Here is a 72,089-nt window from a genome sequence, read left to right as displayed (position 1 = left end):
CAGCCATCTTGACTGGGGGCTTGTGCAGATGTATCTGTCTGTCACACTCTGGCAGTGGCTTAGAGGAGGAGAAGGAGGAAGGGATAGCTGGATGTCCGATGCTCATCTGAGCTTGCATGTTTGACTCGCCTCGTTGATAAAATAGTCGTTTAAATCACTGTGGAGCTTGGAAACACAACTGAACCTCCAAAAAAACAATATCATGTTGATGTGTGTAGATCTTCTCTCCCCCCACCCCTCTTTTTGTCTCCCTGTGCCTAAGGTGGTAGACATGACGCGACACCCCTCCCTACATTTCTGCGTGCGTGCCGACATGCCACAGAGACGGTTACCATGGCAACTACCGCTTCGATGGACGTCAACGGCTGATGTTACTGGGAGTGGAAAGTGGTTTGGTGGGAACCCAGTCAGGAGTGGAGTGGTAGAGGACATGGCTTTGGTGTTGTTTTTGTTTGCCTTATCATCTCTGCCGTGTTTATTTAAGATGACTTGGCCTCCCACAATTTATGCAGCCGAGACTCTCAACCTCTGTGACCACAGGGAAATGAAGCGTGGTTTCCTTTTAACCTTTCCCCTCATCATCTTCCTGTCAGAGTCCATTTTTTTCTTCCTCATCTAAAATTCTTTCTCTCAGGCTACATCCGCACGAATGCAGTTCAGTCAGGACCACTGTGTCAAAATAGATTCATTCATCTGCAATTTGTATTTGGCGCTATGGCATATATGTGCAGGGCTTAATTTGAGCCGGAACACGTCGGAACATGTTTTTTATTGGATCCGGCAGCTCCTGTGTCATTATGAAAAATGAATCGCCTAAATGAAATAAATATAATTACTGTTTGTGTAGTGTTCAATGTTGTTATCTGTCTTGTTAGTCTTTATTCCCCATTGAAGTTCCACAAAAATCTTGTGTTTAGGGTAAGACGGGGGGGGAGGCACTTCAAGTGACACATGTGCTGGTTGAGATTGCTGTTATAGCCTTGTTTCAGTCGGGGGGGAAATGTGAAAAAGACAACAAAGTTTGCTTAACTTCTTCAAATACGCTGGCCAGTCGGATCCCAAACAAGCAAAAATCGTTTCCTCCGATCAAGAACGTGGAGACATTAGCCTACATTTCGTACAAATGGCAGTGTAATTTTTTTTTTTCTTCCGTTACCTCCTACCCCCGTAGGAGGTAATGTACCCCCCTGCGCTCCGGGACCTCCCACTTTACAAGTAAGTGGGAGGCACTGCATACATGGAAAAGCATGAGGCCTGTTTACACTGGCACGCTCATGCCCAGTGTATGTGAATATAGTATGTGATATGCGTTGTCAGACGTGTTTATACGGACAGAGATAATTTCTGATACGTAGTGTGGACGGAAACCATTTTTGTTTCAAAACGCGGTTTAAAAATTAAAACGCAGTAGAGTGGATGTAGCCTCAGTTTTTCCTCTCCCTGTGTTTGTTTCTTGCATCAAGGCTTGGGCCATTATAGGCAAAATCACCCAGTGGTGCTTTGTTTCCATTTGTTGTCATAACATGCAAGCAGGTAAGAAGGCAGCGAGGGATAAAACAGATGGCGAGACAAGTAAACGTAGAGGGCGAGGGGTTAAGAAGTACTGAAAGCGTTGATGAGTGAAGCAGAGGGAAAGGATAGTGTGTGTGTGCATGTGTGTGTATGACAGGGGTGTATAAGGCAGCTCATCCCCACTGCCAACGGCACTGCGGTGTTACTAGGTCAGTGTGCCATCATCTCATTCATCGTTATCACAGCCTGCTCTTCCTCCTCTGCTCTCCCTCTTCATCCCTCCCATGCCTTCTTGCAGTCACTCTCTTCTTCCCACAACGGGAGAGACGCCAAGCTTCGGAGACAGAAGTAAGTAAACCCAGTAAAAACACAACAGTGTTTGAAGATCCCTGTCCGCACTGACACGCCTGAGCATTAGGAAAACAGCTAAATCCTTATTCTCTTATCAGTAGGCAAACAACAAAATTGTGCATCACAGTGTATGCCGAGAGTTAGGTAAGAGCAATACCGCTCTCATATCGGTACGCTAACTATGAACCTTGTGTCGGTTTAGCTAAGCATAGAAAGAAAACAGCTTGCTTGGTTCCATTCAAGGGTAATAAAATCAAAATGTACCATCAACTTTAACACTATATAAACATATGATATATTGCTAGTTTAATCTGTACAAAAAAACAAAGTTTGTTAAAAACAACAATTTGTGAAGTGAAGAGAGCGGTTATCGCCTCCATTTATCAAATATACGTCTGTCAAAAATCACAAGACGTCAGATGCCCTTGGACAGACAGAAATCAATGATCCCTGGTGAATTCTGTCTAATGATCTGGAAGTATAGGCACAGATAGCATGACACACTTCAGACCAATAAAACATAATAGGCTATAATTCCTGACAGCTTTGCTTTGAGTGATATAAGGCCACACAGACTACTCCCCTGCCGCTCAGAAAAAGCTAAAAGCACAAGTGTCGATTGTTTGAAGAGACACAAAGACATATATACGACAACAACCACTTGCGTGCAACCGCATGCAAATACAATTAACCCCACCACCACCACCACTGCTACACACTCACACATGAGTTTGAATGAATGAATTTTTTTTTTGTGGCCAATCTGTGAGATTATCACGCTCTCTGAGTCCCCGTAGGTTTTTTCCTCTCCCCTGGCTCCTCAAACCCTTAGCCCCCCCCCCCACACACACACACACACACACACACACACACACACACACACAGTCCTCCTCCTCTACTATCTTCATTGTAATGCAGATTTAAGGATTGGGTGGGGCATGGGAGCAGGGGGGGATGGGGAGAGAAGAGGTTTGTGGAGAGGCTGTGGTTGGTGTTAAGTATGACCTGGCAGCCCTGCTGTGCCTCTGCAGGCAGTCCAGCGTGGGCTTGGGGGAGGGGAGCCTAAGACAGGGAGAGAAAGAAAGAGCTTTAAGGTTTATCCCCCAGCCTGTATACATGACTCAGACATCAGGATATCAACATCCTGGCCTCGTGAAATAAAAGAAGGCAGACAGGCCACTCGTATTTTCATTCAACATAATCTTATCCAGGAGTGGAACAGAGAAGAAAAGAATGCCCAATGGCGTTTTGTTCTGTCTAGACATAATGAGCTTAATGCCACTGAGGTCATGTTGTCGTTCCCTCTGTCATACACTAATACCATGTCAAACTAACTGGAAAATGAATAGCGATCATAATTTGCAAATGGCAATGTATTAATCTGTGTATTTATCTGTGTGCCATTACCGAAACACCACTAATTGCCAACACAGATTTTTCAGCTTTTGCTCTGGCTGAGGTGTATTGTGGTAATAAATTTGTTTTTTTTCTGCAAGTGTGGCAGGTTATGTACTAGTATAGTGTATAATCACTGTGTGTGTGACACACACACACACACACACACACACACACACACACACACACACACACACACACACACACACACACACACACACACACACACACACACACACACACACACACACACACACACACAGAATGGAGTCGATACTTGGCCACTGTGTTTTAATGAGCCATTTGTAGAATGGATTCATTGACTCAGGAACTCTTTTTGCACTAAAAAAGGCTGCCAGCTCACTTCATTCCCCAATTGAACAAGGTAGCACACAGCTGCCTGTTTCAATTAGGATTAGGGCACGAACATGTTCACACAGACATTTATTTTAACAATAACTATGTAATAATTTGTTGTTGTTATATCCTGGCTCTCCTCCACAGGGATCTAACTACAAGTTTAGTTACAGAGGCACAGAGTCAATGGCACATGGAGAAAGTGGATGCTTGCCCAAAAGATGGTCCTCCAGCTGAGGGATGGCCTTCCCATTGAACTCAACTCAGTTTTGTGTAGTTCACTCAGTTTTGGCGTGAGTTATTATACGGTCGTCATTTTGCTCCAGTTTCCCAGTTTCTCCATCTGCCATTGCAGCTGTGTTGTCATGGAGCATCATTGCAGTGGGTTGCGCTTGTTTGTGAGTGACCTATTTATAACCCACCCCTTCAATCTCTTGCCCCCAATTCCCTCTCTCATCCTCCTCCAGTTTATCAAAACAAGGTTACGTAAAGGCAGCTCCCTTTGAACCAGCACTGGGTCGTCACTGGGGCATGAACATCTTTGTAAGTTATTAAATAATTCAGGAGATGAGGTGAGGTGTTGTGTCTGGGTTATTTAAATGTCCCTCTTAAGAGATATTCTTAGCTCATTTTCATCTTCCATAATGTGACGTATGTCTGAGTGAAACGCGCACACCTACATTGTTGGATCAAGTAAAAAAGAAAAAAAACTTTCATGTTTTACAGTAAAACACACTATATTTGGGACACACCAAGGCAAATAGCTGAAGAATTAACACAGGGACACAGGGTTAGAATTAGAACAAATTCTTTGTTTCTCTGTATCTTTACAGTCTGTTTGCTGTATCTGTGGGTTTGGGTGATAGCATGAAGACCTCAGATCTCAGTCATGCAAATGAGGTTAGGAGTCTTCAGCCTGAAGGGTGTAACAGTATATAGCTCCCTCTCTTGCTAACATTGACCTCTTGCCAGGCTTCACAACTGTATCATCACACTGTCAGTAACATTGAACTTACTAGCTTGCCTTGTCTTTCATTGAGCCAGCAATGTTTTCCTTTGTTTTATCAGTGCTTTTATTGATCTAGAACTGCCCGACTGTGTTTGCAGTGCAGCACTGACCTCATCTCCACTGGTCTGCTGAGACAGCTAGCATTGATATATGCTAGCTTGACCAACCTGCCCAGTTGAGTCTGCATTAACTTCCCACTAGCCTAGGTCTGGTTAACCCATTGCACAGGCTGGGTACAGCCTGACAGTGATTGCAAGTGATTGATTAGGGATTGATTGGCTGAAACATAGGGAGGTGGAGTGAGGTGAGGTGAGGATGTGGTTACTGCGTTATTTACGTTTGTGTCTCATCAGGAAATGGGTGCAGTCAAGTTGGGCAGAGATTTACTGTTACTGCCTGTATTATTCTCTCGTACATTCCCTCCCTGTCAGAGCCTGAAATACTGCCCTGGCACAGAGATAGGCTACATTAAAGACAAAACGGGAAGAATATATCTCCTGCTGACAGGTCCAATATGAAAGACACCTGCTCCAACGAGGGAAGAAAAAGCCATTTGTCAGTTCCAAAGGGAGACACTCCCTTTGTGTGTCTTTCCCCTCGGGGCTTACTAAAAAGGTTATCATGGGTCAGTGATGAGCTGGGACTGGAGATCAATTGTAGCAGTTAGAAGATCCTCTTTATCTCGCCATCAGTAAGGGTAACAGCAGGCATAGTATTGGGGCCAAGGGCATCGGTTGGGGCCGGTCACAAGAGGTGGTGTGCCATATGATCAGTTGCTCCTGCTGGACTTTCATAACATCCTCAAATACCTAACATGTAAGCCGATCAGGCACCATTCAGGACCGTGTGGGAGATAATCTGCTTGAACCCAATGACAATGGTTTTGATATACATAGGAGGCACAATTTGACGAGATTGTCAGTTCTTTATTGATGTCATTCAGGATTTAAGCCTACGGATGTTTAACATAAGCACATTACCTGTGTCACATGGAGATGACCAGAACGATGTGTTGCACACACAACAGGAGCAATTGGATCACTGTCCATTGTGGCCTGATTTCTGTCGCCTGCTGGTGCGAAGTGCCCTCAGGAATAGTGGTGGTTCATTATGGTAAGCAAAGACTCTTGAACTATGAAGGCTATTTGGTGTCATGATTTGTCCCTGCAGCATATGATGGAGGTTGATGTGGCTGATTATGGGGCAGCTCCTTTTTCATATGCTTAAAAAATTTGCCCAAAAGGGGCTCATTCCTGTAACATTCCAGGGTGTCCGATCCCCCCAAAAAAAAAGAAAGAATTTGAAAGTATTGAGATAACTAAAACCATCATACTCTTAAACCCCTTTCCCACTGGACAAAAAAACCACTAAAACCTACTAACATCTGTTTTTTGTCTTTAGTGGGAAAGGTTACAATCAACATTCATTCCCGGGACAAAATTACTCTGCAGTAGTCATGGGTATTTATCGGCTACAGCTCCGATTGGCAGTGGTGGAAACATGGCACCCGGTTGGACGCGCTAATTTATACCCGTTTTCCTTTTACTCTTTGTCACCTCAGCCACAAATGATGTCCGTCTCTGTCCAAGCAGCACTCAAATATCGTTCCAAATAAGTAACAGATATAAAAAAGAAGTAACCACCGTAATATTTTCACTGGCCTCCATGATGCTTTCTAATGTTTACTAACCCTATTTTCCAGCACGTTTGTGACCTTGAATGTGACAAACAAGAAAACAAAAAGAAAAGACATACTCGGCCTCTGGCAATGGGAAAGGAGTCTGTCGTCTATTTTTAACAGGTTTTCCTGCATATAAAAAAAACAGCATCTTTTAGAGAAGAAGAGGATAGAATCTTTTGAAATAGAAAGAACCTTCTACATTACATGTCATTTAGCTGATGCTTTTATCCAAAGGGACTTATAAATTGCTATATATGTCAGAGGTTGCACACCTCTGGAGCAACTAGGGGTTTTGCTCAGGGACACATCAGTTGATGTGTCATAGTGGGAATTGAACCCAGGTCTCCCACACCAAAGGCATGTGTCATACCCACTGCCCCATCACCACCCCACGGTGGAGAGGATTTCATAGAGGGCAGGTAATAAACTGGGCATTAAAAGTGCTATTTGGCTTTACGCTCTCCGCAGAACATTCAGAGGGTTCTTTAAGGGAGATTTATGGGGGTGTCATGGGAAAGTTGAGTTAACACAGCAATCCACTGCACACCTGTGTGTATGTCGCTCACACATCCCTGCACTCACACAGACACACTCCGTAAGCTTGATCAATGAGCGTGTCACGTTTGTGTTCCCAAAGCGCTGTGTCACAGTATAACAAGAGGTTGTTTCAGGGCAGTAATAGTTTGGCTATAGGCATAAATAAAGCTCAATGAGCTGAATGCCTCTGTATTCACAGCTGAACATAAACACGACAAAGAAGCAGCAGCTCTCATTGCTGGGAATCGTTCTCATGTCCCAACCTATAGACCCATCTCCTTCTTCCCTTGTCCAACCACAGACTGAATCACCTTATAAGGGCTGAAAGTGTTTGGAGCCTCAAGTAGTTTGGCAGCAAGCAAGTGACTGTTGGGCTTGATGTATGGCCTTGTTATTCCAAATAGAGAAGAGGGAAACAGCTGATTATTGATATCTGCTAAGTGTCCAGGATGAGTAATGTGGCTGTCCAACCAAGCAGCTGTTCACCAAGCTTTTGTCAGGTGGAGGAAATCAATAGCAAGACACACCTTTCAGATGAGGATAACGGATGACAGAGGGTGGCCCTGTAATGGAAAGATACCCATCTTTTGCTTTGGCCCGGGCCTCTCCAGCAATTGCACAGACAGTGAAGACAGTAATGACACTTTGATGATGAAAGCCGGTCCGGGAGTTTAAACAGGCTACATGTTTGACTGTTGATGTCTGTTAATACTGTTGAGGTTTGCAAAACCGGCACAGAGGCTTTCCATGTTCCCTTAATCAATTTACTTTCAGAGGTAGTAAAGCCATTATCGTTGTCAAAATGGGATCAGCCAAAGTAACTCTTCCTCCCAATTGTTTCCCCACCTCCCATAGGCTCAGATGCATCTTCTTAAAGATTAGGACAGCTCTCATCAGCCTTGCTCCCTGCAGACGTGTAGCACATTCCCTTGCTGAACCCCTTTCACTTTTTCATCAGCTTGCATCATTACATGTCACATATCATCCACTGAATCTGAGGCAATGCAGTTCTACACACACACACACACACACACACACACACACACACACACACACACACACACACACACACACACACACACACACACAGTGAGTGACAATATCTTGTTTTCAGTCTGTGCTAATGTTGTTAACCAGGATAATATAATATAATAATAATAATATTATAAGAAGCACATTTGTGGTGAGTAAGATCACTGTCTAAGTGTGAAATATACAACAAAGTCAAATTACAGCAACGCCACGTGACTCTCTTCTCTTTCTCCTCATGTTTGTCACTCTGGTCGCTTCTCTCTCCCCTCTGCTGTCGTGCAAATGGATTAAACTTGTAGCTCCCAGTGTGAAGGGAGGCTATATAGTGGTGCGCTTGTGTCAGGGCACCGTGAAATATGCATGTGTGTTTGTATCCACGTTTTGAGAGTGAAACAAAAAAAACGAGACAGAAAGAGGAAAACAGATGGAGGAAGAAGAGTTCAGTGTATGTTTGATTGCGATAGTGTGTGAGTTAGGTTGGGGAGATGGGGGAGAGAGAGCATGAGAGATGAAACTCAACATGTTGTTATGAGATGATGAAATTTGCATCTACTCTGCATATTTATACTTCTATGTCATGACACAAATGAAAAAGGAGAAGAATGGCCGATTTGCCCTCAGCTATGTAAAGATCAAGTGTGATTGGCACATATTTTGCCCTTTCAGGCAAACGTTTCTCACATAGAGTCCCAAAATAGAGTCATATCCATTAATAAACCATGTACCTGCTGTGCATCCCAGCTCTTTTCCAGTATCCCTCCAGGAGAGAGAGAGAGGAGGGGATAGTCAGTGGGTCTGCCTGTTAACAGAACTGAATCTGTGTAAAGCCCTCAGTCACTAGTAAAACTACATTATTAAAAACGTTTTAATAGTCAAATCACATGAAATACTTACTCTTGTCTTGTCATTCACTGTAAATCCCCCCCTGTCATTTCTGACTCCACATTTTCCCCCTTCAACCTCCTGCTGCCCTTTTATTGCTTTGCTTTCACTCTCCCTGTTGACTGAGCAGCGGCATCAATGACAGTGCTCTAAGTGGTTGCCATGACAATGCCATGGCAATGCCATGAAGACACTGATGGAATTAATTTGGCATGGCAGGGATCACATGAATGGATGAGTTTGAACCTGAGGAACCTCACGTCTGGTAGGTGTCTGTAGACGGCGAGAAAGTAGACCCCATCACTCCCTCCTGCAAACACAGATACAATCCATACTATATCGCCTTTCTGAAAGCTCCAACTGCCACAAAGGTGAGCTTAAAAGTTGGTTTGATTGTGCGCAGATGATGTAACATCGAGTCTCTAGTATCAAGCAGAGATCAGGAGCAGACCACAGAGGTCTGGTAAGATCACTTCTTAGTAACCTAGTCTTCAGCCCAAACTGACACTGACTCAGGTGACTTCACTTCAGCCTTGTTTCCCCAAGCACTCTGGTTCAGTTCAGTTCAGTTCAGTTCGTTACACATTAGAACAGATTTTTTGCGATTCCATTGTCAAAAGTTGTAGATGGTACGAATAGAACCGCTCCATTCAGTCCCGTTTTTTCATTACTCCTCTGTTGAGGTACCTAGTACACTTTAAGAATACTAAAAGGTGGAGCTAGAAACACTGCAGTTCGTGATTGGTGCATCATCGTTGGTGAAGAGGAATACAGCGAGAGCTGGATAGACTAGTGAGGAATAAAAAGGTTTTTCAGCGTATTCCTGTCCACAGCTATTACCATTAAGTAACAACTGAACAACAATTCAGTAAGTACTGTCTGCAGTGGAAACACAAAACAGATCTAGTATTTGGTACATGTCTAACGGGTTACGTAGGGTAAAGCAGTGTTTCTCAAATGGGAGTACATCTACCCCTAGGGGTACTTTGGAGTACTGCAGGGGGTACGTGACATTTTTGCAAAAATGCTAATTTAAAAATATGTCATACATAATTCCTAAAATAATTATAGTATAATAATGAATGAATTAAGTGATGGATTCTAAACATTTGAAATGTAGCATTTAAATGTTTTTGTTTAAAAAAGGTTGTTGTTTAGTGAATCTATCACTGACGGCGCTGTATTCTACCTCTTTATATAGCCTTTTTTCTGGGCAGGGGGTATTTGGCTTAAAAAAAGCAATTCAAAGGGGGTACACTATTGAAAAAAGTTTGAGAAACACTGCCGTAAAGTGTATGATGGAAATGCGGCTTTACACTACAGAGGGCACACTACTTCCTGTGTTAGCGCTGAACAGAAATCCTGAGGTGGATGATTGTTGGCTATGGATGTTTTTCTCAGGGTAGTATGAACACAAATGGTGGGAGAGTTGGAGGCAGGGCCAAGGCTTAAATATTTTTAGGACAGATACTGTATGATTAACTGAAGCCAAGGGATATGAGTTTTCATATGACAGCTACGGTGTGTCTTTTTCTGGGGAAAAGAAGCAGGTTTTGCAGTAGACAATCTGCATACCACATAGCACTCACCACTCATTCTGCCACACTCACCACTCTCCTGGAGCCGATGAGGAATCATGGGAGGTCAGTGTGGGCGGGGGTTGCGATATGACATCACATCCATCATGGCGGCCACAGGCCCCAGCTGCCACCAGCTGTTGTACATTAAGCAAAATGCAGCAGGCGGATTTGGCTGAGCCAGTTATGGGATAACTCCATATTATTACTCTGTTAGGAGCTCTTTATTTTATAATGCATCATGGTTTTACCACCCGGCATACCATTTAACCCTCAGGAGCTGTCGTGAACTTCTAAGCTGATTATGGCACCCTGTGCTAAGTTTATCCGTTATTACTATTGGCCTCTGCTCATCAGTCGAGTCTTAGCACACCTTGTTGTCTCTATCTATGAAAACAGTGTTGGCATTAGGTTCTTGTACAGATGGAAGTGCTGAATTTCATCAAGCAAGGCCATCAAACGTGTGATGTTTCCCTGGCCTCTAGTGTACACTCTCAACATGACTGGGTCTTGTGCCACCACAGAGTACCACACAGCATGCTTGCATTAATCTGACCCACCACAAGTGCCACACAATAGTTCCTCGGGGAATCCTGGGAGCTCACAAAAACTCTCCCAGACTACCAAGGAAGAAAGTTGTGAAAGTCTGCAGTTGAAAAGAAAAGAATATCTAGTGATTTCTAAGAAACGCCAACATTTTTCAATCCCCTACTGGTTCGCTCTTAGTCTGGGTGTGTGTTTGATGTGTGTCTGACTGAGAGAAAGAGAGCGAGAGAGAGAGTGCGAGAGAGAGCGCGAGAGAGAGAGAGAGGGAATGTGTGCAATATGTAGCAGACAGTAATTGTTTTGGATGGAGGTGGCAGCTGTGGGACAACTCAGGGGCAGAAAGGTGATAGTTTGACCCTCCCCACCCTCTGGGCTCCACTCAAGCACTAATGGAGATACATTTGAAACAGCATCTTTTTCTCTCAGTTTTGGCCTTTATCCATACTAAATCAGTACTAAACACCCTCTGGAGAGAGCACATTAAATATGCTCTGTAGACGAGGAAGATTTAGCTTTTTTGAAAACAGTTGTGAAACCTTCACAGACCTGGTTGAGAATGTCTGCATAGTAATAAAGTTGGGTATACTAATATGGAGGGGCATCTTTTGGGGGCCCCTTTTGAACTGAAATAACATGTATAAAAGTATATGCTTGGTGTGTGCTTTGTGTAGTTATTTGGTCAAAACTGAGTTAAAAAGTTAAAGCCCGAGCAAGAACAATCTTTGTTGAGGTTTGTTGGTGGCCATGATGTTGTGGCCCTCCTCCCCACAGGGTTCAGGGAAAAGTTTGATTTTCCAGCTCAGGAGTTGGCTAAGGCTAACGCTAGCGATGCTAATGCTAAATATAAGCCTTGTCGGTCTCCCCTCTTGTTGCACATGCGCATGACATACATAGTTAACACTTGTCAATGGAGAGTGGCCAGACTCTCTGTACAAATGAAATACGAGAGTACGAGAGTCTGGTAGGACCAGGCTAGCTAAACTCTGCAGCCGCTGCAAAATAGTAATGCGAGAGAAAACTCAGATTGGACAGATAGTCTAGCTAGCTGTCTCAATTTATCTTGCAGAGATCTGAGAAGCAGTCAACAATAGTCCTCATAAATACACCGAATTTAAAATTCCAACACAAAGAAAGCGGAAGGAAACAGAAAATACATGCATCTGGCAGAATTTCCTGTAGCACTGGAGCAATCCCGCTATAGACTATGTTTTATGTATCTTTTCCCAGTGACAGGGCGCTTACGATACTGTAGTCTCCAGCTGTGCAAGCGTATGGTAAAGACTGACAATGTCAGCATTGGTATTTTGATTGGTGCGATATCTGTGTGAGTTTCTAATATCTCTCCAACTGGACCCATGAAAGAGAGACAGCTAACGCTAGTTAGACCTCCTGCTTTGTATAATGTGGGATTAACACAGCACTGACTGCACAGTAGTTTGACTATGGCACTCAATGTAACTAAGATGAATGAAAAACAATGTTGAGTGAGATTCAGTGCTAATGTCAGCAAGCTAGGCCAACTGGCTTTGACATTCTGAAAAATAATGCTAAGTGAGATTTAGTGCTAACGTTAGCACATTTTAGCTACTTTCTGAATGGAATACAACCACAACAGCATGATGGGTGTTGAATGTTGTAAAGGGACAGACATCTGCATGGGTCATAGTCTTTTAGTCCATATTTGATCTAAACCATGAATTACATCAGTAATAGGGCAAACTTGTCCTTCAACAAAGACTTGATCCAAGCAAAGTAGCTTAACAGTACAAATTATAAGTAGCAACGTACCATAATACCAATGAAATGTATGATAAAAATTTGAAAGTAGGTAGTCATTTTATAGGGCTCTGGGTTGTTGCCCTCTTTAGTCCAAAGTCTCAAAATTGCGATATACTCAAAATAACAGCTCCCTGTGTTAACTATCACCTCCTCCCTCTAGACTTTATCAGACTTTTAACTGCACCTTGATGCTCGCATCTGTTACATGATGTCTGGCTTTGGTTCAGATGACAAAGGCTTCTTCAGCTATCTAAAAATGTCACCCTTGGATTTTCCATCTTCGCTTTTGATTGCCTACCGTCTGGTTCAGCCCCATGGCTTCATATCTCTGCCTCTGTATTGGTTGTACGCTTGTTAGTCTGCCACCTTGTCTGTCCTTTAGCCGGCTCAATAGGAGGGTAAAAATATTTTTACAAGCTTCCCTCCAGTATCTTTCTTTGCCTCATCCTGTCCTCCACATCCTTCCCTCGGCTTGATTCTTCTTTCGTCTGCCTTCCTTCCTTCCTAGTTTTTTTGGTATTGAGAAAAGCAAGTAGGAGGTCAGACAAAACAAAATAAACATTCTCTATATATTACACATTATATTTTTGTGTGTACATGAAAAAAAAACACATACAGAACAAAGCAAAAACAGACTGCACTGGTTGACTGGTTGTGGATCCTGCAAGCACAGCATTCTCCAGCAGCATGTGTGAATGTCATCAGTGGTTATGGTTACTTGTGGACAGTGGAGTGGTGTTCAGTGACAGCTTCACAATTACGAACCCAGTGGGCACGAGTGGAGAGAGAGTAGTGTGCGGCTCACATGCAGGCCTGGTTGGCCGCGCTCTGTCCGTGGGGATGGTGGGGAGGTTGGACCAGAATCTGCTTTGGCCGTTACAGCAATCTGGGTCAGTCAGAGGCTGGGAGAGAGTGACCTCATTGCTCCTACATTATCATTATTTCCTCTGTCAGTTACTATGCTGGGACTCAGGGAGACCCTGCACCAGGAAATACGTCCAATTCCCCCCTGTGACAGCACGTGTGTACACACACATGCACATACACACACTTAGGGGAGAGGAAACGTAGTTACGATAGTCCCGAACTGAGAGACCAAAGGTTACCATTACAAATGGCTCACTCTCACGTTCAGCCATTCAACAGACGTGCTAATCACACTCTCTCTCACACAAACAGAGTAATACTGAACCCGTTTCTCCTGCAGTGCTACATGATTACACATCTCACGGGTTGAGATTTCATTTACTGCCATGAAGTGGGCCCCATTTTCTCACCATCTCAGTGTTTCCTCTCTAATCTCTCAGGCTCTAAGCATTAGCGAAGCAGTTTGATGAAACACCAATGCCATCAGTGAAAGAAAATGAAAAAAAAAATGGATGTGCCACCTCGGTAACAGCACATCTGTTTAGACCACCAACCTTTTTTCTTTTTCATTGCCTCGCTGGCACTCCCTCCCTTTCTTTTTGCTTAATTTCTCCGAGCCTGTCTCTCCCTCCTGAGCACTGAACTCCTGCCAGTGACTGTTAGAGGAATCTGATTTGCGTAGATTACATTAACATTCTCCAGATGTTCATAGTCAGAGATCTGACACCTCTGTCCCACAACGGTCTCGTCTTGAAAAGCAAAGAGATGCAAGGCTACATCTTCTCAGAGCTGCGAGGGAGTGCTGTATCTTAACAGAACACAAGCCGACGGATGAGATGGACTTGGATTGGGTTCAAAGGAAATGAGGTGTGAGTTTTAAAGAAAAATATAGCTGAGGTGTACAGGAGGAGAAGAAGGAAAAGACAGAGGGATTTGGATGCAAGTGACTGATTCAGAAAATAAATGAGCCTTGTGAAACGTGAAAACGAAAAAGTGGTTGAACAGATCTATATGCAAGAATAAAAATACAGAGAAAGTAACCTTAATAGAAGGAGTTGAGTCTGTAGAAGAGGAGAAGAGCTTCAGTTAATACTCAAGTCCCTTGACTCTGCTCAGTCCATCTGTTTGGTCTTGTCTTTACAGGGTTTGGTGCTTACTGCATGGCCACAGGAAGTAACCAGCCCCCCTGGGTCTTCAGAATGTAACGTGATCCTTTTAATAAGCCCTGACAAAGTCCTCAACCACTGCTCCGCTGTAAGCCTCACTTTGGCCTTGGAGAAGGCTGGATTCTCAACACCACACAGGGATCAACGCTGAGGCCAAGCCCTGCCTCGTAAACAAAGCCGACATTTAGGAAAACGGAAATTACTGTACCCGCTGCAAAACATGTTCGATGATTGGTTACTACGGTGGAACTTCCACCACAATCTACAAAACTTGTGACCACCGTGGATTCTGTATGCTACAAGAAGCTCATGGCTTTTACCCACGGTCTTACATACTACTAATTTGTTTTTTTGCCAAATATGCGTTGAGTAGAAATGTAATTGCTGCCTGGAACATGTTCCTTGGTAATGCAGGACTTCCACACTTTTTCAAAATGAAATCAAGACCATACTTTTTACCTACAACCTTTCTTTTTTTTTTTTTTTTTTGGAATGATTGACCCTGTCTCCTAGAAATTGTTTGCTTACAGAAGCAAATATGTTTTGTTACATTTATGTAATGCTACCTGGATCACATTTTGTTATCAACATAAGGAAACATATCTACTCAGCCTCAAAATGTCAATACTTACAGAATAACAACAGAACGTTCACTGACAACGTGTGCAGTTTATTTTTAGCCATGTTAGCTGCTTGACTCGGGATGTCAATGTCGTTTCGATCTGTCTGTCTGTCTAGACTGAAATATCTCAACAGCTATGTGATGGATTTCCCTGACATTCATGGTCCTCAGAGGATGAATACAACTAACTTTGGTGATCTTGGCCTCTAGCACCACCAGCAGGTTAGCAGTCTTGGCTTTCACTGAAATATCTTGGCAACTGTTGGATTGATAACCATGAAATTTGCTACACACATTTATATCCCCCTCAGGATGAAACGTAATAACTTTGGTGATCCCGTCTTTTCATCTAGTGCTTCGATCAGGTCACAATTCCAATGTACTTTTGTTTGTGACCAAATACTATCAAAACTGATGACATTGCCATCAGTTGCTCTTTGTGTTTATTGCTAATTAGCAAATGTTAGCATGCTAAACTAAGATGGTGAACATGGTATAAACATTATACCCCCTTAATATCAGCATGTTAGCATTATCATTGTGAGCATGTTAGAATGCATACCTGAGCAGTTAGTTCAAAGCACAGCCTCACAGTGCTGCTAGCATGGCTGTAGACCCCAAGTCTTGTTGTGACAATATCTGGTTGTAGCAACTAAAGCATGATACAACTTTGTAATGGTTATTTAGGCAATCTCACAGCACCTGGTTAAGGTTAGGAAACCTAAACACTTTTAGTTCAAAAAAGGTAACTATTAAATCAAACTTAGCATTAGTTCATGCAGGACTAGGACTTCATACGCCCGCTGATTGAATTATCATTCCTATCAGACACACACCAATCACAGCCACACCTCACATCAAGGCAGTTCTTTAAAATGTGATTCCCTCCTCACTGATCCCTGCTAAACTGATGCACCCCCAGCCTCCACCTACCTATTTCAGAGTCCTAACATGACTCAAAGTTTAAAATGGTTTTCAATGTCTTTCTTTTGGCTCACTCTTTCATACCCAGGGAGGTTTGCATAGCGCTCCCTGTTTCAGCTTAGCATGCTGCTTGGCTGGTCCAGGGAACATTATCAAGCGCGGAGCCATCAGCGCCAAGAATAACTGTATTTCCATTTGTTGGAATAAATAGTTAAATCTATGATGAGAGTGTTCCTGACTGAACTAATAGATTGAACTGGTAACAAAACTCACATTGTAACTGTGGGTGAAAACATACTGTCTGGCACGTACTATAAGGCATGGAATGCATGGTGTGATATGGGTGTTGTATTATAGGAAACAGGAACTACTCCTTGGCAGAAGTTGTATCATTGTTGAATGGTCTAAGATTGGAAACAGTTTGGACAATTTTACTGACACCCTAGATATGATCAAATGTGTGTGCGTGTGTGATCATGTTTCCAACACATTTTACTCTCAGCACATTCCAGATCGTCCTGATGTGTCACATCTGGAATGTATGTGTGCAATGTGAAGCCATGTATCATATCACTACAATCCCATAGTGGAGATCACTTTCCTAAAGATTCAGTAATCGCGCACATACATATGACTTTCATAAGACATAAGACTTTCTGTGGAATTATTTTTGTTGGTGCTTTATCTGAGTCCCGTGAGCTCCAGCTCATATACTTTCTATCCTCACTTGTGGTGGTTTAAAAGAAGAGGAAGACGCTGAGGATCAGAGAATGTACATGAGAGAGAGATGAAGAGCAAAAAAACAACTCCTCTATGGAATCTAATCTTAACCAGACCAAAAACACAGGCGGAAAAATGTTAGTCGTTTGGCATCCATGAAAACAACAAATCACTGGCGTCAACATCTGGTTAAATCTCTTCACTATCTAAACACTAACATTCTTTTAGCTTCATCTCAAGATGGAGGAATACAACAAACCTCTATCTGCTGTTTGAAACATGGACAACCAGAGGAATCTGAGCTATGAAAGCTATGGGTTAGGAACTGTTTTCACATGCATGCAAACACACACACACACTGATAACAATGTTGTGCAAACAATCCGCCACTTTCGGGGTGCCAATTTTCACAGTGGGCATGTGCATGCGTGACCGCATTCTTTTTCATGTCTGTGTCAGAATAGGTGTCATTTTTGTGGCACTTCCTTCACTGAGAATGAAAATCTGTCATCTTGACTTGCTTGGTGGAGATTTTATTTCACAATGAAGATGGGAGGATACTTGTTGACTACTAGACTGTAGGAATTATACTGCTGTGCTGTGAGTGCCTTCTTTTTTTTATTTGGATTTCCAGTCGACAGGGCCTGAGAGAAACAGCACTCGTTTTTTTGTACTGACCTCGAACGGCTGGATAAAGGTGTGAAGTTAGTTAGTTAGTTAAATCTCATAGCTAGACAATGTGATATCATTACATTATCAGGTTAACTACACTTCAAATCATCATTATGAGTTATTGTATTAGAAAATATTGTATTATTACATTTTCAAATGAAATGTAGTTTGATATTTTATCATGCTGGTAAGTCCTTTTATTACACTACAATGGCATTCACTAGTTAGCTAGTTAAATATCACAACACAAACATAACATTACCAATAAAGACATTAGTTTCAAAGAATAATTTGGGGTATGAAGAACTTTTTTGAAGGCCTTTTTTTCTCTTATTTGAGTCCAACTATAGACCTTCCGGACTTACATCCTAAGCCTTCATTGATTTTTGATATACATAAAGTGATATGTTAACAATCATCAAATCAAATCAGGGAAATGCGCTGTGAGATGGGATTTGAGACCTCAAGTGTTTCCTTGGAGATTAATTAAAATTCCTGACACTGTAAATCATGGTAAAGTATTTTTATGATTGGTTCTTAACACTATTGTTTGGCAGCTCAGTCTGCTGAATGGCATACTGTAGCAGCTATAACAGAAATTTTCCCTTTACATGAGCTGCCAAATACAAAATTATAATCACATTAAAACCCTCAACTAAAGGGTCCTCACACCAGAGAACAACGTGACCCTTGTCACACAACTATTGGGGATGTAAGCATGGTGGATCCTAAAACAAGTTTTTATTACATTTTCAACTCCATCAGAGAGACATTATACTTCACACTAGTTATATGACATTATTCGATAGTTAGTAGAAGCTGTGTATTTTCCTCAGCTGGAACCATTTTGATTGAGTTTTTAAATAGCTTCATGGTAGCTACAAAGTGGGACAAAAAGCTGCTGAATGAAAATTAACTGACTAATGACTTGCATGTATGTGAATTAGGAGCCACTGCAAGCTCATTAATTTCAGTCTCAGCATCTCTGGGGCTCTCTAAATGATCCCTTCATCATGCCATAATGATGATCTATATTTAGGCTCACACAACACCTGGAATGCTGTTCACACTTTGAATCACATTTCTGATTTTTTACCTCTGGCTACTTTTGGTTCCACCTCCAACCCCTCTGCCCCCAGGTCATACAGGAAATGACAGTACCCTGCTGGGCAACAGAGCATATGCAGGATGCAGATCACCCCCAAAGGAAGAGGAAGAGCCTTTACATGTTTTCCCCAGAGATATGAAGGGATGACACATATGTAAAGGATTGTCCGAGAGAGACAGAGGGAGATTTTGAAGAGTATGAGTGTCAGACTGATAAACGTTCAAAGAATTTATAACATCTGCAGGAGCCAGGATTGGAGGATGTTGGGTAATAGTGGCTGCGCTGAAGTTGAGTCACAGACTCTGTAGACCAAATAGTGATAGCAGGCCATTCATTCTCAGAGACAAAAGGAATAAACCACCCAGATAAGTGGAGTTAATGAAGTAGCAGATATGAAAGATGAGGATATGCTGTTAAGGTTGGACAGAATGCTTCCGGCTTTGGCTCCTGGGAGGAAAGAGGACATCCTTTAATAACCAATGAGCCTCCTCTTGAGACTAACAACACTGTATAATACCTGGACAACAGATTAATCAGCTCTCTTCATCATTCTTTGACTTTGCTGATTCAGGAGCTACATAAACTTTGAGAAGCATAACTTGTCAATTTAACTGCTGGTTTTCCTTTCTACAGTCGTCCCACCAGGTTTGACACCTCATATAAACAGGCCATGCGTTAATGGCCCTGTGACACACTCGTCCTAGAGGCTAACTGACTGACCAGTCAGTTTGTTTGCCTGTTCCTGCCCCATTAATTCACCCCCAGGAGAGATCACAAGAGTGAGTTTCATGAATATGGCCTTCCTAAAGGCAGCCCTCCATCAATTAGGACCTCATAAAAGAAGTATGGGTGGGTAGGGGGGGATTTTAAGTGGTCAGGAATGGGGTGTGTTAGGATAATAATAAAAAGAATTCTGGACTTTGAGTCACACTGAATAATGTCCACCACCAGTGAAAATAGATAAAATAAAGTTTTTCGATTAGCACAAGATATTCATCTTATCTTTTTTTTGTTGTCTTTGAGTGTCCCAGTTATCTGCGATCTTTAAATGACAGGACTACATTTTTTCACAACGTAAATGGCATGACTATCACTTCAGTCATCTTACCACACACAAATACACACACCACTCAGTAAAGATAAATGTTTAGATCTTTTTGTAGATCTGATTTCTTTCCAAGTTTTCATGCAGGATTCCTAAGGACAAAACTCTGAAGCAAGAGATAAGGGTCAGCGGACTGTTAAGATTAACGCACGACTACCTTACAGTGACGGCCCGAAAAAAACAAACCTTTAAGTCAGTTCCAAGCCAGTAGCAACAATTGCTGAAGAATTGTTATTGGCACAACAGAGGAAAGACAATGCTTATGTGGTTTTATTAAAGATGGACTTGTTTAAACCATCTCTATCCTTCATCTCGTGTCTTACCCCTTCTGCCTTTCTTTACATGCCTGACATGCTTAGTGATGACTTGTACTTACAAGAATGCCGGCTGAGAGTTTAAAGGACTCCCGTGTGTCTCACTCCTTGTGTATCCCCAGGAGGAAAAACAAAGGAGGGGTCTCAACATTTGATAAATGGGAACTTTTAATTCTAGATAAAATAAATGGGGTCTTTTTTCTTTCCATTTCACAATGACTCATGTAAAACTCAATCATATTGCATTGTAACTATTGGGATATTTAGCTCTCCTCCAAGCATTCCCCAATTGAAAGATTGGTCTCACAAAGCGCCTAACAGCCCAGCTGTGTGAGCACGGGAAATCACACATCTTTTGACAGGAAGTTCTATCGACACACACGCCAACGAGTCAGGAAGCTTTGCTAACTCGGCTCGCCGGTTCATTCATAAATGACATACACAAGCGCAGAGCATAACCAGGGAGCCAATCAGACGAAGCGTTGTTGTTTCAGAGATTCAGAGATGGAGCAACTTCTGACAGGATATGAAAAGTTCGGGGGTCAGCAGAGAACTGGGTTTAAGTTGGAATCTGTGTGGGTGGTTTTAGGGGTTAACAAATATAGCAACTGGATCATCCTTTGACTTCGGATGTATCCTCTTCATCTTCAGATGGAGCTGTGAAGTGGAGAGGAATGTCCTGGAAAAATGCAGATCACATGTGTTGATAGCTCAACTTTCTCTCATTCTCTCTCACACACAGAGAAAGTAAATGTTTAAGGTGACCCCTAAGATTAAATTAATTTTACTGTGCACACAGGGCGGTTGATCATCATAATAAAAAGATTCCTATCGCAAGGGCCTTTCAAAGTTATAGCACGTTAGGAGATCTTCTCAGCAATTTATTTTTGACTAGAGTTTGATCGGCTGTTAAAGGAGACCATAAAGGACAGATATTACAAAATAACTTCAGTCCGAGGTGAGGGAATATCTTCCTATAACTTGTGAAGCTTGTACATCAACACTCACATAAAAACCCTCTTTCAAAAGGTGACATCACAGAATGTTTTCCACAACAGCCCTATTTTTCCCAGAATATGAGAACAGTAAGACAGACTGGGAGAAGTGTAGTGGAAATGTCATAAGAAAGACTTATCTGCCTGGGCTTGCCCTTCACATGGCCCGTGGTCTTGAGTAATGAATGGGCCTGTGTGCGTCAGGGTGTACAGTATGTATAACTACATGTGAGTATACGTGACTAACATCTGTCTTGTGCTGTCTGTGCGTGACAGTGGTTTCCAAGATACGAAGGGAAGTTTCTTGTCAGTTAGAGGAAATATGAGTTAAAGTCAGGAAACTAACAGGAGGGTTCGCGACATCATCATCATGACTTTTGACCTTCAGTCGTCCGATTCATGCCCATTGAAAGAGTACGCGACCAGTCGCAGATGCAGCAGAATCAGCGATATCATCTTTTATATTCCACCCATTCTTCCTCCTTGTGAAAACCCGGTGCCTACATTACCCACAATGCAACTCAACCACCAACAATGTGGTCAGAGATTCAGGTGTGTTATGCTAGCAGCGGCTAATGTAGACTCAGGGAGAGATGAGGAGGGGGCTGCAGAGGTTTTTCTAACTCCACACCCCCAGATTTCTTTTTCATTTTCATACTTATCATTTCTTTTAATTCATGCTTCAGCCCAAACCGAGGCAACTTGAGGCAATTTACGAGACTTCACACAGCTCCCTCTGGAGACATAAATGGCTTAATATTAGTTTATTTATTTTTGTTTTTACATGTGCAGTAGTACTCCTCTAGATCTGTACAGACTTTGATGTGTAAAATCAGCGTCCTTCCTCTTTAAGGGTGGCATTAAGAAAGAGTAGTTGGGCAAAAGAATGTGTGAAGAGGCTAGCTGTTTTTCCCCGTTTCCAAGCGTTATGCTAAGCTAAACTAAACAGCTGCTGACTGTAGGCTTATATACTGTATAACGGACAGACATGAAAGTGATATCAGTCTTCAAATCAAATTACCGAGCTCCCACAATGTTGACCTTTGTCTTTTTAATATATGGTACTGTCATCCCTTTTTGTGACCTTTATATAAAAGTGAATGGTGGGTTCAAAATAAAGATGAACTTCAGACAAGTCATTCTGGAATTTCCCTTAAAACTCCCCCCCTGAAAATAAAAAAATATAATGACTCTTGTGAGTGCCTAATGTTAAAAAAGACATCACTATCTACTTTTGACAAGGAAAACAAACTCTGATATGGAGCATCCGTGTATCCGTGGTCCTCGCCACTATTTCCAGGGTCATCACCTCCTCCTTCCACCTCTCCCAGCCCTCTCTGACCCCTCCTGCCCGGGATGCTCATCCTGTTTCCTATAGTTTCCTCTTCCCTGCGGACAGGAAATTGCTGGAGCCAACGGATACTCACACAGGGGGTAGCCGGCAGGAAGTGATCTCACTGCAGCACCTGCAACCAGGAAATAGAACAGCCCCAGCAGGGAGGTGGAAGAACACACACACACACACACACACACACACACACACACACACACACACACACACACACACACACACACACACACACACACACACACACACACACACACACACACACACACACACACACACACACACACACACAAACAAGTGCCGAACCCACACACACACCCTCTGACTTCCCCTACAGCTGTTGGAACCACAACACAGGAAACAGAGTGTGAGCAAATTCTCAGACATACAAGAGCAGCTTATCTTTGCTCACATTTTGTTCAACACACACATCTTAGATATCAACTGGTGCATGAAGGTTAAATATAAAGAAAAAGTCTGTGTGTTTGTGTGTGTGTGTGTGTGTGTGTGTGTGTGTGTGTCTATTTGCTCTATTGCTCAGGCTAAGGCTGAGGTAAATAACTTCTTCATTCATTCTCTAATTCAATTTGGGGCATGGGGGGTTCCTGGGGAGGAGAGTATGTGTGCGTATAATTGTGTTTGTGCCAGGGGGATATTCCCCTAAGCACGGTTGATTATCTCAAAAGTTTGAAATTCTATTACCTATTCAGGAAATACATTCCAAGGTCTTATTGATTGTGCAGATTTGAGCTAACGAGGAGCGGTGTCCGCCTCGTTGCGCCTCTGAATCAATACTACTGTTGGATGAAGGTGAGATGAATGTACCCTCTGACTCCAGTGTCAATGTAATACAAGACATTTCATTGTTTTCCTTCTCAAATCTACTCAAAAAAAGCTCATCTGCAATTGATTTGTGAAATGAAAGGAATTGTTTGAAAATGTGCTTATTCACTTTCTTGCTGAGAGTTAGATGTGAAGATTGATACCACTCTTATGTGTGTATAAACGTAGATTCATATTTACTATACAGATATGTATTACTCAATATTATACTTTGGACAATAGTGCGCTTCCAACTTTGTAACAACAGTTTGGGGAAGGCCCTTTCCTGTTAACATGACAATGCACTTGTTGAAGAAGTCCCGCACATTGTCCATTACGCATGCAAATACTTTATTTCCCAACGTTTTGGTCACACAGACCTTCCTCAGGTGAATTGGTGAACATGACAATGCACACTTGTATAAAGCCAGTGAAATAAAGAAATTATTTTCCCAGTCTGGTGTGGAAGAAATAACACTTTTGGGATGAAGTGCAACCTTATCGCCTAACATCGCTCATGCACTTGTGGCTGAGTAGGAGCAAATCTCTGGAGCCGGGTTCCAAAATGTGAAAAAAGTGATGAGGCTGTAATAGCTGGCTCTTCACTTTACTTTAGTATCTGACTGAGTATATGAAAAAAAATGTTAGAGTAGAGCGACTGTGACTTAATGAAGTGAGTATGTGCTGCCCAGATAGACCTCTTCAATCTTTTCAATTAGCCAGTCAGTGTGCAGTGTGTGCTGTGCAAGAGTGCAGAGAACGCACTCTGAATATGAATTGGCGGCATTGGCAACAGACTACTGTATTTTACTGCACTGAATCACTACCGCTCACAAAGGCTGAGAAAGTGAGAGAGAGAGAGATGTGGGCCAGGCAGATAGTGCAGCCCACTGACATACATTCTCTAGATGGAAAAATGGAGATTTACTCCTTTTCTCTCTCTCCCTGAGCCCACCTCCCCCACCGCCACCATTTAATCAGACTGACTATAGCCAGCTCAAGTGCGAGTGAACTGTTTGATATTCTGCGCAGGAACAGCTTAATTTCTCTTGAGTGTTATTTGCTTGTCGTGTATGTTGGAGGACCACAGTGGAAAGAAATTTCTCTTTTTCTTCTTCTTCTTCTTCTTCTTCTTCTTCTTCTCCTCACCCGACCTGCGGCTTATCTTTTTTTCTCCTCTAGTCTCTCCGGCAGCACATTTATTTTCATTGTGACACAATTCTGTCAGTCTAAAAAGTACAACAACATGGCTTCTTCTTCGTCGGAATGCTGCATTTTAGTTTCGTCCATCCCCCCTAAATCCCCCCATGTTATAATGAAGTCCTCTTCTCTGTTGTCAGAGTAAGGACCCTTGTGATTCCTGAGATTTCAGACTGCCAAATACAGAAATATTTTTCCACTAGAGCGCTCGTATATCAGAATGTATATATTATAAACATGCCACTGTTGTTTTTACACTGCAGGCAGAGGAGTGAAAGAATATTGTTGAGCTGCCAAATAAACACACTGCAGATATTTATAAGATGGGTCACCCAGTGTGTTCCCTTGACGTCGCACACAGGATTGAACTCTAACACAAGAATGATGCTGCATCAGGAGAGTGGGCGATTTACTAATCTGTTGCCTTTGAAGGCTTGGTACTCTAGGCCTCTTCTTTTCAACACTGCAATTTTGTATGAAGTGCAGTCCCATACTTTCACACAGTTGTTAAGATTGCATACCAAGTTTCTCTTTGCAATATTAGCTAATGTAAACATATTGTAGCTCAGCATCATCAAAGCCTTGCTACTTTACAATTGTGTCCAAGCTGATATCAGTGTTCAGACCACCCTACATTGTTGAGTTTGTCAGCAGGATGTTGAGTGAAGCAATGCATCTTGGGACGACCAGACCTACCCTGTCTGCCCCTCTGCCATCCCACAAGTCCCTCCTTTTTGTTGTGACTGTACGTATGTACGACTGTTTGCCAAAGAGAAACAACAACGGGCCCGAGGAGGTCAGATGGTGGATGGATGCATCAAAAAGACATTGGCTGTTTCCTATCGCCAGTCAAGGCTTCTGTTCGGTGTCTGTTAACCATGACCAGGATCATTCCCCAAAGTCAACGAAGATCCCCTAACCTTAACAAAGTAGTCAGTTTGACCCCAGATCTCCCCCTAAAGCTAAACTATGTAACTTTTGCTAAACAGCAGCCACTGTGGTCACAAGTGGCGATTACATTACACAAAGTGGCCCGGTGTATTTACTTCATGTTTTACTTTTGTGATACTGATCAAGTAATGTAAGTTACACAACAATATCTATGTACAATTAGCTAACATTAGCCACCATATGCTTCTGGTCATACCAGACCAAGCATAACAAGGCTGTAGCAGCAAAACCCCAGAGTGTATTGAACAGAGAGAGGGTGCATTTTAGTGCTTAATGAATTCAACTTTTCATTTGTAAGAGGATGCTTGTGCTATGTATTCTGTCAAAAGTTACAAAGTCTCACTTTAACCACATTAGTATTGGATCAGAAAAAAGGTTTAAAATGTTTTCCAAAAGGGATTTGTGACAGTTTTGGAAGGCCCTGACAAATGTCGTCATCCTGCCCATAAGGGTGTCAGATCAGAAAACGCTCATCTGTTGTTTGGAGGGCAGTTTGGGGGATAATGAACTAAATTTCATTACTAAGGATCCTTTTGCCGTCTCTCAACACGACATCCAATCCATCTGCTTATTTATGTCCTCCTGTAAACACACAAAGGTCAATAAAATAGAGCAGTCCACTCAGAGCTCTCTTCTTGAGTGGACCCCCGTCATGACACATGGCTGCCTGCCAGCAGACAGAGAAAAAGCTAGCCTACGTCTTACTTCCAATATGACCAGAGGCGAAAAGAAACAAATATTTAAAAAATGAGAAAATAAGAGAAGTAAGAGTAATCGCTCCAAAGTTAAAGGACAAAAGGTGCCCTGTCACCTGCTTCCTCATTGCAGGTTTTCTTGTTGTTGTATCACTTCTTAATGTTGTATATCTGTAACACTATCATTGATTTCCTTTGCTGCCTCTGCAATGCCATTTGCAGTCAGTAAGGTGATATTGGAATGTTTGACTTGTGTTGATATTTATCAACCGCCCGCCCGCCCTCCCTCCCTCCCTCCCTCCCTCCTCACCCCTCCCTTTCTCTTTGCCCTCTCTCCTCCGCCGTTTATTTTTTTCTCTTTCTCTCTGCCAGCTGTCAGCATTGGCAAAGTGCCACACAGGCGCTTGCCGCTCAGCTAGTGACAGATGCAGCAGCAGTCAGGCAAAGAGGAGAAAAGGAACAAGAGTTAAAACAGAGAGAGGTTGAAAGAGAAAAAGAGAAAGAGCAAGAAAGAGAATGAGGGGAAGAGAGACAGAGAAGAAAAAGGGTAGAAGAAGAAGAAGAAGAAGAAGAAGAAGAAGAAGAAGAAGAAGAAGAAGAAGAAGACGAGGGATGGGTGAGACAACAGAGAGTTGGCCCTCCCCATTGTGTCAAAAGGGACACAACGCTGGATTAGGCCACTGCCAATAATCACAGCCAGATGGGCTGTGGAGGGGCGTGGACAGAGAGGGAGATTGAAAAACAAGATAGCCAGGGACATTTTCACACTTAAATTACAGCACAACTTTATTCTGACATTTCTATTTACAACCTTGTGTACAGTCCACCCATAAAATGAACAGCCCTCCAACACAATACTGCGGCTGAAAGTGCTACAACTCATTTCCTTGCTAGAGTGCATCACTGATAGCCCACATCTGTGTGGCATTTAAGTCATGTTGCCCTTTTCTCCCTTATTAACATTCCAGAGCCTATTCCTGAACCACTGACACTGTGAGATTACCTTGACCAAAACATGGCTGTGTTTCCCTCCAGCCTAAACACAAATTGCAGCAGTCATTTCTGTTTTTGAAAGAGCAACTTGTCACCTGTATAATATGTATGTATCAAGTGCCTGGGCTTCATATTCACGAAGTCTAAAGAATCTTCACAGGACAAGAAAGTTACTGGAAGAGGGGACCAAAAGAGAAAAAAACATATTAGAAACAGGTTGAGGAAAACACGAGTGTGATTTTTATTTTTTGGGGAAAACGGGCTTCAGTTTCTTACTCTCTTCTTTTCAGCACTTGAGGCACCCTCTCCCTCAGTTTTTTCCAGTGATACCTCCACCTTTCCAACGAATAAACGGAACACACATTAGCATGTTTGAACAGCTTTGCTTTGCACAACACATGTAAAATTATCATAAAAATGAGAAGTGTTACACATGAGATCTGGCTGGATTAATGAGTCAATGAATGGGTATAATCACAGTCGACAGGCCCATGAACTTGGCCAGACCTTGCATTGGGCCAACAAAGGCACAAACACACACAAGCAAACAAACACATAAGCTCATACAAAGCCAGAACTCCCCCTACACACCACCCCCTCTCCACCTTGGCTGTTCTGCCTTTATGTCCTTGTTTTTCTCCCTCAGTTTCTTTGTCTCTTCTTCTACCCCCATCTGGTGTGTGTGGACACGGCCTCACGGTGCTAATTCACTTCCTTGGACACCATCTGCTGTGTGACTTTCTACAGTAAACTGAGCCTGGCTGGCGGGTCTCGGGGAGGGACGGGTTTGTGTTGTCACCTGTTCAGCACGCCGCCTTCTGCCGCTCGGCATCGTCTTTCACCGGAGGCTCCACGCATCGGTGCAGAGGGTGTGACGCCGAGGGTGTTTGTCAAGCATTAGCACTTCACTTATCTGATTTTCAGTCCTTAATGACTAACTCTTGTCTCGGAGCACCCAGGCAGAATCATTTGTTCAGTCTAAACTTACATCTCATTCTGCACCATGAGGAAAAGTGTTAAAATGTTCCTGCATAGACACTTTAACACTTTTTTCACAACATGATACACAGCAGAATCTCTGCTCATAATAATCTTAAGGTAGATAAATAAACACTACATCATTTCCACTTGGTGATTCTGTAATTGCTGTAATGTGATTACTTTTTTTCAGTAATGAGTAGTGTGTGAGGGATTTCAATTTGAAATGTGGTAATTACAATAGTTACTAATCCCAGTGACATTAGTTAGATAATGTGGGGGCCTGCTTGTTTATTGTGTTACTGTAAGTTTAAAAGGGCTGTACTCGAAATACTGAAAAAAAAAACAGTGGGCTGGGATAGCCTCCACACAGCTCTCACAGACCGTTTCCCCTCGGCATTACAACACACACAGACACCATTACTCCACTATATCTTTACATAGCAAATATTTGTTAGCTGACATATTAATGTATTGAATGTGAAGTACAGCCCCTTTAATGGAGGCTTTGTATCAGTTTGGTCTCCCTGTGTTCAGTAGAGAAACTGGCATGTTGGCTTGGGGCATAGTGGGGTTTTGGTAGCCTCTACCAGAAGAGGAAAAGGTCCCGGTGACTCCAAAGTTGCCTTGTTTACATGTTGTGCTGCAAAATAGCCTCGAGAAATGGACCTTTTTCACAGCAGACATTTTTGACTTGTCACAATAGGAAAAGCACAGCTGAAATTGATAACCTTAACGATGGCTTAATTCCATCAAGTGTCCCAGTAAGCTATTTCAGAGAGTCAGCATGCACAATACCAGGGCCTCTCCTAAGTGGAATGCAGCCATCATTAATGGTTTTGAATACACCTGTGCTTTTCCTACTATGACATGTCAACATGTCTGCCGTGAAAAAGGTCTATAGCTTGTTTTGGTGGGACATACGTTCAAAGGTTGTTTTAGTAGTGCAACAGAAAACTCAGATTGGACAGATAGTGTAGCTAGCTGTCTCAATTTACCCTGCAGAAATCTGAGAAGCAAACCATAGTCCTCATAAATCCACCGGAGTTTAAAATTACAACACAAAGAAAGCGGAAGGTAATGGACATCTGAAAACTCACATGAAAAGAGTGACATCCGGCGGAATTTACAGCAGAACGAGAGCAATCATGGAAGTGGAACGTTGTGGATATAGACTAACAACTGGTAAGCCTACATACACAAATCATCTGGTTTTGTTCAGAGTTCTCACTGTGAGCATGGGATTTCAGTTAACTGGGCTAACACTGTTAGCTAGTTTAATTTATAACCTGGTATTTACTGACAACTTGCTGTTAGCTACTAGCTAGCTGTCGCTAAATACCTACAAACTGTTAGCTGGCTACTTTTTAAAACATGGTGCCTGGTTTTCTATTTCTACACGTTAAACACAAAAAGTGTAACGTGTGGAGGTTCTGAGTTGTCAAAGTTGAAGGAGCTGAGAAATAGAAAGTATGGTAACTGATAATGTAACTAGCTAACTTTTGCTGTTGAGTAATTAGTTTGGTAATGTAGACAAATTCCTTTTGTGTGTGTCATGAGTAGTTGATTATATTATTGAAGCAACTTGCCCAATATCGATGGCTACTTTTGAGGGCTGGAGGTGATGTTTTATCTCCTGTAAAACCAAAAAGGGCTAATAATGAAACCGAGACAATCCTCACAACTATTCTCTGTGAATTTAATTATGCATCAGCTCCTTAATCAGCTAACTTAATTACCAAAGACCTCATTATTGAGCATGTCAGCCTCTCGGAGGTGAACCGGGATAATAAAAGCAGAACAGCGCCATTCAATTACCAAGCTCAGCAGGTGATTTTCTCACAGTACCAAGAGGCCAGACTTTGCTTTTCAAAATGTCAATGGATTAGACACTTCTTTTATCAAAGGTGCTATTCACAGCTATAAAGACATTTGGAGCTTTCCTGCTCTGTTAAGTTGACACTGTAAAATCTTAACCCTGGAAATAATGAATAGGTATGAAAATGAATATGCTTTGAAAGAATACCTCATGATATGTAAAGCAATACAGTTTCAGGCTTAATCCTAATGGATGTGTTCCAGTGTGTGTGCTGGGTTGTGGAAACAAATGGCCTGTCTTTGCTCAGTTTCCTCCCTCGTTTCCAGCCAGATCCATTTCTTTTTCCCCTCTCTGTGCCTTTTCAACCTTCTAGCTCTCCAACTCTGAGCAGAGTTGGATTTCTCCTAAAGCTCGGCCCGGGTTCTGCCATCTGTGGCTTGTGCTTTGACCATTTTCCATGGCTCAGGAAGTGGGGGATCTAAGCTCCAGCGGAGTCTATGGGAAGAATTGCATTGCTGCCTGACTCAATGTTTTACCGACTGACTGACTGACTGACTGACTGTTGACATGACAGCTGGGTGAGGAGAGCTGTTCCCTTGCAAGAGGATTGGCAAAGGACCTAACAGACAACACGCTGGATTGTATAAAGTGCTGATTTAGTGCACACAAAGGAAACACGTGAGTGACACACGCATGTGTGCACAGATGAACACACATGCAGAGGCAAACAAGCACACAGTAGCAACTGGGGTCTTGCAGCTGTTGTCACTGCAGCATAAGAGGCTTGTGTGTCATGACCCAGTGCGAGCATCCCTGCTGATAGTGAGAGCAGAAAGCGACTGTCTGCTGAATATCTATCAGTGGAGACCTCAGCCGCCGTCCTTCTCTTCCCTCCTGCTGTCCTTTAGGAGCTAATAGCAGTTCTCCATTCTGTCCAACAAGACTGTCACTGGATTGCACTTTCTTCCCTTTAATCTTTTTTTAACAGGGCCAGCAGAGTGCAATTTATAACACTGTTGTCTTGTTTGTTCCTGTTTAGTTAAGATTGTAAACAACCTGTAATGTCGGGATCATACTTGTAATGCTGTGGGTGAAATAGAAATATGACACTGCTAGTTGTGTTGTGAACTGCTGTGTTCCTACGGTGACACTGTTGCGTCATCATGTTTTACGGCATATAACATTGTTTTCAGTATTGTTTAAAAAAATAACCTCCACAATTCCTGTGTATTCAGTATGCACTACACCATCTACAGTCTTTAAATAGCGTCTATCTTCCTTTTTTTTCCATTCATTATCCTCTTGTCCATTTCAGTCCACATGCTGTGGGTTTGCACAGCAATGTGGAAAATGTCTTTTTTTGCTGTGGTGGCACATCACTGATTTATACAGTAATCCTGTATAAATGGAACAGTTTCTCCTCTTTCTACTCACTGTGGACAAGTGTACAAAAGTAGTCTACCGTGTGGCTGCCTGAGTAGTAACTCATTGTCATCAGTGATCGATCCCAGTGCTCATTTAGTCCAATCAATCCTTATGGAGAATCAATCTACAGCTGATGCTGCACTCATTCAAACCCATCCATGTCAGGAATAACAGTACTGGCCCCTGTTGTGGCCGTTTCTCACATGATAAATGGATTGGCAGATGTAAAAGGCCCTGGCTGGGCTGAGTGTGTCTCCGTATGTGTATTGCATGTATGTGATGTCAGATGCCCTCTGGGAGGGGCTGGCCGGGGGGTGCTGATGTGTTCCTGCATGGTGAGTTAGGAGCAGGGGAGTCAGGGGAGAGCTAAAGCAGAGGGATGGTCTCCATCTGTCAGCCTGGCCTACTCTAAAGTGGCCATCACTCAGGATTGATTAGCCACGAGCCCATTAGCCCCTTGGCTTTTTCTCTCTTTCCACTTCTTTCCTTTTTTTCACTCTCTCCTTTTCCCCCCTGACCATCAATCTTTCTCCCTTTCGCTCAAAACCACCTATTTCCATTTTAAGGGTCTTTTTTTTTTTTTTTATCTTTCTGCAATGCTTCTAGAACTTTCCCTCCCCTGTATCACTTCACTTTCTTTTTCTTTCTCTCAAGGTCCAAACTTTCCCTCTCTCTTTCGTGTACACTTATCTTCCTCTCTCTATCGTTTCCTCTTTCTTTCTTTCTTTCTTTCTTTCTTTCTTTCTTTCTTTCTTTCTTTCTGTCTCCTTTCCCCAGTTGGGATCCCTTTTTTCTGTGATGGGGTGTTCACCTCACCCCTCTGCTTCTATCCCAAACACCTCAATTGACAGAGCGGTAACAATCAGATCAGTTTGAGGGAACACCCAGACGCTCACAACCATTCTGCTGCCATTACAACAAGATGCTCTGGGGCGTTGAGACCATTACTCTGCCCATCCATTTAGGTCAGTGTGCTCTCAGTTATCAGCCTCCTTTGGGGGGGGGGGGGGGATGTAATGCGGAGTAGCTGGAGGAGTAAATGATATTTATATATACTCTATATTAGGTTGGTGATAGGGGGGAAGGGCTGGGAATAGACACGTTAGTGACAGAAAAATAATAGGTATGGGGTTAGTGTAGATACTGTTATGGGATAGATTTAGGCTTTTCTCTTCTTTTTTTGCCACACTAGCAGCCACTGTGAGGTTCACATTTGTGGTCTTTAGTGAAATGTCTCGACCATTATTGAATGTATTGCCAGGAAATTTGCTACAGAAATGCTCAGAGGATAAAATGGAAGATAAATCTAGCGCCATTATCAGGTCAAAAATTTGATTTGTCCAATTCTGTTAGCATGGATGTAGACCTATATGTATGTCCTATGTAGACTAATGTTGAAACACTGATCTACAAAGTTACTACTAAATATAACTGTCAAAAGTAAACTGGAAAAACTCAAGTGAATTATACCTACAGTACAGTATTTTCTAGCAGTGGCACTGAGGAGCTGACTGTATGTGACCCACAGTATAAAAGTATCCTTACATTCCCTCCCGTTTGGCAGATATTCTAGGTTAGTGACGACCACAGCATTGACAGGAGTTGGGCAGAATGCTCTCAGATGAGGAGGTAACTCTGTAAGCATACATGCTTTCTGACAGGCCTAATGGCCCCTGTGTAAAGATGTGGCCTTGGTGACATACAAGCAAGGTGACAGCGTGAGGAGAGCTCCTTACTGTGGCTCCACGCCTGGCCTCTGATAAGCCGGCAGAGTGCTGATTGAGTACTACCCGGTCTGTCGTCTGCTTCTCCCAGAGTGCTGACAACCAACTTCTACTTAAGAAAGGCTCGTCAAAAGCAGGCTACAAGAGCATAATGCCAACACACACACACACACACACACACACACACACACACACACACACACACACACACACACACACACACACACACACACACACATACATGCAGGGAGGTATGCTTGTAACCCAGTAGCTTTAGCAGTCCACTTACACCAAGGTGGGGTGAATGTGGCAGTAGCCTGCATTCAGACTCGAGGGCACGTCAGAGAAGCCAGTGTTCCCAGGGAAGACCACTCGACGTCGGTGTGTGTCCCTCCATGTAGACCCCACCTCCTGGTACCTCTGGGGACTCCACCAGTACCCACCCTTTCCCTGGTGCGGGGTGGAAAAGCTGGGCAACTCCGGCCTCCAGTAGCGCCTCACATACAGGGGCTCATACAGGCTCAGACGAGGCCTCCTTCATGAGGGGGATGGTGGAGAAGACGAGGAAGAGAGGGAGGCAGAGACAGAAAATCAATACACCCACAGCATTATTCAGTGTACTCATTTCCAAGCCGTGTGGCCCTATTTAATCACAGACATAAAAGCAAGGGCACACACGCTGACAGGTCTTTACATATTTCATTTTAGGAGATAGAAGGATGTTGTGTTTTTGAACATGAGTGTAACTACAGAAACTACAGGCTTCCCAGTACGACTTAGATGTCAACAAAAGAAAATACACTCCCCTTCTTCTCCTTCACCCTTTTCCTTTCTCTCACCAGCTTTAGCAGTGTTGTCACAGTGCCAGATCTCAAGCTATTGATAAGTGATTTACCTTGTTGGCACCTCACATCTCTCATTAACCACACTGGATCTGTAATAAAGCGGCCTGTACTGTGGTATTGGATGATTAGAGGTAAAAGGGGCTTAAGGAGAAGAGCTGAGAGCAATACATGGAGAAAAACAGTGTATGTGTGTATGTGCATGGCTCAGTGGCCGCATACATGCAAACCAAAATATGATGGTGATGTGGGTCCACTTAACGCTATCTGGTTACAGCGGTGCTTCAATGAACGTGGTGATGTGAGACCCGCTGGCTGCAGCCACAGACAGTGTGTAACTTTAGAGGCACGCCTTGGGATATGATGGCATGGAAGGGGCCGTCTGACCCCCACCCACTCCCCCTTCCACCATCATCACCCCCCCGGAGGCCCATTTCGCTCTCTCTCTTCCATACACACATCCTTCCTTCCCTCCATCTCCTCCTGATGAGAGAGTCTTGATCCATCCACATTCACCCAGGGCGAAGCAAAAAGCCATTATAAAACAACTGGCAACACAAAAAAAAAGCCAGTTGCATGGTACAGAATATGCATGCAGTTTTAGCATTAGAAAGTCAAGTGTGTTTTGACTCGTATAGTCCCACGAGGCACTGACTAAATTATATATTAGACTGAATAACATATTTCTGGGTAAGCACAGACACACATGTCAGTGTGTTGCTTTTCAGAGCAGCTTTGTGGATGTCTGAGCACATCCTGTATGAGTGTTCGTGACCATGTCCCGAGTATGACCCACATCATGATGGTGATGTGGGTCCAGCTATCTGATTTCAGCCGGCCTTTAATAATGAACTCAGCGGTGTCTGTGTGCATTTGTGAGAGAAAGTTTAAACGTGCTCCACCAAGAGAAGCTGTATAATCAGACAGCAATCAAATGCACCGGGAACAGCATCCATCTTTCATTTTCTGCCTCGCTACCAGCGTCCCATCTTCCAGCTCACCCAGGGTGAAAATGACAGATACCCTCAAAGTCGACGTGATGAGATGCATTTTTCACTTCACACTGAGACGGGGAGAAAAACACTGATATTGACAAGGCCTTTTGTCTAAACGGAAAAAAAGAAACATTGGGCTTTTATGTGACAACGCTGGTTTTAATCTGGTTTTAATAACATTTCAAGCAGGGATGCTGAGACACAGAAGAAGTAAAACAACCATGAATCTTTAGGACATTGACAAATCAAAAGCAGGATGAAAGCAGATAGTGACAGTATTGTGCGAAGATTCATAAGTAAAAAGCAATTTCTATTGTCTGCCTCAAAAAATGTAAGCAAACTTCTTAGTTTTTTAAACCATTTTCACCCTGAACACAAACCACAATGTCACGCTATGCTTCCCTGCAGTAAGAATGTAGACAAACAAATTGACAGCCACTCTAGAAGATTCTGCCTTACTGACACATATTGAACAAACATCCAAGTCATGCCGCCACTCCTGGAAAGCTGGGTCAGTAAAACACGGCGACCTTGTTGAAAACAACCCATGTCCTCAATTATAGACACAATGACTTGGTGTCAAATCCACTGCGAATGGTAAACACAGTTTTATGAGGGAGCGATGACCTACCTCAAGATGTAATTAGCCACATATTCAGCTGTTTCTGGATACATGGCTGCCTGTATTGTCTTGATTCTCCACTGAGGCTGGCGCAAACGGCTTCTTAAGTATGTGCACTTGCTGTGAAGTATTTACATTTGTGCCTATTTGTATGTGGGTGTGTTCTTTAGCCTGACCGAACGCTCACACTGTCTCTAATGAGTGTGTGCCCCTGTTTTAGCAACCAGAATCCCCCCAGGTGAAATAAGCTTGAGCACATCTCTACTAAAATAGTGTCTCTTCAGAGATCTGTGGTTGGATCAGAGAAAGCCATGTAGGGACTAGTACCATGGATCCTCAGGCTGGTTTGCCCTCAAGCCTTATGATCATCTGAAAACGTTTTCCTTTGTTGTCATTTTTCCACTTTATGCTAATTGTATGTGTTAGTTTTTCCTCTTTCTTCGTCCCAGTTCAAGCTTTTAAGCATTTCTTCTCCTCTGCAGATCCCAAATATGGGGAGAATTCTTGATTTAACGATGTCTGAATAATTATCCACCAACATCGCATTGTGACTCAACCTAATACACATCGGAAATGAGAAGGGGTTTGAGATTTGATGCACTGTAAGCCTACTCAATGGGATTACATTCTAAAAAACGATCCAACGTGATTACGGCGACATGAAGTAGATGGGACTCATCTCTGGCCTCCATCCCGCCGTTAAGTATCCACAAAAATCCATGTTTCACAATTGAAAGGCAACGTACGAGATGGCCTCAATAATGCTGAATTCTGTGGCTGTATGTCAGAAGAGAATGGAGTCTGTCTTTTGAAGAGAGTAGCTCTGCTGGAGGAGAAAACATAAGCTTGTAAGCATAAGCATACAGCACTTTTTTTGCCTCATTAAATCTGCAGACGTGCCCTACTTTCCTCTTCCTCCTCCATTGGACCCGTGCTAGTGAGCAGATTCGGTGGAGGATGAGCGTGGGGGTGTTTCATTAAATATCCATACACCCCGAGCCTTTTTGTAGTGTTACTCCATATAATGTGAGCATGTGTGTAAGAGAGACAGGAGGTACAGTACATATTAAATATGTGTGTTTCCACAAGTCTCTCTCTTCTCTTTGGATTACTTCTCCATCCTGTTGTGGTTCATGCAGCCAGCCTGCTTCCTTCTTCTTCACAAACACACTGATAAGCTTGTCCTTCTAACCTCCCCCATCCCCTTTCATTTTCCCTGCAGTCCTCCCTAGTTTGACATTGAGCAGCCCAGGATTCCTTCTCCGCCACACCCACCTCCCCCCGTTCCCTTTTCCTCTCCTGTCTCTCTCCCTTTCCCCCCCTTTCTTTTCTTCTCTCCATCACAGTCTGAAAGCTGTCAAAACACAGCGCTGCCTTCTCGATATCAAAGCCCGCAGAAAAACACAGGCACATGTACTGCAGCTCAGATTGAATTCCAGGGCGATACAGAAACACAGTTATGTTTTGACTCCGCCAACTAGTGTTAAAATAAAATATTCACAATATAACCACACCAAAATGCTGTCACTCTCCCACAGCCACACTCTCTATAGAGCTTGTTTATGGCCTCATGGCATCGACTACAGTGGAACTGTGTGTAAGAGTTTCACCGAGAGTAGGAAAGAACGTTGTATCAAATCCTCTGCGATGTGTGTAAAGCCACAGACAGAAGAAACCTGACAACTGGCTTGGTCAAATAAAGGCTGATGGAAACCCCACAGGTCTTTCTCCACTTTCTCTTTCAGGTGCAGAACCACTAAAATACCAAATTTCTGCTGTAACTATTCCCTTGGACTTTTTGAAGTGAGACAGAGGAACAGGGTAGAGCTGCTGAGGAACTAGTGATGTCAGTTTTGCTCTGTATTTCGAAAATGGAAGGAAACCACAAAACATGCTCAAAATGTCCCAATGTTAGAAAACAAAGTGTTGTGCTCTTGTTTTCTTCAACCAAAATGTCAATGACTGTGGCTGTGGTTTGGTCGGTCAGGTACTTTGGTCCAGACTGAAATATCTCAAATTAACAGATGGATTTTCATGAAATTTGTTACAGGCATTCATGGTTCCCATTCATGGCATACATGGTTCTGTATAGGGTCTTCTATTGTTAAAACTGATGCAAGATAGTCATTACATATTTTTAAGAATACAGTTTAAAGAACGTGCAGGCTTGAGTTCAAGGATGAAACAAACCCAGTGCACTAGCTTACACAAGTGAAAAGTTTTAGATTAACAGGCTCTAGATTAGAAAACATCTGGAACTGCTAGCTAGATGTTTACCTGAGAGCAAATCTCCTGCAATATATATGTACTGTTACCATCTAAATCTTGACTCTTAAATGACAATATCCTGTTGGTATATTAAAGCTGAGTTTAAAAAGTTGTATTATTAGCTGTGAAATAATTATATTTAAAGAATGCAATAAATATGAGCCATTGGGAATGTTTTTTGTCAACTGACTACTCCTGATTTTGCGGATTTGCAACATGTTGTTAAATACAACCCTGCAGCGAATTGTTTTGTGGTTCAGCACATTTGATATGTACATTTGACACAAGTCATCTCTCTTCTAATCCTTGGTTGTTAAGGGACATCTTCTAATATATATTTCATATTTGTGTATATGTTATTTTGCATGCAAGAAGTATAAGATGACATTGAGTATGGCCTTTTCTTGAATAATTTACATTCTGACAAACAAAAATACCATTGTGATTTGATTATTGTACATAATGACTTTAAACATATGTACCAAAAGGGAAATCAACTGACTTAGAGCAACCAATAAATAAATTACTTTTTTTATTGCACTTTAAAAATATTTAAGGATATAAATACAGAGGTGGTTGTGGTCTATTTGCATGTGTTTTCTTAATGTTGCGTGTTGTGTTGTATTTGCGTGCGTTTTCCTAATGTTGCGTGTGTATGTGTCTGTGTGTGTGTGTGTATATATATATATATATATATTAAAAAAATATAGATCATAGCAGCTTTAACCCTCAGTCAGGGCCGATCAGACCATTGAGGATTCAAAGGTCGTGTCCTTGTTAATATTTCTGAGAATTTAGGGGGTTTAATAACATGAAGAGGATCTCACATTCTAGGATTACACATGTATTACGCATGTTGACTTTTGTCATGGTTGATGATGTATTTCTAGGCAAAATAAGTGAAAATGTGTTTGTTTTTAGGCAAAACACCAAATGGAAATAAAAGGAATTTAGTTTTTTCGTACTGGTATTAGTCTGTCATTGCCATACCTATATCCACAGCGCCGTGCAGTAAGGTCTGGCTACACCAAAGATACATCCTGGGATAGGAGGGAAAAAACGCTCTGGGATGTTTCCATTTCTTTAAACCAATCACAATCGCTAAGCTCGAATGCAGTGACGGTACCTCTGCAAAATATTCTAGGGAAGGAACTTATTCTGGTGGAACATTTAGCATAAACCATATTAAATGAAGTTAACTGTAATGCTCTTTGCTCTTTATTTATTTTATTTTTTTATTTCTATCTTTATTTTTAATTTAATTTAATACATACTGTGTACATATACTTATACTTATATTGTTTATACCTATACTTATATTCTTTAATATTCCATCTAGAGAATGTGTGACGTGCACCAACAACACCAAAACAAATTCCTTGTATGTGTTAAAAAACGTACATGGCAATAAAACCCTTTCTGATTCTAACTGCTATTGAAATTAGTTATAATGAACTATTTGAATTAGCTGAATACATGGTTTAACGTAATTTTCTCTTACCAGTGTATCGCCGTGTGTACTTTGTCCATAGCAATCCCTGCCAATCAGTCCCAAAACAATTAGTCAATGCCGTAAACATATTCTTTGTAAAACTTTACAATCATTCACTTAAAGAACCAAGCGGGCCTGCCTTATTGCACGATTCAACTTTTCATAAAAACTTGCCATGTTCAGCGTGTAACATTAGCTTACTAGCTCAGAGGTTGTTCTTGTTGTTAGGGGCAAAGGCGCTTTGCCGGATGTCAGGCTTATTCTGGCAATGTACTTCTGTTGATCCAGACTATACTGTAATTAATAGATTCCTGCTGCCTTTGAGCTGTAAGAGGAACTTCACCCACCACCAGCTTAAATGCCAGACAGCTGAGTCAATGCCTATTCGCCAAGCAGACAAGAGGGCACACAATCTCTTCCACAAGTTCCTGCCAACCAAACCATCTATCACTAGGCAAACCAGTCTGCAAAGAGGCAGGGCAGGGTGAGTGTAACTATGACATGTGTTTGTAAATGTCACGCAAGTATGTGAGACATGATTGTACCGTCTGATGGGATTTTACGCTCCTTCTTGGGCAGTGGAATCGGTGCCAGGCAGTCAGACGTGTTAAAGGTAAAGTACAATGACTAATAGAAGCCTATACTCTAAAGCCCTGTCACTTACCCATCACTGACTTACCACTTCCCTCAACCCACAACAATGGCCACTCTTGTGAAATGTGGGCCGAAATGTCTGTCACCATCTAATGAGCAAAGTCTCTTTCTGCTTAAAGGTTTGTATTGCACTTGCTCACTGTTTGACGCCCCCACTAGATTCAAAAATACAGGAAACTGAAAGCAAATACAGGAAGTGTATTTCTTGTCCATCATTACGGTGACACATACATTTGGTACAGTATTAGGTGCACGAAAAGTTCCCTATTTTCCCAGCAGCCACAGTGACAAAGATTTGGGTAAATATCCAGCTACGACTAAGAGTAAAAAGTCCCTAACCTAAACAGAGTTTTAAGCTAACAGACAATTTATTGTTTCTTTGTTGTATCAGAGGAGGGGATGGACAGGGACAGAAAGCACAAACTGGCTTACCAAAATCCCCAAATCCCCAAATGTCACTTAAATGCATGTTTCAACGGCAAACAAGTATTAGAAGGACTTATGGATTTCATCACTTTCAGGTCAGATAGATTCTTATTCATTGAAAACATTATTATCCTCGTTTAGTATTTAGGTCCAAACTTCATATAGCAGACAGTAGATTATAGACTTTAAAGAAGCTATGTTGCCCATTGTCAACAGTCAGTAAAACAGGCGCATAGGGCTTGTGTTCTTAACACAGTCAAGTTTAGAGAAGGCTTAGCCCTAAGAGTCTTTGTGGAGTCTTACAGTGGCCGCTGAGACAGGCTTTTATCCACATCGCTAAAGCAGTAAATGTGGCCTCCTGTTGTGCTCCCTGGGAGTTTTTGTGGGAAGCTCTCCAGAAGTCTGGTTAGTCAAAGTTTATTAAGACAAATGATTCATCAATGTCATTTTGAGGGGGGGAGGGAGTTCTATCCCTGATGAAAAATCAAACAGTCCTGAATGGAAAACAGACCCACTTTGAGCAGATTTTCTTTTCTTCCAGGAACTAAGTAATAAGAAGTGTTGCCCATCAAGAGGTGACTCACTCATAATGTCTCTCTTGATGGTTTTAGTACAGGCATTATGCAACATGACCCCACACAAATTGCAACAGAAACTCTTTCAACTGATCTAGTCTCATAAAAGTCTCCTCTATAACATATAAAAAGTTCTAAGAAATCCAAGTGGTGGAAAGTATTGAAAATACTGAAATTGGTGATACCAATTTCCTATTGCAGCCCATGTTAAGGGAAGACAGTACAGGTGAATAGGGAAAATATTTTAACTAACAGCATGATACTTCCCCAGTTGATTACTTACAGTAAGACAATAGTTTTTTGTATTACAAGTTTTATTAACTTTTATGTTTAATTATGCAAATAAGGCATTATCTAATTAAATATGTGCTAATTTGCATTGTTTCAGAATTTTTCAATTTGGACCCTATTTTCCCATGCATTGGTGTCTATGTGACTAATGTGAACAAAAATCTTTGAAATCTTTTGAAATCTGTGGTCCGTATTGACTAAGAACGCTGTAACCAGAAGCAGTGAACCGGGCTGCAGTGTAACCCTGTAGGACAGTTTGCGTCCACTCAGAGTGCTGTTTTTGCCACTGACAGGCTCAGATTATTATTCTAAGTGTTTGACAACATTATGGAAAGGATCCCTACAGAGAGAGACATTTTTGTTAAAGAGTAAGTAAGTTTGTTTAACATGAATGATGAAATATGGGTGAAAGATTTGCTTGCTTTACTGTAAAACATTTTTTTTTTTTAACAAAGCTGTATATGCAGTCATACACTACAGATAGATACTTTATTCATCCCGAGGGAAATTTTAGAAGAGGGCATGCCTGCAGCACATACACAAACTATATGTGTTTAGTGGATGAAAGCACACCACTCATTCTGTCAAGTCATCATAAATAGTGGAAGTAAAGGTCAATAAGAAACACAGACCTAAAGCTCAACCACAGTACATTTATTATTTATAACACAACTTACTCTTAGCTGCTCCACATCCTCTTCAACATACAAGCTGGATGGAGTGAAGGACCACATTGCATGTCGCATTTGCACATTTGTGTGTGTGTGTGTGTGTGTGTGTGTGTGTGTGTGTTTAAATAGGATGTTGCTTTAGAGTCATCCAGGCATCTCTCGACTATTGGCTAAGCTCCACACACTGATGTCACCTCTTGGCACAACTTTGTGATCTGAGGACCTGATCAGCAATTTCGCCACAGCAAACCAATCGGCTCGCAGGGTTTTGACCCCTGGTGGTGATGTCATGCAGCAGGGAATGCAAACAAGTGGACGGATGAGGTGCTTGTATGCGGGTGTGTGTCAGTGTAAGTGTGTGAGTTGTAGGGCAGCGGCTGTACTGCAGCATTGTTTATAGAGCCTGACTGATGTCAGGGCAGTATAAACAGCCTGCCAGCTGTGACACTGTTGATTTTTCACTGGACAAGCTGAATATTAAGTGCACTCACTGGTGGCTGTGTGTAAAGTTACTCAGCCAATGTTTGTTATGGTTACTACTCCACTGTAACTTTTTCAAACTCACCTGTATTGAATCAATGTTAGTAGTATAGTATCAATGGTTTGCTCATTTAATTGACAGACTTTCTTTACTATATTTACATCCTGGATCAACAACTGATAAACCTCTCCATAGTGACAATACCAAAGAACTTTATTTCTTCTTTAAGTCAACGCTGTGTGTGTCACTTCCTGTCTCGAGAATGTTGCACCGATATGACTCAGTTGCTCAGCAGCAATGCAAAGCAGCATTTAATGACAGTCTTGAGCTGAATGTGTGAAACTCCTCTAATGTCGGGGGGGGGGGGGGGGGGGGTTGTAGAGGAAAGGTGTTGTAACTGAGGTATGTTTAAGATTGAAACTGTTGATATCGTGTTGCTGACATCGTGAACCTGCAGAGCAAAACACTTCTCAAGTTACACTGTTTATTTTATGGCTGCTTTACACTTGATAACCTGTGTGGGTTAAGGCTAAACACAGGATAGGGTGACCACAGGTTTTGAGGTAAGAAACCAAGTCCCTGATATAACCAGAAAGGCTTAGACAAATACCTAAACAAACTAGCCTAAAATAACCACCAGTTATTTGTGACAAATACAAAATTCTACACACAAAAACCACTACACTTAATTTCCTCTGCCTGCCTCGGGTTACTTGAGGTTAAGTTCACACAATAAATGAGAAATGCTTCCCGACAAAGCCTGTGGTCTCTTCCCACACTTCTCAAAAAGAATAATTAGGCCTGTCTCTTTGACTAATCACTTTTGTTATACATCATAAAATACAAGCTATTCGTCACTGTTTGTGCAGCGCTTGCTCTGACTGTAGAGAGGACTGGCAGCTTCCATGAGACGGGGAACCAGCAGGGTGGGTCGAGCAGAAGGACTGTGCTGTTACTGGATGTTGGGGCTCTTAGCCCGGAGGAGACAGAGGAGAACCACAGTCTTTGGGTTCGAACGCTGAGACTGTCTGTACCCTGTCCTTATTTGTGGCTTTTCCATATTAGTGGTGTTCTGCTTTGGAAAGTCCTGCCGCCTGCAGTTTCTGACTCTTGGAAGGATTAGTGAACCAGAGTTTGTGTTGGTTGGCAGTTGCAGCATGCTATCTGTGGTGTTAAAAGTACTGCTTCATAGGCTGTGCTGTACCTAACTAAATGCCCTCAAAGAGATGTAACTTACTAAAAGCAGTAGCACTACATTTATATTTAATAGCATTTTTTATGTCAAGCTGAAATTAAAATTAATTTTTGTAATACAATCTGAATCCTTAATAATTGCATTGACGCAGGCCTATGTACTTATTTTGTCAGAATTCCAATTACAAAAAATGATATACATGTAAGTTTTATTTAGTTCCCCTTACATTTGTTTTCTCCTGGAGGTGGGGGTGTGAATTTATGGTTTTGACTGATTGCAGTTTGATGGGTGCAATATCTGAGCATTAGCTTCCACTCAGAAAAGGGAAGCTAGATAGCCTAGCCTGCTAGCTTTCACGTTCTAGCTAACTCTGCTGTCTTAAAAGCTGAGACACTGTTTCCACAAATATATCCAAAAATGCTTTCCCCCTCTTTTGATGAAATGGAAAATTAAGTAAAATATCTGCAGTATTACAGTGTATAATTCTTTACTCAAAAAGTGAGGGGCATTTACATTTCAGTTCAAGTGTAAGTGTGTGGGATACCAGTAGCCTCTTTAATCAGTTGGCAAGTGCAGTTTTGGCTTTGCTGCTTGACATTAGCAGGTACAGTACTAATCGGAATGCATCAGTCAAAAGGAAAACCCCCTTGAGTGTCAGATCTCAATGGCACTTTGAAGTCCTAGATTTATTATTATTTATATATTTGTTCTACTGTGGATCTCGAATGTATCCTCTGTATGTTTATGAAATATTACATTCATACTGTAGTAATCACACACACAAAAAACATCGGAGTACGTAATCTGATCATCTGATGTAAATCTCAATTAAAAAGTTAGAAAGGCACTACATGCAGTCCATTTACCTTTCACAATGTAGAAATTGACTCTTTTTTTATAAGGTTAACATTTAATGCTTTGTTGAATATCTCTGCAAAGCCTTATTAATCCCTTAAATATCAAGGTCTAACATCTTATTAGTTAGCTGCTTGCCAGAAATTAAGTATTTTTAATGAGATTGCACACAATAACACTCAGTGACCTTCCAATTATCCCTCCACGACTAATTACACAAAGCAGTCATGTCTATATAGGCATTGTTTAAGCCTGATTTAATGGGCATGTAAACCACTGCAAGGTTAGTAAATGGCTTCTCGGTGGCTTCTCCCACAGCATTCAACTGAGGCCAATAGAGAAAAGGCCCAGACTAGCCAAGGGGAAAATGCATGCCAGAGTAGGCAGCACCTGGCAACCCAAATATTAAAAAGCCCTTTAAGGTTTTATTTTGCCTTATAAAGACAGCGGCTTCCTGTTTTTCCACCCTTGCCAACCATAGGGAATGCATGCTGAGGATTGCTTTCCTTCCTCTCTTGTGTGTGTTAAAATGTCCTAAATGTCATTAGGATGAGTAAAGTGGCAGTAAAGCCATCTGTTTTTACAGCCTGTCTCTAAAAGCAGCAGGCATTGAGCTCTTTTTTGTCACTTTTATGGACTCCCTTACCTCTTAGACCAGGCAGTTCAGATGAGGAGGACGCACTGCCTGGTGGTACATTTTGACTGAGTGACAAACAGCCATTGATGAGTCCTGCATAATGGACACAAAGATAATCAAAAGTACAGGGAACAATCATCGCCATGCCAAGTCACCCGAAAATGACTGCGAATACATTTCAAAAATGTTTTTCATCAATATAATGAGGGAACATTTTAATTAACTCAACCACAAAGACGTATAGAAAGTATAAAAGTCATGAAGGCTGGGGCATGCCCCATGAGCTCAGGGCCTGAGATTAAACTGTCATTATTAAGGGGAATCTGTGCTGGGACTAAGGACTTCCAAAGACTCAAAAGCTACCATGTTACAAACCCCATGTGGAGTGATGGAGAGAGGAAGGAAAAGAAAGGTATAATAGTAGTGGAGGCCCACAAACCCAATCACAACTTAAACAGCATGACTTCCACCCCGTCAGCATCCTCTTTACTCCTTTTTATTGTCTCCTCCTCTCTTTCCGTGTGCACGGACAATTGCTTACAGAGGTGCCAGCTTGCAAAAGCAACACAAATGAGAAGAAAGAAGGTTTCTGCAAGGTCTAATCCTGGGGAGCTGGAAAAAAGGGCAGCTGAGGTTCCTCTCTCTCTCTTTGTGCCTGTCCAACAGCCCTGTTTCTTGATGAAAATGAAAAGATGAGGGCATTAGACGCCTGCTCTAATCCCGTGTAATTTCCCACAATCCCCTTTGCCTGCATCCTGCCAAGGAGGCCTTCTGCGCCCCGCTGAGTCCCTAGCTGCTGGCTTTGGTGTTCCCACACCCCTGCTCAAGCAGTATTTCCTCTGCTGGCAGAGAGGAAACAAGACACTCCCTTTCATCTTCTTTTTCATCAAAGCCAAAACGGCAGAAGAAACTAGCAGCCTACTGATGAGTGTGTCTTCAGATTGTAACCTTTGGCAGAACCGAGCCGTTATAAAGGCCAGAGAAGAGGCAGACAGGTTTTAGTCATTAGCAGAATTAAAACCTTGGTCCACTACTGGTTGACCTAAATCACATCTGTGTGTGTGTGTGTGTGTGTGTGTGTGTGTGTGTGTGTGTGTGTGTGTGTGTGTGTGTGTGTGTGTGGCCTTGTTGCATTGTTTCCCTCCACAGTGTGTTTATGTGCAAGGCTGTGTACATTTGCCACGTCATAATCCCATACAATCTCCTTCTTACGTAAAATGCTTTATTATCATCTTTTTTTATCACTAGGCGCATCAGAGGGTCAGCTATGGAAAGAGCCGAGTGACACTCTGTCTGCCCTCTTGTTCAAATGTCTATTTCAGAACCATTCAGCACAAGTCTTAAATCTATTATACATGCTATGGTGTTCATATTAGTCGTATAAGCTGGTGCTGAAAGGGGCTTTGGAAAAACACATGACTGCGTGAAAAGCACATTGGTTGCTCATCAGTAACCCATTCAGAGGATGTTATCCACGCACACTGAGGAGACATCTACTGATGTTTTGGATTAAAGTCAGGACTTCTAATCTCGTCCAAGACTGACGCTTCTCTTTGATGCTGAGTTGGTTGGGTTAAAAACAAAGAGACCACACATTTTAATGCTACTTCCTCCTTCTGTGTTCAATCTATAGGTATATCAATTGAAGAAGGCACCATGAGATGCTTTTTCTTACGAAAAGTGAGTGAAACTTCTCTGACTTGGTAAAACAACATTTTTATGTAACAAGTGAACCATTATTAAGGGTAGAAAAATACAGCATATTGACTAGTTTAGTCAAAAGTAACAAACAGATAAAAACAGACAGAAGACAATGCTAACATGCTGATGCTAGTATAATGTACCTTGTTCAACGTTTTAGTTTAGCAAGTTAACATGCTAACATTTGCTAACTAGCACTAAACCAAAATAAAGTTGTGACTATTTAGGCTTTTCGTTTTGCAGGTATTTGTCATAAATCAAAGTATTGCACAAAGGAAACGGATAACCTGGTGATGGGGCTAGAGGAAAAGTGAAGGGAAACTGTGAAGTTATTCCAATTCATCCTTTGGAGCACCATTGTGTCTGTCACCAAATTTGATGGCAATACATAAATCAGTTTAGAAAATCTAACTAAAAACCACAAATATGAACTTGCTTCTGATGCTAGAGAAAAGTAAGGAGATCACCAAAGTCAGTAGGCTTCATCCTCTGAGGACCAAGAATCTCTGTACAAATGTCATGGCAATCAAGCTGTTGAGATATTTCAATGTGGACCCACTGATAGAGCAAAGTTACCATTCCTAGAGCACACACACACACACACACACACACACACACACACACACACACAGAGCTAACGAGTAGCTGAACATATAAATAAAAATGTTAATATTGACACTGCTTTTCATCATCTGCACCCTATCAATCAATGCCAAACTTGCATTGATCTATTAGACTTGGAAGAAAGTCCTATTGAGTTTCAAGAGTGTCCTGACAATCATTGATGTCAACAAATCTGTATTCTGAAAATATTAGATAAGCAGCCATCAACATGCACTATGATTGTTTCATTTATTTTTATGAGGTAGGGAACATTCGTACATTACTACACTAAACATCTTGTTATTATGTAGTGAAGTCATTACCAAACTGCATTCCCAAACATTGCTGGTTTTAAATTCTGGCTGCATGTGTGTGTGTGTGTGTGTGTGTGTGTGTGTGTAAGCAAGTGGTTATCTGTGTGTTTGTGTGTGCGTTTTGATCTCTGTGGCAGGCAGTAATACCTCTGCTGTCTCTGAGCTGCTCTGCTTCTGTAAACACAGCAGTGACTACTCAGTGTCACGCAGAAAAGGGAAGGACACAAGGCTACATTCAGCTAGTAATGCATATGTCGTAAATAGACACACACACACACACACACACACACACACACACACACACACACACACATTGTTGTTTTGTCATATATTTAGCTTGTTCCATTTCCCAATTAGCTTGTTAATTACAGAATGAATGTAGATAAGAAACTACAAAATGCTTTTCCTGCAGAAAATGCGCCTGAAACCTGAGAAGCTAAATTGTTCAAGCTTAACTGGATTGCTATCTTAACTGCGTAAGAAAGTGAAGTAGTGACAACAGTTGGAAAAGTGGGAATGGTTTTAATGAGTATGAATTTTTTTGAAAATTTGAATGACACCACTTAAATAAAAAAATTATGTGTTTATATCGAAAAAATCATAAAAAAGTCATAGTATAGAATGTTAAAAAAAAGTGAAACAGAAGTCATAGTATAGTATGTCAAAAATAGTCATAATATAGTATGTCGAAAAAAGTGATTAAAAAAAAGTCATAGTATAGTATGTCGAAAAAAGTCATAGTATAGTATGTCGAAAATAATCATAGTATAGTATGTCTATGACTTTTTGTCGACGTACTATGCTTTGACTTTTTTTTCACTTTTTTTTTACGTACTATACTGAGACTTTTTCATGACTTTTTTCGACATACTATACTATGACTTTTTTTAAACTTTTTCGACATACTATACTATGACTTTTTTCGACATACTATACCATGACTTTTTTATGACTTTTTTCGACATGCTATACTATGACTTGTTTTTTTACTTTTTTCGACATGTTATACTATGACTTTTTTCACTTTTTCGACATGCTATACTATGACTTTTTTCACTTTTTCGACATGACTTTTTGTTACTTTTTTCAACATGCTGTACTATGACTTTTTTTGAGGTACTATACTATGACTTTTTATGACTTATTTTAAAAAAATTTTGACATGCTATGACTTTTTTTTTTTTTTAACTTTTTTTGACATAATATGCTATGACTTTTTCTGGACTTTTTTTTACATACTATACTATGACTTTTTCATTTTATACAAAAAAAGAAGGAATGCAACACAGCAACAATTATTTTTGGGAATGTTTTATTTACAGAACACAAAACACATGTCAAATAATCTTTTTCGACATGTTATACTATGACTGTTTTTTTTACTTTTTTTGACATACTATACTATGACTTTTCATGACTTTTTATCGACATACTATACTATGACTTTCTTTTACTTTTTTCGACATATACTATGACTTTTTTCGACATACTATACTATGACTTTTTTACTTTTTTCGACATGCTATACTATGACTTTTTTTTAAAAACTTTTTTCAAAATACTATACTATGACTTTTTTCGACATGCTATAATATGACTTTTCATGATTTATTTTAAATTTTTTTTGACAAGCTATACTATGACTTTTTATGAATTTTATGACTTTTTTGACATAATGTACTATGACTTTTTTTATTTCATACTATACTAACAAAGAAGGAAAGCAACATAGCAACAATTTTTCTTTTATATTTTATTTACAGAACACAATAGACATGTCACATAACTTTTTTCGACATACTATACTATGACTTTTTATGACTTTTTTGACATATATACTATGACTTTTTTTGACATACTATACTATGACTTTTTTGGACATGCTATACTATGACTTTATATGATTTTTTTCGACATGCTATACTATGACTTTTTATGACTTTATTCAACTTTTTTTGACATACTATACTATGACTTTTTATGACTTTATTCGACTTTTTCACTTTTTTGACATACTATACTATGACTTTTTATGACTTTTTTCCACAACCTATACTATGACTGTTTATGACTTATTTTCCATTTTTTCGACATGCTATACTATGACCTTTTTTGAGGTACTATACTATGACTTTTTAGGACTTTTTTCGACATACTATACTATGACTTTTTTTTTTTAACTTTTTTCGACATACTATACTATAACTTTTTTTTACTTTTTTCGACATGCTATACTATGACTTTTTTTTGGACTTTTTTCAAAATACTATACTATGACTTTTTTTACTTTTTCAACATAATATACTATGGCTTTTTCTGGACTTTTTCTGACATACTATACTATGACTTTTTTATTTTATACTAACAAAGAAGGAATACAACACAGCAACAATTCTTTTTGGGAATATTTTATTTACAGAACACAAAACACATGTCAAATAACTTTTTTCAACATACTATACTATGACTTTTTTAAAACTTTTTTGACATACTATACTATGACTTTTTTCGACATACTATACCATGACTTTTTTATGACTTTTTTCGACATGCTATACTATGACTTGTTTTTTTTACTTTTTTTGACATACTATACTATGACTTTTCATGACTTTTTATCGACATACTATACTATGACTTTCTTTTACTTTTTTCGACATATACTATGACTTTTTTCGACATACTATAATATGACTTTTTTTGACTTTTTCAACATGCTATACTATTACTTTTTTTGACATGGTATACTATGACTTTTTTATGACTTTTTTCGAAATACTATGACTGTTTTTTTACTTTTTATCGACATAATATACTATGACTTTTTTCAACTTGCTATATTATGAGTCTTTTCGACGTACTATACTATGACTTCTTTTGACATACTTTACTATTACCTTTTATGATTTTTTTCGACATACTATACTAAGACTTTTTTGGACATGCTATACTATGACTTTATATGATTTCTTTAGACATACTATACTATGACTATTTAGGACTCATTTTACATTTTTTTCGACATGCTATACTATGACTTTTTTCACTTTTTCGACATGCTATACTATGACCTTTTTAAAAACGTTTTTCAATATACTATACTGTGAGTTTTTTTTAACTTTTTTGACATAATATACTATGACTTTTTTGGACTTTTTTGGACATACTATAATATGACTTTATTATTTCATACTATACTAACAAAGAAGGAATGTAACACAGCAACAATTTCTTTTTGGAATATTTTATTTACAGACATTTACATAACCTTTTTCGACATGCTATACTATGACCTTTTTTTATTTTTTTCGACATGCTATACTATGACTTTTTTATTTCATACATACTAAAAGAGAAGGAATGCAACACAGCAACACATTTTGTTTGGAATATTTTATTTACAGAACACAAAACACGTCCAATTTTTGATATACTATACTATGACTTTTTTTCTGACATGGTATGACTATTTTTATGACTTTTTTCGAAATACTATGACTGCTTTTTTCCTTTTACTTTTTTCGACATACTATACTATGACTTTTTATGACTTTTTTCGACATACTATATTATGACTTTTTAGGACTTTTTTTGACATACTATACTATGACTTTCTTTGACTTATTTTCCATTTTGTTTCGACATTCTATACTTGCTATATTTGCTATATATGTATGACTTTTGTAGACTTTTTTTGACATTCTATACCATGACTTTTTTTCGACATACTATACTATGTCTTTTTTTTACTTTTTTCGACATTCTATACTATGACCTTTTTTTGTGCCTTTTTTTTAACATACTATACTTTGACTTTTATTAAATAAGTTTTTGACATAATATACATTGACTTTTTTCGAAATACTATACTATGACTTTTTTATTTCATACTATACTAACAAAGAAGGAATGTACCACAGCAACAGTTTTTTTTTGAATATTTTATTTACAGAACACAAAACACGTCACATAACTTTTTTCAACATACTATACTATGACTTTTTTCGACATACTATACAATGACTTTTTATGACTTTTTTCGACATACTTTACTATGACTTTTCATTACTTTTTTCGACATACTATACTATGACTCCTTTTGACTTATTTTCCATTTTTTGACATGCTATGCATTTTATATTTGCTATATTTGACATACCATACTGACTTTTTTCAACATTTTATACTATGACTTTTAAAAAAAAAGTTTTTCAACATGCTATATTATGACTTTTTTTTTTTGCATTTTTTTTAACATACTATACTTTGACTTTTTTCAACATACTATACTAACAAAGAAGGAATGCAACACAGCAATAATTTTTTTTAATATATGTTATTTACAGAACACAAAACACATTTCACATAACTTTATTCAACATACTATACTATGACTTTTTTTCGACTTTTTTCAACATATTATACTGACTTTTTATGACTTATTTTCCATTTTTTTCGACATGCTATGCATTTTTCGACATAGGCCTACTATGACTTTTTTCGACATACTATGACTTTTCATGACTTTTTTCGACATACTATACTATGACTTTTTTCTATGTCAAAAAGGTCATTAAAAGTGATATGTCGAAAAAAGTGATAAAAAAGTCTGTCATAAATAGTCATAGTATCATATGTCAAAAAAGTCAAAGTATAGCATGTCGAATAAAGTCATAGTATAGTATGGCGTAAAAAGCTGGCAAAGCCCTGTCTGAAAGTTTCTGCTAGCCTCTCCAAAAAGTAAACGTGATTATGATGGTGATTGCCATTAGCCTGCTGCAGAAGTGTTGGAAAGAGGAGATGTCACTCTTGAAGTTCTCCAGCCGCCTTTGAAAGGACCGTACTGCTGCCAATCAGATCACTGTCACCACTGTCTTGGCCCTGGAGCTTGAGATTGACCTCATTTAGATGAGATTTTATCTCCACCAGAAAGGTCACAAGCTCCATGCTGTCATCCTTCCTCAAAACATCCAAGTATTGCTTGGCTTTGGCATTTTTTCTTTTGTTGTGATAAAAACATCTCCAGGTCTTTCCTGACAGCCCAAATCCTGTCCAGGACCCTTCCCTTACTCAGCCACCTCACATTATTATGGAGGAGTAAGTCATCATAAGTTTACCTGGTAAGAGAAAGTACAAAAAAAACATTAAAATCTGACAAACATCATCTTAGCAGCTTATAAATGTAGGTTTTACAATCTGTTCTATTTCCCAATGCACGTAATTTTACATTTCTACAATTGTTTTTATAATAGAAAATATTTTTATGCATCATTATTACATTTGTTAACTAGGGGTAGACCAAATATATGCCTGGGCCACACATCCTGCATCTCAGCTCTCTGTTGTTGTTCACACAGGTTTTCCTTTGATAATTCCCATTAATATGAAAATGTTTCATGGCATTTTTTTTTACAAAAAGCTGTGTGACCTGGGCTCCCAGAGATATTCAGCATTTTTCCTATTGTCAGTATCAGTGTTTAAATGAATTTGAAAAATAAAGTAGGCTGCTAATGGCTCAAGCAGCATTCTTTCACTGTGTGCAGTCTCAACCTCACAATTTCCCACCCACCACAGCTAAAACACAGTAGGCTACAATTAAACATACAACCAAGATTAATACTTACTTCAGTGAGGAATGCTCGCAGAAGACGGAGCTGAAGGGCCCAGGAGGCTCTCAGGTAGTTCTAGTAGTATAGTATAGATGTTAAAAAAAGATAGATATGTGGAAAAAAGTCAGTATAGCATGTCGAAAAAAGTCATACTATAGTATGTTGAAAAAAGTGATAAAAAGTCATAGTATAGTATGTCAAAAATAGTCATAGAATAGTGAGTCTTAAAAAGTCATAGTATAGCATGTCGAAAAAAGTGATAGAAAAAGTCATAGTATAGTATGTCTAACAGTTTTAAGAGATCTGCATTACAGCTTTGACAAACTTCTAACTAATCTTTGTTCAATTTCACCGGCAGACTGAGTGTAAATAAACTGCTGGATATAGTTGAAAGGATATTGCTGGTAAGTGTTGACATACCAATGTCCAACCCTTTGCTTTCTGTGGATATCTGGTTTTACTAACTATAATAACAAAAATAAACAACATAGTAATTATTTGCCTAAAAGTGTAGTTATTGCCAGTTCAATCAAACTAAACTAAAATGATATAGGTCCACTACTGGTTGAAAACTAATAAAAATAAAACATAATTTCAGTTTTATTTTTTTAAGCTATGGTATATTACTACCGGAAAAAAAGGAGACACCACTGTGTTTAATTTGCCAAACGACATTTAATAAGGTTTATTCATTTTATCTGATAAATATTATTCATGTTTTTTTTATTACTGTAACTGGCCCCTCACCTCTTGCCATTTAGCAAAAGTGGCCCCTGGGTATTCCTGCTATACAGTATGATGTGCTCCAGTTGGTAGTGCACCACAGAAGTTAACAGCACATCTCAAATGTCAGTCAACCATTGTGTTGGGAAACAACCCCCGAGGGATGCTTTTTCCACAGAATGTCCAAAAAAGGTTTTTAACCTGTTTTGAAAAAATATTCACAATAGCTGCAGTATCATTATAGCTTATATTGTCTTACACAAAAAGTGAGAATTCCAAATTCCAGTATGACTTTAAAATGTTACATTTAAAAAAGTTAAAAGTCACTTTTTAGAAGTTGTCAATTTGATGCACACTACAAGTACAACTACAATTTCACACCATACGGAGCTCCAAATGCATCCCCATGCTGTGCTGTGATTGAGCAACCATACATGATGACCATCTGTAGATCAATAGAGGATAAGTGTGCCGCTCTGGACTCCCTCACTTCACACCAATCACCACAGACAACTAGGACCAACTACGGACATTCTAAATGGACGACACAAGAGAAAATCCACTCAAATGAGACTAGAGGAGCTGACTCAAGTAAAGAAAGTTTCCTCTGGAGCAAGTTCACTGTCATCACTTCCCCCTTGTCTTGAAATGCTATTTCTTTCTTTAGACATGTAGGAAAATCTTGATCTCAGCAAAAACTAAATATGGTGCTCTCATTTCCTCCAAGATTGGCTGCACCGGTGGAATGGAACTGGAATAGCAACTGTTTGCTTTGGTGGTTTTAAAACTTGTATCGTAATAGTCCCCAGAAGGGGGGGGGGGGGGAATGTTAATCAGTATTTCAGTGTTTTCACCATGTGGAATTTTTCTTTGCCTTTAAGTTCATTCCTAACACACTTGACATACCTTACACCTCCTGTGGTGTGTGTTGCTGCTAACAGGTCCGCTCATTGTGCGAAGTCGTCCCTGTGAGATGTGGTGATAGCTAAGAGTTGTTGGAGCCAGATGTAATTACACAGCATAATAGGCTAGGGCATAGGGAATTTTCTCACAGGGGGTGGTGGGTGGTGGGAGGGGATTTTAGCATAGTTGATCCAGACTCCTTGATCCAGGTTTGTTCCCCGTTATGCTTTGCTTTGGAATGTAAGTGGTTGGGACAGAGGCCACCATGGGATTGTCTCTGTGGTCGGCCGCAGTGGGAACGACAGAGAAACATTGGGAAACATGAGCTGGCAAGATCAACACATCTTCAGGGGTGGCTGCTCTGCCTGCGGCCTCCGATCCAAACGGACAAAACAAAGTACTTTGACGGGATTTCGACACAACCGCAACTCTACATTATGAAAAAGCATATCTCATAGCATAGCTCGGGCAATTCCTGTGAGGGTAAATTGATTGAAATCCATATTTGAAAGATTACTCAACCAGTGACACATTTTGACCCATGAAAGTAAATCTCACCATCCTCTCATCCGGCCAGCTTTTATCTTCTCCATCCTATAATTTCAATCAATCATTCTGCCACATCGTTCTCTCTCTCATCCCTTCATCCTGCTGGTCTAACACCCCCCCCTTGTGCCTACCAAGTTGCTCGGTCTCAGACCCTGTGGATAACAATTGAATTAAATTGGTGGCTCTTAAGCTCTGGGACTGTTTGCTGTCTTTGGCTGTGTTTGCCCTCTAACCCTATCTGCTTTCTGATCCTCTCCCTGCTCTGTCAGTCAAGCCGGCAGAGGTCAGGGGGTTCCGATAGCGCCCAGCAGCATCATCCATTACCTCACTGCCAGCTGCCGGGATTAGAGCACGATCAATGGACTACACACACACACACACACACGCACACGCACACGCACGCGCACGCACACACACACACACTCGCACATGCACACAGATGCTGAAACACTCCTTAGACTAGGTAAATCACTGCAACTTAATGAAACACACATGCATCAAAGCATGCAAATGAGCAGCAAAGATACGTCAGACCTCCTTTCTGTAAGAGATGTGCTGCCATTCAACACCTCTTGGCATTTCTGCTTTGTCCCAGTCCCATCAAGTAGACGATGATGAGTAGACAGTAGGCTCTGTCTGTGTGTAATGTGGATAAATAAATAGGTCGCTCCAATGAATACTATCCAATTAATCCAATGAATGTCTCTTAACAGGGAGTCCACTGTGATGAATAATTGTCCTTGCCACCAGCCCGAGAAGATTCCTCCTGTTTAAAACTGCAAGGAAACACTTTGATACTGTGGTGTAATATGCATTGAAGGGAAATACCCCACAGATCACAAAGTGCAGATGTTGTTTATCTAGTGGGCCAGCACAGTCAGCATTGCATGCATTTGTTAACATAACACTTTCCTTGTGAATCTAAGCATGTGAACATACACCAATGTTTCTTCACTGATTATGAAGGGCAATGATTGAACGCACACCCCCTCCATAAATATACTGTAACACACTGTTTTAAATATTATGGTGAGATAAAATCAGTTAAAAGATTCATTCCTTGTGGAGGAGGCAATTTATAGAGACATGTATGGGTTTGAGAGAATTAAGTTATGAATTGTGCAAAAAGTAATTCTTCATTCGGCAGTACAGAATAATTCATTTGGTTTCAAACACCTGTTATGATTCCCTGAAATTGAACCCGTGGCTGTCACAGTTTCCCTAAAATATTTTCCAATTCATAGTAGAGAAAAGGCAGCTGCAGAATATGTTCACTAACAGAAGCCAAACTGTCTGGGGGTAAATGCAAAAACATATTTCAAGGCTGAAGTTTGGTGGCATCAGAGTGGTCTTAGATTAATAGCATTTCAAGAAAAAAAAAAAACGAGGATTCAAAAGTGTTCCTATAACTGTGTGCCTGAACTGAAGAGAAGTCAAAGTGTTGACCATTTCTATCGAAAACAAGATATTAAAGTAAGATATCTCAGGACAGAAAAATATCTGTCCAAGTTTAACCTTGAATATGATACTGAGGGCCAGATTCTGGAGCGCCGTTTTCACATAATTTGTGTTCACAATCAGTGTCATTAGCTCCTGATTCACCGAGGTAGCAGCTAATTATACCTTCAGCAGCTGGAACTACCTTCTAGGTGCATTCTGTGAGTAATGGAGGGAAGCTTTAAAAGTGCAGCTCTGTAGATGTACAGTATCTGAAATTAGCAAGCTCAGAAAATAAATGGAAATTGTATATTTACTGTGTAATGACAAAACCTTTTTTCGAGGAAACTATGTTGGAGCCCATTAATCATAAAATCCGTATGACATAATCCTTATTTCTGAAAAGTTTTGTAAGTAGGAGTCATTAAACAAACTTCTAAGGAAATCAAGAGAGAAAGAGCTTAGCACAAATACTTAAACAGGGGGAAATAGCTAGCCTGGCTACAACACCTAGCTAAAACACCTCTAAAGGTCACTAACATGTTAGAAATTAGCTGTTTTACAGGGTTATGTGTCTGACTATTTCTTGGCTCGAAGCAGTTGCTGGGTGTAAAACAGACATACACACACACACACACACACACACACACACACACACACACACACACACACACACACACACACATAGACTCCCAAACCTTGTGTTATAATAAGGTCTTAGCCATTTTATAAGAGGTGGCTTATCTAAAGATGATTGTCCCAAGGTGACTTGATGGGCTTGATCAAAATTGAACTTGTAGAACCCCGTAAAATGAGCTCAGGAGGTCTGCATGGAAAAATATGATATGCTATCTTTTTATATGCCCATCACTATTTATTTATTACACCCTATTAATTACCCCCCCCCCCCCTCTCCCACTCCACCAGAGCAAAGGCTTTGGCTGTCCTCCATTTTGGGATCTGATCTTAATTGGAATCCGCTGTAGGGGAGATTGGGGTATAGGAGAAATATAGGGAGAGAAGAGGAGGGAGTGCAGGGCCGGAAAGAGAAAAGAGACAGAGGAATGACAACATAATAAATCAAATATGAGAATATCCGTTAAAACCAGACAAGCATCAAATCACTTGAACTCCAGTTCTCTCTGTTCTCAATCACTCTATTCTTTAGCAGTGCAGCTGCGTCCTGGACTGAATAACACATTTTATAGGTGGAGGCCTGGTATGTGTGTGTGAATGCATGAGATCAACGGTCATCTAGTCACTAAAGGTCAGGAGGCCGCATTTCACAATATGATGGGGTCTTGCACCGGGGCGAACCCGATTAGGTGCAGAATGTTCGGGACAGACAGCAACGTAAACAGAGATTAGAGACTAGACAGAGATTAGAGGCATGTCAGCACCAAAGGTGAAGGCCACAGACACCATGACCGGTAGAGAGGCCTGGAATGTCACCATTTGGTTTGGAATGGGCTGATATTGGTCTCTTAACCTAAGTCAGGATTCATTTGAGACGTCTCATAATGTGATCACGAACCAGTGGAAATCATAAACGAAAACTGGAAATATTTGTTGACAACCTTACCATGAAAACATGCAGGCCAATAGCTAACGTTAACATTATTAAGGGCTGTGGATGATTGCTGTTTTTTTTATAGGCTATCAGTAGAAATGAGTGCAGGATGGATAAAGGCTGTCAACTGTCTGAATCATTAAACAGTTTCTTCAACCTGCAATAACTGATATTTCGGTCACTTTGATTGCAGCAGAGACAAGCTGTAAACACAACACTGACGGCAAACTGTTTTACTGAACGGTAATTAACACATCCAGCAGATACAAATCAATTTTATTTTCTGAAAAACTCTGCCAGCTACAGCAGAAAATTGTGCTATTTAAACGTGAGAGTGAACCAAAAAAGTAATGTGGAGCGGAAAACCAAAACAATGAGCTGAAAGATATTAAAATGCTCCGTAGATCTGCGGGGAACTACAGAGTCGAGGGATCATTCTGTGCGGGTTCATCACTACATCTAACATCTAAAACATACAAACGATCCGTTTAACACTGCGATTTCTCCATCCTGAGGACAATAAATTAATTTTGAAATAATTTGGCATGAAACCATGCATGCATTTATCGTTTAATAATATAGGTGTGCCAGATACAGTTCATAAGAGAAAGGCTTCAGGGCAGCTTTAGAGCATCATCAGGCGTATAAATGAGCCTTTTATGAGTGTGTGACAGTATCACACAGCCGCAACATGACTTGCTGTATCTCCATGGCTTGTGTGCATGTAATAATGTGTGTGTTAGGGAGGGGTCTCCTTAATCTTCTGTTTCATATTACCCTCAGACCTTTATGAGATCATGCCTCAGCCATACTTCAGATACAATCGTGACTGACAGCTTTTGTTGCGCAAAAAGGAACAACATTTAAGATCCATGTTTTTAAATTAAACTATTATTCCAGTATATGAGCTACAGCTGAGCTTAACAGCCACTGATTCAATCACACTGCCTTTAATGGAAGAGAATTTGTGATCTAGCTAACGTTGCCTGTCCTGACAAACGCACACCCCAGCAGTTTGTGTTGCGCCATCTGCTTTGAATTGTGAACAGTTGAGACAGGGCCCTGGTCAGGGAAGGCTTGGGTCTCATCTGGATATAATAGGCGATAAGAGGAAACTGAGCCATCCTGAAAAGCGCCTGAGGACCTGATGCCAGAAATTGTTAGTAAGGGAGGGCAGGGGGGAAACAGGGGGGGTCACTTTCATAACATTGACTTATGCCTGATATGTTACTGTATGATATATTATACAACAACAACTTTAGTCTGCAAATATTGATAATCTACTGCATTGTCAGCTTATATAACTTCACTCTGTATGTGCTACAATGCCCTCCACTCATCTCATTAACAAAGCTTACTGCAGGAAAAACAATATTACGGCTACAGTAGAGTGAATACATCCCCAAATTAATTTGCTGTCTTGTTTATACAATAGATTCAAATAGCCTGACAGAACAAACACTCTCTTCTTCCATTTAAAAACAGGTTATTCTACAGCTCTATGCCAACTAATTTCCCTTTTTATTGGCCACTTCTTTGGAAATGAACAAATAAGCATCAGGGAACAGGGACAGTGGCCACTGCACAGCCTCATCAGTGGGATATACTATTCATCAGTCGAAAAGTTCATCTCCATTAGTCAGCATTACCCTGCTGCCTCAGCTGAGTCCATAGAGTAATGGCCCATAGATACAGCCCATTCACAGTCATTATCGAAGGCAGCTCATCCAGGACCATGGTGCAATACCTCACTCTGTAGCTGGCAGTGTGCCACAGAGACAGATAGGCTCCTCTCTGAGCCTGCCAGGCTACCTGTCTTGTCATATCAGAGGCATCATCTTTCTGACATCCATTCATACTTTGTGGAATGGCACAGACTGAGTTATGTGATTATATGGTACACATTTATAACAGTGGAGATAAAATGTATATACACATTTATACACATGAGTGGATGTGTATGTGGATGGATGGGCAGTGCAGGAGGTGACAGTGTTGTTTCACAGGCTCCACTCCGTCAGCTTGTGACCGTCAGGTGCAAGGAGCTCTGCTGCCGCCGCTGCTGCTGCTGGGACAGAGAAGAAAACATTCCTGACAGGTCAAAGGGCAAAAGCCCCGCTTCCTGCATGATGGGATTGGAGAACTGTGAAGGGGAAGGGGAGTCGGGGGTATGAAAGGGAGGGACAGAAGGGATATTTGGCACAGCTGGGACCATGTCCCTGTCTTTCACTCTTCTCCACCCATCCTGCCCTCCTCCCTCTTCTTTCTCCTACCTGGACAAATTAGCTAGGGTGAGCTGAAGGGTTTGGGTACTATGAGTATCCTCTTTCTGCCTTCTGATCTCTCAGCCGCATCAATCATTTACTAGGTTTTGCTCGGCTTCATCTCCAGGACTGCAGGTCCCCCTCCCAGGTCCTGTGAGTCCTCCTCCCTGGTTGTTGTTTCTCGCAGGGCCTCCCGGTGCCGTCCAATCCCCAGTGAGCTGCTGCGGATGGAGGTGATTTACTGGTGGCCCCTGTGTTTGTTTTCCCTTCCCCTGCTGTTGGTTCTGCTAAGCACCCTGCTTAGCTACTTAGCTGCCGATGGGTGCCTTTGTGTGTGTGTGTGTGTGTGTGTGTGTGTGTGTGTGTGTGTGTTTGAACGTGTATATGTTTTACTGGTCTCTTACCCATGAGCAAGCCCATGGGGATATGTGACTTTTTTGCAATAAACTTAAGCATAGGTGTTTTCAAAATGGTCAAAGTGGGAGGTATGCATGTTTTATTCAATTAGCCTGTTCTGTACATGGAGCGTGACAAATTAGATTTTGCTGACAAAGCTGGCTCACACCCGCCAACGGTAGACCTGAGGCTGAGCCTGTGTTTCAGCCATAGAGTGCCAGTGGTTTATTAGAAGTGCTAATGTTATCATTTGACACATTTAAAAAAGCTTCCTGAGCAGGTAGCAAGGGCTTGGCCTACCTCACAGGGAACATACACACACACACACACGCACACACACACACACACACACACACACACACACACACACACACACACACACACACACACACACTTGCATGAATGTTACACTCTATCTATTACACACAGAGATAAACAAAGCCACCGCTGTCATTACCCACAGTGTTCGTCTAATTGGCCACGTAGCTGGAGGGGAGGGGCTGTGAGGTCACGCTGCTCTCTCTCTCTTGCCGCCCATTACTCGCTCAGTTAAGCCCGGCGCCGCGTGCCGTGGCCTGGGAAGGCTGTGGATACACATGTCACTTAGACAGCCTAATTAGAAGCAGCCGTCCAGCGCGTGCCCCCCCCTGACATCACCTGAGAGGCAGAGCTCAGGCCCACCTGTTCCCTGGACGCCAAGGATCTTCTGTCTCTCACTCTGCCTTATTGATATTCAGTAGCCTACGGTTGAAATGGGATTAATGGATTCTCACTAATGCAGTGCTGACTGGCATATCACTTTTTAATAAATCATTATAAAGGCTTTATCTTAAGTTATATCTAATGGATTTATTAACAATTGTAATGCTTTATAGATGAGTAATAATTCATTAACAAGAAGCATTTGGTATGACGGGTTGTATAACTTGCTTTAATATAGCTTGTTTTAATATAGCTGTTTCATTCATCTTAATAACTTATCAGGAAATGAGGATTTGTTGCTTTTTCTGTTTCATTGTAAACCAAATGTCTTTGCGTTTTGGACTATTGGTCAGACAAAACAAGAAATTTGAAGACGTCACCATGTGGGCTCTGAGGAATTGTGTTGAGCCTTTTATTGCAGTTTTTTTTTATAACATTTCACAGACTAAGCGATTAATCACTCTATCGAGAAAATAAAAAATAACAATAGGTTCAGCTCAAGGTTATTACTTTTCAGTTAACAGTTCAAATGTTTGTCAGTCAGTAATACTATATTCTTCAACTGCAATGACCAATCAGATCTTTAGTTTAATTAATAATCTACACTCAATCAGAAATGTAAATACAAACTAATGCTAATTCTACTGTTGTGATCATGGCAGTAATTTAATTTAAATTGAGATTGAAGGTTTATTCTATTTCATTTAAATTTTAACTTTTATGTCAACATGAGAGATATGTCCTTCAAATGCTCAGAATAATTTAGAATTTCAAGTGGGCAATCTGCTAGGGAAGATCATGTTATACGATGAAAACAGCTACTAATAGATGTTGTGGTGAGATTGTTTTGCTAATTAATTAAAGTTGTCCTCTGAAGAGAAAAGCCAAAAAGCAGTTGTGAATGTTCCTGCATGATGAAATAAAGGACTACAATGACAAAATCATCCGAAAGGAATGTTCTTATCACTGATAAATGATGAATTAACCAGTAATAAAGCTACTAGTTACAATGTGTTAATTTATAAAGTATGCCTTATTAGAAAGTGGTAATATACACTAAACTTTGGTGTAAAACTTGATGCTGTCATGTGGGGTTGAAAGCAGTGCAGAGAGTGCTGCGATGGCTTCACAAATACTATCCCACTCTGAACATGAAGCTCTTCTGTCAGACACAACAGCGAGGCAGCGGACTCCACTCTATTTTGCATCGGAGCATTATTTTCTAAAAGCCTGAATGGTGGCTGGCTTTTGATTCCCCGACGGCAGACACTACATTATATGGGGCACGGGCGGTCAAACTAGCTCCTGCCGTAAAGCCACACTCCGAGGACTGCCAATTACTGATGCATGAGTCATTTCTAAAGGAGCACTTTGAAATAATGCCAAAACATGAAAAACTTTCCCCTGCTCGGTGGAGCGCACTCGTTGCAGAGGCACTGATGCATGTGGGGGTAAACTCGTCTCTGTTTTGGGGTTGGCTGGCTGAGACACAGGAAGTAGGGGCTGGCTCTGGCACAGAGTCAGCATTGTGTTAACACTGCAACATGCGCTTACATGCCAGCAGTCAAACATACATTCCAGTGTTGAAAGGTATGCAAACATGAAAACACACTTATTATGCTAATGATGCATAAAAAGCATTCATGTGTGAACGTAATGTACTCAAACACACACTCCCTAAAAACCTGCTTGCAATGTTTTTTTACTACTCTCCTTCATTCATCACCCTTTTACAATCACATCTCACTCTGCGACTTCATGGGGACATTCAAGGTCTCCCCTCCTCCACAATCTTTTGCTTCGCATTATCACTCGCCTCGTCTAAAGCGAGGAAGCAGGAGGGAGACTATGAGGCGGACGCAAAGAAATGTGTCAGTTAGTTTGAGTTTTGCACATGAACAGAGTACTTTTGAATTAGACACAGGGGTTAAAAGGTCAGCTGTGCCGCACAGCGAACAGAACAAGGTAAACATTGGAAAACCCAAAGAGGACAGCAACTTAATTGCACTGTCATCCTGCTCTCCTTTGCTTTACAACCCTCTGATGTTGCTTTATATCTGTTTTTTTCCTTCTCCCTGTCTTTTTGTGTCTGTCTGCTCCACAGATGCTGCTCTGCGTAATGTGATGTGACATTTATTTAAGTCCAGCCTCCAGGACTGGTTGATGGAAGGAAAGATGGTAAGTGGAAGCAGGGGAGGAGGAAGAGGAAAAGAAGGAGGAGGAGGTATGGAGTAAAGAAGGAAGATGGTCAAAAAGTCTATCTTTTCTTGTGATTCCAGAAGGGTGAGGAAGAGGAAGGGACGATGAAGGAAAAAGGGAGCATCACTGTTGTCAGATATGAATCTGCACTAAAAGAGGAGGACAAAGAAAAAGAGTAGTGGTGGCTTGAAGATAATAAGACTGAAATAGTGTGGAAGAAGAGACAAAGACAGAAAAATCTAATTCTTAAACATAAAAAGCTCTGGGCTGAAGCTGGAGGTGTGTTTAAGCCTCTTTGCGTTATTGATGAGCCTGTCAAGGCCACTCATTAGGTTTGTGGGAGGCAAGGGGGGAGGGATCAAGGGGAGAAAGGATGGAGACAGGAAGAGGGAGGGGAGAAGTAAGAGGACGGGTTCGACTGGAGGTCTGCTGAGCCTTAAAGCGGTTTCCCCAATAGCAGTGAATAATGAACAGAGACAGGAAAGAAGAGGGAAAGTGACAGAGGAGTGGAAGCCAGACAGAAAGCCAGACTAAAAGATGGAGGGAGAGGAGGAGTGAGATTAAAATGAGAAAATAATAATCGTGTTGAGGGATTTGAAAATAACTGAGATAAAATCTGATGTGGCAGCTACTGGTCATAGTCTTTAATGTGGCTCAGCCGACTTAATGCCCTGGGCATCTCCACCATGTAATATTTTATGGATTTTCTTCTATACATGTCATTTCTTTTAATGTGCAAACTCATTTATAAGCGTCTCCACAAGCTGAATAACTTTAGCTACAATCTTCTGATCCCACTGCTGGGTTTTTATTTCAAACCAACATGGAGTGTGCGACTCCACCAACGCTCACCACAAAAAACTGAGTCATCCCTCCAGCCAGTTAGAACGTCCTGGATGACCGAGAGGAACGGCAGTCCGGAAAACTTCCTGTCACATTCAAACATGGCCGTGATTATTTCTCCTCAGAGCAGTCCAATTCTGTGGTGTACAACTGGGAAATATATGACCTATTTATTTTTGTTTTTTTGTTTTTTTGTTTTACTCCCCCTCCGTCCCTTAGCTTGATATTTAGGTCACGAGGGGACAGGGTTTTCCAGGCAGAGGCAGAGAGCTTACTGTCCACTTGTTCACCCAGCCCCCGATATTTAATTGAAAACATACAAATGGATTAGCTGGAGAGAGTTCAATGCCAGTGGGTCTGTTGGGTTTAGAGTGGCCAGTGGATTCAGACCCTCTAATTCCGCAGAGGGGGGAGAGAGAGATGAGGGGAGGAAAAGCGTGGGGGTAGATCCAGGGATTTAGGTTCTTGTGAGACCAGTATTAAAATCAACATGTCCTCAGAGTAAAACATGCAAACACACAGAAGCAGATAAGGGAAAATATGCACACACAAATACATACAGTACAAACATACTGCTATTATAGGATCTATACTGGCTAATGGCATTCATGCAAGTGCTCACATACACACACACACACACACACACACACACACACACACACACACACACACACACACACACACACACACACTCACCACATCCTTAACCTTGAAGAGGATATAGGATACTGCTGGTTTATATTGTAGTTAAGGTAATAACAACATTGTACTTGCCAAGGTAATTGATGAGATGGAGGAACACAGCAAAGACTGATGGGATAAGAAACACGAGGTGTCAGGCAATCAAACTCCCCAGCTAAACCTATTAGCTGGGGAAAACAAAGGTGTACAGTAAACTTAAACATTTCGTTTCCAGACTGACTTCCTGGGTCAACTTTTACCTATCATACTTGCTGTAGTGCACACATGGTTTTCCTGTGCGAAATGAGGGATAACACCAGCATTATTACAGATGTGCTCACTCTGGGTTTTCCAAATCTCCAAATGAAGTGTTTAAATGATCTTTACAACATTACGACAATATCTGACTAATCGCTCATGTTTCTAAACCTAACCATAACCCTTCTTGCAGAGAGTTAGATAGGAAGATTGATACCACTCCCATGTCTGTCTGTTAAATATGAAGCTACAGCCAGCAGTCAGTTAGCTTAGCTTAGCTTAGCTTAAAGACTGGAAACAGCTAGCCTGGATTTGTCCAAAGGTTACAAAATCCGCCTACCAGTACCTCTTAAAGCTATAGTGCGTAGTTTCTGTCGCCCCCATGATGAATTCTAAGTAATGACAACAAAACTGTCGGCGCATCCACATGATACAAGCCTTCCTTGATCGCTCACAACCCCCACCCCTCTCCTACGCAGTTGCTAGTAGCCAAGGAGGACACGGAGGATTAAAAAAGCATGATGAACTCTTCAGGAAAGGTAATTATCTTCGAACAAACAACAAAAATGCGACTGAACACAGCCATACTGAGAAATACAAAGAGTGTTTTGTGGAGCTGATAGTCTTAATTAACTTTGTATCAACTCATATGGCAATGGCTTGAATGTAACGGTCGTTCATTATTATGAAATAGTTACGCACTAAAGCTTCAAGCTCATTAATTAATATGCTACACATCTTGTATTATTAGACTGTTCCTGGGCCGGTGTTTCACCCAGTCTGTCCTGCTGTTACTACAGTCATGTCTGCATATCACAACTCACCCATGGACTTAACTCATTCTGTCAAGGCGAACTGGTGACGCTGGTCGAAGGCTTATGGGATGGTGTATGTTAAAAACAGAATATTACATCAATATTACATCATATAAAAAAAATATCACCCCTGTCTAGCCAGATTCAGTGAACTGCATAAAGTGACTCCAAAGCTGGATTTTTAGATATTCTGCTTTGTATTAGCAAAGTCGCTGTATTCCTAGATCTTAGCAGTTTCTTTGGCAAGTCCAACATTATGGCTGGCAATGATGTCAAATATTACAAACATAAGATGTTATAGTTGTAGCAAACAACAAACTCTAGACATATAGTTGGCTTCCTCCTTTTGGAGCATTTCTCTCTTGCTGATGTTTCTACAGTCTTTCTCGTCCTCGCTGACACGGTGGACACACTCACAAGGTCAGCCTCTGCTAATGTGTTGCTCAGTGCAACACAGTTGGCTTGGAGATAGTTGTAAAAGCACTGACAACATGACCTTCTCATTGACTGATGATGGTCAAGAGGGTCATTACTATGAGCTATTGGCTAAGTTGTCTGCATGCATTATGCTGCGGTTATACGTGAATGCAGACGTATTTTAGGATTTACTAAAATTGATGGCGATAAAACCTCTAAAAAATGTTTTGTGTTTATTTAAGTTGTACTCCATAAAGGGAAAAAAAAAGTATGCTTATATGAATGAAAAACATAAGGAAGAAGGTGGAGCTATGGGGAGATGTGAGAGCAGAAAATGAGAGGGGAGAAGGAGTGGACGAATACAAATGAGAGGAGAGGAGGAGGGGGGTGTAGAGGAGAGAGAAGAGACGAGGGAGTGGAGGAAAGAGGGAAAGGAGGGAGAAGACAAAGCGGAGACTACAGAGTGAATGAGAGGTTTAGAAAGAGAGAGCGGTGTACTCAGAGAAGCAGCAGTCTCACAGACTCGCATCCATGACCTAGATTCCCTGCTTCTCCCTATAGATCCCTCTTCCTCATGAATGTTTGATTACGCCTCCAACAATGGCAGTATTTACACCAAACACTTTTTCAAATTACAATGTAGCTGCGGTGGAGGAGAGAAAGAAAAAAAATCCAATCCATTCGAGGTGAAATGGCAGAGAAATTGTTTTGAGAATTCTCACCTCAGTAAAGAGGCAAGATTTGGGTCTCTTAAGACCAGACAGCAGTGATTGGTCTCTCTCTCACACACACACACACACACACACACACACACACACACACACACACACACACACACACACACACACACACACACACACACACACACACGACCAGACAGCAGTGATTGGTCTCTCTCTCACACACACACACACACACACACACACACACACACACACACACACACACACACACACACACACACACACACACACAAATGAGCTTGTCTGACACACAGCCAGGGAAGGAAATAAAAAAAAAAAAAACAGGGTAAGAAAAATTCACCTCCACTCCACTGTCGTTTGGAAATAAACCACAAGCAGACCAGGCACAGACTGGCGTGCTTGTGAATTGGAAGGAAATGAAGAAAAATAGTTTTGAATGTACAACTTGAATCTTGGATGACGCACCGTTCAACCATGTTCCTCATCAAGATGTGGCTGCAATCACCGGTCCTCTCTCCCCACCGTCCCCTCTCTCTCTCCCCCAACACCCCTGCACCCAAAAACCATGGCAAGCACCATCTCGGTGCATCAGCCGTCGCCATGGCCACTGATAAACCTCTGCCGGTGTTGCTATGGTAACCATTCATGTGAAGTTAAGCCGGCTATGACTGCCATGAGAGAGATAGAGAAGAGCCACAGACACCAGACAACAAAATGGCGGCAAGATTAAACAGACGATTCTGGGCTAAGCCACATTTATCAGCCCAGACAACAAAGGATGCTGGGAAAGAACAAACAGACAATATTTCTCTCTCTTTTAAACTCGCTACTATTTCACACATGCACATATGTGCCTGTATACATAAACGTGCACACCATAGGCAGAAACACACACACACACACACACACACACACACACACACACACACACACACACACACACACACACACACACACACACACACACACACACATCAGCAGCAGCAGCAGTTAATCCCATTCCAGTAACCAGAGTGAACTGGTTCAAAGTCGGTAATCTCCAAAAAGCCCAGTTTTTGGAAGCTGTGTGACATCCGGCTCCAAGTAGAACAAGCCAGACAGCCAGAGAGTCGGCCATTACAGCACTGTTTTTAAACCTGTCTGTCAAAATGAGAAGAAAGAGCAATGTTTTATCAAACAGCAACACAGTTTGTGACAGAGATAAGCTAACAGAATCCTGACAAAAGGAGAGGGGAGATGCTGAAAGATACACATTCACAAAGTGAGTTAAAAACTTTGCAGACACATTTGCTGTGTGGGTTGTTTACTCACTTGTCCTTTAATCATCATTAAAATGCCCAGGGTGTTGTGAGTCTATTCTTACATCAAAACTGTTCTAAACTCATTCCCTTATTGAGCACCCCCCCACCGCCTCTCTGGCTCTCTGGTGGAGGCCTCGTCCCCTCATCACCCATAGTCTGGCGCGCTCTGTAGACCAAATCATTCTGTCTACCCCCTGCACCACAGTTGCCACGGAAACCCTGTGTGAAGGTTTGTGTGTGTGTGTGTGTGTGTGTGTGTGTGTGTGTGTGTGTGTGTGTGTGTGTGTGTGTGTACTGCTGGGGGATTGGTTGCTGGGGGCTAGATGCTTTCCAATCAAACCTGTTACTGGGGGTGTGGAAGCTCCCCTCCATGATAAACAGGGTGAGAGAGGGAAAGAGAGAGAGAGAGAGTGGAGGAGAGAGGCTGTTGTGTTATCATGTTATGGTGATGTTAGGACAGCGCGGTGCACAGTATGAGAGAAGGTAGAGCCATATTCACGGTATCTGATATCAGAGAATATTTTGACTTGAATGAGAATTAGAATTATTTTTTTTATGATACCCAGCATGCAGTATTGATCCATTTCAGATACCGGTTGAATGTGGCACTGACAGATGTGTTGTGCATATCAATACAAGATTTACCGCATTGTATCACAAGTGCATGTACAATCTGCCGAAATGTAAGATTCACATAAAGCTATCAGCCATAATGGTTCAAAATAAGTGAGTTTATTTGCATGTTCGTACCACCTCAGCTCCAGTTACAGCACAACATGACAACATGTCTAAAGTTTGATGTCATCATGACCACAGCAGACAACCCGCTGGTGTTTTTGGTGCTCTACAGTAAAACAATCCCACAGCTTCTTGTCTTTGCCTCAGAGTGACGCTGACAATGATCTCGGAGCCAAGCGGTGCTACAGTACGATGGGACGTGGCCAGAAGACCAGTTCTCCAACTGTTCATGTGTCCCAGCTGTCAGAGACACACAGAGCTATATGTCAGAGTGACGGGTGCGCTTAGCAGGACACCACGCTCCACGGGCCAGCGGGAGGAGAAACAGAGCAAGCCACTTCAAGCTGTGCAGGTTGAGGTATTGTAGTGGTTGTCTGAGTGGGAGCCTGCTGGCGAAACTAATGCACCTGAACAAACCCAATGAGTGCACCCATGCTAACTTAACAGGGAAGTCATTCATACCTGTAGCATGATAATTAGACCAAACTTCTATTTTGTTTGACTTCACTATTTAGTCTGACACAGCATTCATAACCAATCAGTCGAGAGTTGAAGAAATACGCTGATTTAGGTCGAGTTTTTATTTCTATAAATTAATCTGCCTACTAATTGATGTATCGTGCTCCACAAATAAAGTACCTAAAATTTGCACTTAAGTACAGTACTAGTAAATGTACTTACATTCTGCCAGTAAGTAATGTAAGTAAAGCTTGTTTACCTCCAGTTCCAGCCTGAATTCTTCTGTAAGTCAACCAACCATAACCTGTACAAATGTGTTGATCCCATCTGCACTTTTCACCATATTTTGTGAATATTTTTCTTTCAATATTTATCTTCAATGAAGATTTTTTCTGGCTGTGGCACAAGAGGAGGACTTGCCCATTCTTAATACCGCCTACAACCCTGTCTACTTCATTCTCAATTATATATTGAGGGAAATGTATTTTGTCCTGGATTACGTTTGTTTGTGACATATCACAAATACATTTCTAATCAAAGTCCGCACGGGACCTTTGGCCAGAAGACCGCTGTTTGTGTCCTACGTGAAACCAAAAGTCACTAAAGTTACTTACACAATGTAGGTACTTAATTTACGGATTTAATTTACGTACTTAATTTACCAATTTAACTTAAGCTACGTAACAAACGGAATTATTTTAACCCAAACCATGATCTCTTTAGTAGTTATGTCTTAATTCACAACGTTAACCATGTGATTAAAACTGCCACTGTTTCACAACATGCACCTGCCGCTGGTACTTGGACATGTTGAAACAAACGTAATTCGGGAGAAAATGTATTTGAGAATGCAGTTTAGTTGTATCATAGGTTTTAGGGGACAGGGTTGCCTACAAAGCTCTGATTAGTTGGACATTTGTCAAAGAGCACAACAGCTGACCAATTTGGATTACTGAAAAAACAAAGGAAGTGGACCATGATTCAGAGGAACCAGACTAACATAACTGATCCCAACATTAATATTTTTTTTCTGTAGTGCCTGACCGTGCCTTGTCTTCTCAATATGGCTGCTTGATCCTCGCCACCAGGTGGCCATCTCTGTTGTAAAACTGTCTGGCAATTTATTTTTAGGACATTTAGCTTTCCAAAGCAGCGGGTAGATGTTTGTCTTATCTGCTCATTATCATCATATGACGTTATGGTCGTTATTCTTACATCCTGTGTGACAATGCTGAGCTTGTGATGTTGGCCGCCTTGGGCCAAGTATCCAGAGGGCCCTCCAGGAGAAACTCCATGATGTCTGATTGACAGAGAGTCTTTAAGACTAAGAGGAATTGAGTGACTCTGGTCTAACTTTGTTCCTGGGGGGCATTAACACCGACTGTCTGAATCTATTGGTGTCTGTGTCTGTCTCTTTCTCTTAGTTTACCTCTTTCTTCTTTATCTGATACACCTTTGCCTACCACACCAGGAGTTCTGCAGCCATCAATCTCTGCCTGTCTCTGCTTCTGTCTGTCTTTCTTTCTCTCTCATTCTCTTCCTCTATTTGTCTCTCAATTTGCTGTCTCTTTCAGGCCTGCTGCTGCCTTTAGATACCATATCTTCTCCTAATCTACTCCTCAATTACAACAGAGCCAGCATCCCAGAAGAGCACTTTAGATTGCTTGCAGAGGAGAATGGGATAAAGAGGGAGAAATTGAGGGTATGAGCTTCAGATAGAGGGAGGAGATGCCATTTGCAACAAAAGATGTCTTAATGAGATGATTTATGTCGTGCAGAAGAACAAAAATGAC

The 72,089-nt window shown here is 41.1% G+C and overlaps 1 long non-coding RNA gene across 2 annotated transcripts; it reads right to left on the bottom strand.

The window, feature by feature from the left end:
• Positions 1-26,881: 26,881 nt before the first annotated feature.
• On the bottom strand, positions 26,882-42,022 carry LOC144535466 (uncharacterized). 2 transcript variants are annotated; one of them, XR_013503672.1, is made up of 4 exons: positions 41,949-42,022; positions 33,396-33,641; positions 27,437-27,496; positions 26,882-27,333 (listed from the first exon to the last, which is right to left on the bottom strand). It is a non-coding gene; the product is annotated as an uncharacterized LOC144535466 (long non-coding RNA). The 2 variants fall into 2 exon arrangements; XR_013503671.1 differs by lacking the exon at positions 26,882-27,333 and having other exon boundaries at positions 27,386-27,496.
• Positions 42,023-72,089: the final 30,067 nt, after the last annotated feature.

Source organism: Sander vitreus, chromosome 20 (genome assembly GCF_031162955.1).
Source record: "Sander vitreus isolate 19-12246 chromosome 20, sanVit1, whole genome shotgun sequence".
In the NCBI taxonomy this organism is placed as follows: Eukaryota; Metazoa; Chordata; class Actinopteri; order Perciformes; family Percidae; genus Sander; species Sander vitreus.
This window is presented reverse-complemented; position numbering and strand designations above follow the sequence as displayed.